The sequence below is a fragment of the Gorilla gorilla genome, chromosome 8 (assembly GCF_029281585.2).
Source record: "Gorilla gorilla gorilla isolate KB3781 chromosome 8, NHGRI_mGorGor1-v2.1_pri, whole genome shotgun sequence".
Lineage (NCBI taxonomy): Eukaryota > Metazoa > Chordata > Mammalia > Primates > Hominidae > Gorilla > Gorilla gorilla.
In genome coordinates this window covers 120,836,047-120,908,135 of record NC_073232.2, presented here as the reverse complement: position 1 = coordinate 120,908,135, position 72,089 = coordinate 120,836,047, and positions in this window count along the sequence as shown.

The following is a 72,089-nucleotide window of genomic DNA, read 5'->3' as shown; positions in this document are numbered from 1 at the left end:
TTCTAATAAAGGTCTGTGAAAGAATCCCAAGAACTCAGGATGTCTTGACTTGGGTCACATGTCTGCTCCTCAGCCAATCAGATGTGATGCTCTGATTGGCTATTCCTGCATCATATGTCAATTCTTGAAGCTGATGATGGGGCAACATCTAACTGTCTTATCTCTCTATTTCAACATGATTTGAGAGTGAGAGATGGGCTGTTAGCAGTAGAAAACCAGGGAGATATTATCCCCAAAAGGTGGTAGTGAGTAGGGGGTGGATATTTGTCAAACCAGAACAGTTATTCAATCTATGCTTTAATCCTCTAGACTTTAGTTGCCAGAAACCTCTGCAAAAAGAAGACACAAAAAATGGAAATACATCCCATGTTCACAGAATGAAAGAATTAATATTTTAAATGTCCATACTACCCAAAGTGATCTACAGTTTCAATGTAATTATTATCAAAATACCAATGACATTCTCCACAAAAATAGAAAATCAATCCCAAAATTTGCAGGGAAGTGATTTAGGAGGCAGACAGGACTCTTCCAGATCAGATTGAAGGCAGGCTGAGACTGGGAAGGGGCCCTGAAAGCACCTCCAGTTGCTCTCACTGACCATCACCATAAGACACTCCCACCAGCATAGTTCACAAATGACATAGCAATGCTCTGAAGTTATTGCTTCTTTTGCCATAGCAACACCTGAAATTTACAACTCATTGTCTAGCTTTTACTGAATATCCCACCCCTTAATTAGCATGTCATTAAAAGTGGGCATAAATATGATGGCAAACTGCCCATAGGCAGACTGCCTATGGAGTAGCCCTGCTCTGCAAGGAGCAGTCACAGAGCTGTAACATTGCCGCTGCCTCAATAAAGCTGCATTCTTCCTCCACCAGCTCACTCTTGAATTCTTTCCTGAGTGAAGCCAAGAAGCTTCTCTGCATTCGAACCACAAAAGATCCCAGTCAAAGAAATCTTGAGCACAAAGAACAAAACTAGAGCTATCACCCTATATGACCTTATAATACAAATCTATAGTCACCAAAATAGCCCAAGAGTAAAAATTAGACAAATATAGACCAATGGAATGTAAGAGAGAACCCAGAAATCCACACATTTACTATGAGCTGATTTTTGACAAATATGCCAAGAATACACAAGTGAGAAAGAAGAGTCTCTTCAATACATGGCATTAAGAAAACTTGATATTCACATACAGAATAATGAAATTAGATCCTTATCTCTCACCGTATACAAAAACCAACCCAAAATGAATTAAAATGCTTAAATGTGAGATCCAAAGCTATAAAACTAATATAAAAAACATACCAGAAATGACATAAGTCTGGGGAAGGCTTTTTTTTTTTTTTTTTTGGATAAGACCCCAAAGTAAAGGTAACAAAAGCAAAAATAGACAAATGGGATTATGTTAAACTAAAAAGATTCTGCACAGCAAAAGGAAACAATCGACAAAACCAAAGGACAACCAACAGAATTAGAGAAAATATTTATAAACGATACATCTCACAAGGGGTTAATTTCTAAATTATGTAAAGAACTCAAATGACTCAATGACAAACAACATAATTTTTTAAGTGGGAAAGGCCTGAATAGACATTTCTCAAAAGAAGAAAAACAAATGGCCAAGAAGTGTATGAAAAAATGTTCAACACATCAGGGAAATGCAAATCAAAACCACAATGAGATATCATCTCACCCCAGTTAGAACGGCCATTATAAAAAAGACAAAAGATAACAAGTGCTGATGAGGATGTGGAAAAAAGAGAATGCATATACACTGCTGGTGGGAAAGTAAATTAGTACAGCCATTATGAAGAACAGTATGGTGGTTCCTCAAAAAATTAAAAATAGAACTACCCATATGTTTCAGCAATTTCACTGCTGGGCATATATCCAAAGGAGTTGAAATCAGAATGTAGAAGAGATATCTGCACTTCTGAATTTATTGTAACACTATGCACAATACCAAGATATGGAATCAACCTACATGTGCATCGGTAGGTGAATTGGTAAAGAAAATGTGGTCTGTATGCACAATGAAATACTCCTCAGCCATAAGAAGGATAAAATCCTGCCATTTGTGACAACATGGATGAACCTGGAGGACATTATGCTAAGTTAAATAAGCCAGGCACAGAAGGACAAATAGTGCATGATCTCCCTCAAACATGTAATCTAAAAAAGTTGACCAAATAGAAGTAGAGAGGAGAAAGATGGTTGCTACTTAGGCTGGGATGGCTAACAGAGAAAAGGGTGATGTTGAGCAAAGGATATGTAATGAAAGTTACGTAGGAAAAATAAATTTCAAGAGATCTGTTGTATAGCAGGATGACTAAAGCTTATCATGATATATTGTATTCTTGCAAAATGTAGAGCAAATGTTATGTGCTCTTACCACAGAAATGATAACTATGGAAGGTAATGTATTTGTTAATTAGCTAGACTGAACCATTCCATGACATATAAGTGCATTAAAATATGATGTTGTACATGATAAAAACATATAACATTATCTGTTGATTTATGAAAAATAAGAAAAGGAAGATTGTGAGGTTGTGCTTTCCTCCTTCCCAGCCCTTTGCCTCAAAACCACAGGCAAAGCCCTCCTGCTTTGCCTCACACTTCATTTACCCTGCTCTCCCAGCAAATACACATCTATTTACAAACACTCCATTAGTTTTGGTGTTTGCCTCAGAGCTGTGATTTGTAGGACGTGTTCTGTAAGGTTCGCTGATGTCTCCCCTGAGTGCTGTCTATGGGATCTTTTTAATTCCTCTCCTTTCCTGGGACCATCACTCTTGGGACTACACTGGCTTAATCAATATTTATTAGCATTGCTTGACAGTCTGTGTGTGTGCATTCAAGCAGTGAGGTAGACTACTAGAGGTCATCAGAATCTTGCTGATGTGTTGTGTCAAGTACTAGGGAGTCTATATATAATAAGAAACAGAGGGACAGGAAGTGGCATTCTAAATGCCCAGTTTATCGTGGAACTAACAGAAGAGAATGAATACATGATGCTAGATTTACCTAAGCAAGAGAAAGGGGATGGGCTGTTGAATTTGTCCAGGAGTCTTTTCCATCTAAGTAGCAGAATATTCAGTTTTGGAAACTGATCTTTTCAAGAACTTCTGCAGTCCTTTTAGCTTGAGTAAAGAGAGTATTTAGTGTCCATTCTGCAGATCGCCAGCTGCACAAGGGAATCCTCTCTTTTGCAAACTTGATAGGACCAGGCCTTCACCACTGATTCATGACATCAGAACTATCCTGTCATCATGGCATTATGCGTTAATTCTGTCTCAGATATGTTATTAGAGATTAAGTGTGATGCAGTGCTGAGTGTGCAGTGAGAGGCTCAATTCTTATGGGGCAAGTAAACTTTAAAGTTTCAGACTAAATCCTTACCAGTCATTTTTTAAGGGAAAGTGACTTCTTTTTTCTGAGAGAAATGGAGGAAGAAAGCATATTTGGCTCCAGACAAAAGGAGTTCCCCCAGGGAAAGAGTCCTCAGAATGCATGACTTATTGACAAAGATGTCTACAGTATAATTTCAAACGTAAAGCAGATCTAGCATCTAGAGCAGGAACCATGCATGGGTGAACAGTCAGCCTTGCCTGAGTCTTAGAGAATTGACTGGGCTCTTTCATCTCATCTTGTAGCTACAGCAAGAAGATAGATTCGGAAGATACTTTGACATCTAATCTTGGTTTTCTCTCTGTTTTTCAGCAAGATCTTCCATAAATATTATATAGCAAGAAGACCACATGTCCCCTATGCAAATACTTCTAGAAAAATAATTATACTGTTCACTTTTAATGGTTTGGCCTATATTTTTAGTTTCTGGCATTTTTGTGTGTGTGTCTACCTTCGGCATAATCAGTCAGGCAGGAGAAAGTAACACTTCTGTTGTGAAGACTGAATTTGCCTGCCTTGGAAGAATTATGACAGTTTCTGTGGCCACCATGAGCTAGAGAAGTTTCTAAGGTCATATTTGCTCTTTTGGAATTCTTTCTGGGGCTGTGAACATTCACGCAGACCAGGAGACTAAAAGAGAGCACTTAGTGTCCACCCTGTGCTCACCAGTTGTACAAGGGAATCCTCTCTCCTCTCATAAACTCTTGATGGGACTGGGCCTTCACCACCAATTCATGACATCGGAACTCTTGTGTCATTGTGGCATCATGCATTTTTCTGTCTCAAGTATGCCATTATAGATTAAAGGTGATTCAGCACTGAACGTAGAGTGAGAGGGTCAGTACACATTCCACGTAGGCAGGGAATGTCACATGCAAGGTGATGCTGGCATATAGTAAGCACTGAAAAGTAGTAAACAGACAAAATCCCCTGTCATCACGGTGTTTGGTTTCTGGGCATAGGGAGACAAAAATAAATATGAGGAAGTAAAATATATAGTATATTAGCGAAAAAAGTATGCTGGAGAAAAATCAAACAAAGAATGCTCATAGAGGATGAAGACAGGGTACGGATGTAATAGGGTAGTCAGAGAAAGTGATTTGGGCAAAGGGCTAAAGGAGGTAAGAGAGATTCATACCTACCTGAAGAATAGTCCAGAGGAAAAGAAAGAGATCTGAGGTAGGTGCATGCCAGCTGTGTTCTGGAAAGAGGCAGGTGTGTCTAGAGAACAGAGAGCAGAGTCCCTGTGATAACCACTCCATTCCCAACCCAGATCTCTTTGATAAAACATCAGGTATCTGATTTTTCTTTCAGTGCTGCAGCTGCATGGGGCATGTGTTTTCTCCCATCATTCCCCAGACACAGAGACATTCAGTTTTTGCTCAGGAAGGTAAACTACCTGTTTTGCATCTTAGTTATATGATGGCTTGTTAATCTCTGTGCTCTGGAGTAGATGTGTCATCTTTCTTTTTCCATTCATGATATTGAAATTTTTAAATGGTAAAGGCCAAGTATCTTATAGAATGGGCTTCAATCTTGGTTTGTCTAATTTTACCCCATTATCAGATCCAGGTAAGAGTCAGAGCAAGGCTATTCCTCAGGGTGTCGCTCTGTTCTTCCCATTGCTTCCCAGCAAGAGAATGGTCCATGTACTCTGCTGTTGATGATGAAACATTGATCATTCAGCTAAGATGGTCCCTGGATTTCTTTGTAAAGATGCCTTCCCTGCTTTGTCATCAGTAGTAATCTCTGAGCCAGTGTAAATATCATATTTCCCAACTCCTGTCTCCCAGTGTTTTGGCAATAACCTCTGATTCTCTTCTTAGTGAATTATTACATTGATGGCTTTCTAAAGGTCATTCTTTTTTCTCAGTTAAACATTTGTTCACTATATGTTAGCTACAATTATTATATAAAGAAGAGTTGTCCTTTGGTAACGTATATTTTTAGGAGGGGAGGGGGGCAGATGTCACATTCTGAAATTTTCACTCCCTTTCCTCTTCCCAAATTGCTTCTTGTTGCTGACATAAAAATTTCAGAGGGGTGCTTGCAGGAGAGAAACAGCATGTGCTCTACAGCTTGCATGTATTTATACAATGTGTTTTCATACATTTCTCTATAACTTTGAGCTATACGTGCTAAAATAAATAAAACCTTTAAATTTCAGTAAGTTTAAGGTAGAAAGCTCAATTCTGAAAGGGTATGTTTATGTTGACAGTCATTCTACCTAACATGTACTCATGAGGAAAATGACAAAAACAAAAACACAGAAACTCTGTGATAATGCAACAGTCATACGTACCCGTTGAGTGCCTGTTGTATGACATCTCTGGCATTACAAGCCTTAGGGTAGGAGAAAAAGACAACAGATATCAAGTGTATCCACAGCAAACTTTACACATATATATGTATACGCAGTTCCACAGGAAACTTTACACATATGTATGTATATGCAGGCACGTATATGTGTGTATGTGTATGTGTGTGTATGTATATAGATATACATACATACATTTTAGGGAGTTGTTTTTTAAGTTTTTATTTTTAATTGAAAAAATAATGATTGTGTATGTTTATGGGATATATAAGGGGATGTTTTGATGTAGGTATACACTGTTGAATGATTATATCAAGCAAATTAACCTACCCATCACCTCAAATACTTATCTTTTTTTATACCGAGAACATTTAAAATCTATTGTTTTAGCAATTTTGAAATATGCAATATATTATTATGAACTATGGTGACCATACTGTGCAACAGATCTTGAAAATGTATTCCTTCTGTTTAACTGAAATTTTGTAGCTTTTGGTCAACATCTTTCCATTCTCTACCTTCACCTCTCCCAGCCTTCAGCAACCACCGTTCTCCACTCCACTTCTATAAATTCAACTTTTTCAGATTCCACATATAGTGAAATTATGTGGTATTTATCATTCTATGCCTGGCATATTTCACTAAGCATAATGTCCTCCAGGTTCATCCATGTTGTCACAAATAACAAAATTTCTTTCTTTTTTAAGGCTGAGTAATAATCGTGTGTGTGTGTGTGTGTGTGTGTGTGTAATAATTGTCTTTATCCATTCATCTGTTAATAGATGCTTAGGTTGATTTCATATCTTGACTATTGTGCATAATGCTGCAATGAATATGAGGTGCAGATATCTCTTCGATATACTGGTTTCATTTCTGTTGAGTGTATACCCAGAAGTGGGATTGCTAGATCATATGGAAGTTCTGTTCTAGGTTTCAGAGGAGCTTCCATACCATTCTTCATAATGACTATTAACTTACATTTCCACCAACAGTGTACAAGGGATCTCTTTTCTCTATATCTACATCAACACTTGTTATTGTTTATCTTTTTGATAATAGCCACCCTAGCAGGCATGAGGTAATATTTCATTATGATTTTAATTTGTGTTTTCTTGCTGAGTAACCATGTTGAACATTTTAATATTAACTTTCATATACACATACCTACTCTTAATAAGTTATTAGAAGTATTACCTTCCATTTTCCTCCAGCTAATATGCTAGGCAACACACACAAAATGTTTGTAATCCTTAAGTGTCCACATATGTAATCAGTGTGCATTGTATTGCATGCATAAGCTGAGTAGGAGGATGGAGGGAGTGGATGGGTTTACTATCTGGTAGGAAAACAAAGACGCTCTCCCATACAATGTTAGTAAATAACATGAGATGGCCTATTATTAAATACAAAGTTGGGTGATATAGACTGTTGTATGAAATTATGCAGAGACATGGATCTGTTATAAGAAGCCTCGCAGGGCATAGACAGGTTTCCTGGCAAACAAACAAATAAATAAATAAAACAACAACGAAACAGCATAAGAAAGGGCAATAATGTGGGAAAAACAGCCAACAACATGGTAACTTTTCCTATCAGAGTTATATATCATATAATAATGTTAGGAGAATGGGATTGGAGCTAAAGAATTTATCATGGGAGAAATGTAGAGACCTTTTTGGAGAAATTGAAATAGGCTTTTCTTGTGTGGGATCATAAATTTTAAGGTCAATTCAGGGCTGAAGTTCCTGGGACTGAGCTTGATACCACCAGAAAGGTAAGATGCAGAGATAGACAGAAACTCCATGTCTCCAGAGATATGCTTTAGATTTACTTTTATTTGATTTTTGTAAATTTACAAATAGTTTGAATTAGACTTTGTCTAGTCGCTGGTAACAAGGTTAAGATTGGCTAATTGGAGGAATGGAAGGGACACAAAAGGACTGAAGAGTAGGAACTCTCCAGGAGAGGTCTGAGGGAATTATTGAGAAGGAATTACCCAATTTTATCACATGTATAGAGAAGAAGCTCCTTTGATTTTAATTACTCACTCAGTGATATATTTTTTGTCTCCATTAATGAGACCCTGCAAAACTCTAGCCTAGCTGCTTAAATTTTGAAATTGTCAGGTAAAAGACAAAGTAGGAAAAGGCTAATATTTAGTATTTAACATCTAAGACCAGTATTGTTTCACTTTATTTTATTTTAAAAATTACAGTTTTGTAGATACTGTAAGCAGCATATTTTTCAATAACCAGTCATTATTTATTTAACCGGCTGTGATATAATTTATCTTATGAGTTGTTTCACCAACTGCTGCTTTTAGGATAGACCCTGCTCGTATTGTCTACATGCTCTCATCTCTCCTATCCCTTCATCAGTCAGCCATCAGTCTGCCTTTGACTTCTCTCTGTGTGTCTCTCTCTCCCTTCCTGTTATTTCTACGAAAGGGAAAGGGAGGAAGAGCAAGGGCAAGAGCGAGAGCAGGAGCGAGAAGGAAAGTGAGAGAGGAGGCCGGGCGCGATGACTCACACCTATAATCTCAGCACTTTAGGGGGCCGAGGCAGGTGGCTCACTTCAGGTCAGGAGTTCGAGACCAGCCCTGACCAACATGGCGAAACCAGGTCTCTACTAAAAAATACAAAAATTAGCTGGGTGTGGTGGCACATGTCTGTAATCCCAGCTACTCGGGAGGCTGAGGCAGGATAATTGCATGAACCCAGGAGGCGGAGGCTGCAGCAGTGAGCTGAGAGTGCACCACTGCATTCCAGCCTGGGCAACAGAATGAGACTCTGTCTCAAAAAATAATAAGAAGAAGAAAAAAAATTAAAAAAAAAAAGCGAGAGAGAGAGAAAATAAATGTAAATGTAAACTGGGCAAATTATTGATTGATAGGTAACCTGCAAGTTATTTTCTTAAGGGAATATTATGATATTTATGTTGTTATGTATCCAGTAAATGACACAGTTTTCTTTCTTTATTCCACGTGTAAAGAGAAAGCAAGCAGAGATTTGCTTGGCATCCCATCTTAAGTGAAAGTAAACTTTGCTATGAAGCTCTGATTTCTCACAGCTGTACCATATTCTACTAAAACTGAAGTAATAGGTGAAAGAGGGATAGATGTGCGTTTATAATTAGAACGATCCTTTATCATCCTGAACGATTCTGTGTGCTGAAAAGGCAGTGATAAAATAAGGGCCTCAGCAGACATCAAAAACATAAATAAGCTTCCTAATAACAGTATGCTAGGATTAACCCCAGAACATCTACATAAGTTTCTTGTCCCAGAAATATTATGGAAATTACTCACATGAGGAGGAGATTGGAAGAACAATATTAGTATCCTTTTAAAAGAGGCAGCTCTTCCCTCAAGTCTCCTCAGAAATGTAGAGTAATTTGAAGGGAGCTACAGACACTATGAAAACATGCGCAGACTGGATCTCAAGGAAAGCTTCAGACTGGCCTGGTTTAGACGGAGAGTCCGGAGGGGTGCAGACATGAGGAAGGTGACTCCATGGAACAACTTGTTATGTAGGATAATAAAGGGGCCAGTAGAACATAAAGGGAAGGAGCTTGATAAAGGGCACTGTTAGCTGCACGTTAAAGTGCAAGCTGGCATTCTCCTTGTTATTCCTTTTTCTCTCCCCAGTTGCACAAAGGAACCCTTCAGTTATTTTGAACCAGGCACTAGAATCTGAATATATCTCTATTCCTGATGAAAAGGACTTAGAAGATGCTTGAAGAAATATTAGCCTTTTTTTGTTGTTGTTGTTGTGCTTATTTTCCTGCCTATCTTCACTCCATTTCTCTTACAAAATTTACCTCCCTCCCTGATCTGTGATTCAGAAGAATAGCATCAGAATGAGTTTCCATGGGAGTAGTATCATCAGCTTCCTCTCATTTGCTCACATCAGGGTACTCTATGTGCTGAGCAGGGATCTAAGATGTGGGCTGGGCTCATAAAGAGTGTTGATGATGCCATGAACATGAAAAAGAATGGTGGCATTGGCTGTGCTGTCCATTTTCCAACACTGCCTCTTTAAAAATATGTCTAAGGACAAACATGATTTAAAAACCTATTGTAGATCTCATATGTCATCGAGCCTAATGCTAGGGATCTGGAACTTGCAACCAGGCTAGCCTTAAATCACAGGGACTACAGCTGATGACATACTTAAGGCAATCTGTTCGGATGCCTTTGAAAATCCTCAGTCTTGGTAACAGTGCTTAACATTTATTAAGCATTTCTAAACAGGTACTGTTCTGAGTTGTTTATATGCATTATCTTTTTAAAAAATCTTCAGAGCAGCCTTAGGAACCAGGTGCTTTATAAGTGAGGAAACAGGCTTGAAGAAATGAAGTAATTGTTCTTGGTTACAAAACATCCCTAAATCCTTTGCTGTTCTATAAAGTCACTAATTGAGATAAAGATGTAAAATAGCCAGGTAGGGACAGTTACCAGTTCATAAATTGCTCTTTCAGACTCCTGAGTACTGATACTAACATATTCAAATACTGACTTCGCATTTTGCCTACACTGTCTCATTTAATCTCTGCAATGATTCTATTTGGTAGCTGCTGTTGATATTCTTAAACAGTGACTGGTAAGTTCAATGGCAGATAAAACTGAATTTACACACACCAAGGGACAATTGTTGTTGCAATTATCTTTCATAATCACATTTAGAAGATTACCTTTTTGAGCACACAAAAACAAGTAGCAAGACATTGAAGGCCCATGTTCGTTTCTGATAATGGAACCATCCAATGAACTGTGCTATCATGTTGGTGTAGAGGGGATCTGGAAATAGGGGAGTGCTCTATTTATTTCTCTTTCTTATTAGATAATTTCAAACACAGTTTCACTGCAGGTAAACATTTTGTAAATGTCATTTGTCTATATAATTATAATGTATAATTTCATTTCTCTTTTGCCAGTTTTTTATGTTAGTCTAAGGGCCAAAATCAGAAATGGAAATTAGAATATGAGCCAGGAGGAGGAGGTCTTCCATCAGCTATGTCTCCACTCACTCACATAAATTTTCTCTTGAGAATCTAGCTCAAGTTGATTTATTTTTATTAGAACTTTAAATCACCATTTCTGTTTTTGCCCTGTGAGGTCAAACCTCACTATGTTTACCCTTACTCTATTTGCTAGAGAATTCACATACTAGTCAGTAATTCACACAAATAGGCAACAGATCACAAAAATAATTCTTCAAATTCATATGTTACCGTTAGTGATAGCATAGTGTCTGGCTACTTCCATCATTTCTAATATGCATCCTCTTTGGAAAGGTAAGAACTATGCTCCTTAATTCCTGTAATTTGTTCTGCTGCTTCACCTGAAAGATAATGTGACTCTGGGGAATAAGGCTCTATTGCCAGAAACTAAGTCATTTCTGCACAATGTTTTTAAAAAGAAGATGTCTTATGACTAACTGGCAGAAAAGAGAATGAGACCTAAGTACCAAATAAAAACATCCAAAATTTCTAAGTATAACTTTAACTGTAACTGAAGTAGAAGACAAAGATAGTAACCCCCATGTTCTAGTAAGCAAGGGCTTTGGAGTGCCAGAGACCAAGGTTTAAATCCTGTGACCACTTTTAACCAACTGGGTGACTCTAGCAGGTTGTATGGTCTTTGTAAGATTGTTTACTTGTCCATAAAATTGAGACCGTGAGAGCCCAGGGTTGTAGAGATCATTAAATGAGATAACATGCATGACGTTTCTGGCACAATTTCTAGGACACAGTGGTTCAGGAAGGACTAGTTCTTTTCTTGGAACTGCCTTATCCATCAAAAAGAAGCGTAAGATTTAATTTATTTTCTCCCAACCCCTAATACTTCAGTAAAGATCCCTTTCCTTACCAAACCAAACTAAACCAAACCAAAGAAAACACACACACACACACACCAGAAACAAACAGAACCAAATTCTCTGCTCTGTGCAGGAGGGCAGCCCTATTCTTTGGTGGTGGATGTTTATATCCACCTTAGGGTAGATAGAAGGGTTGTCAAGTTTTATATTTCCAAGGTTTTTGGCAATCAATGTATCCAATCACCTTTAATTGCTTGGCCTTTCTCTTTCCTTAATAAAAGCAAATAAATGTCCCCGTGGGGCCCTCTACACACACACACACACACACACACACACACACACACACACACACACACCTTTCTCTTCAAAAATATCTTATTTGAAACTATTAGAAAAATTATTCTTCTTAAGGGATGGTAAAGCATGGGTCACTGTATAGAAGCACTCCATCTGAAAATAGTCTGAGGCAGAGAAACCAATGAGTGTAGCATGCACACATATATACATACCCAGGAGGAGCACAGACAAGCAGCATCTAAGACAGCCTCACTCCAGAGAATCATAGACGCTTTCCAGCATGAAGGTCTGAGTGACTTAGCTGGGAAAAAAATGTAGATAAAACATGCCATTGAGAGACAAAGTCATGCATAAAGACATTGTGCTATGAGAGAGATTCAAGGTTTTGGAGATAAAAAGAAGTTAAGAATGACTGGAGAGACAAATTGAGAACAAGGTTGTGATCTCACATAATTTTGTTTAAATGTTTAAATTTATTTCAAAATCCACATCTCTTAACTGCAAAACTAAGTTGTAACATCAAAAGTAAATTAGTAAGGCAGATAATAACTAACTTATGAGGCAAAAGAGCTGGAATCTGAATAATATACCCATTCAAGAAAATAATATGGGATATAATTATTTAAAAAATGCGGTATTGAGCAGAATCTACTACAACTCTAATTGGTTCAAATTCTTTGTAGGTAAAGAGACACATACATTGTTACTTATATAATTTTATTTAAACTGTCCTCTTTTGTATATGTAAAATGTCCCCTACTCTCCCCTTCCAATCTGTATCTTTCCCTTCTTTAAACTGTGTCAGGCACCCTCCTGCACAGACCTATGGGTATGTTCTTTCTACCTGAGCCTGAACCACCATTATGATTTGTGTGGCCCACAAACATGGTGGGTAATTTTCTTTATTCATACACAACATGTGCATACATGAGGAGACTTCCTCAAGTGAGAGAAACTCTATGTATCTGGGAATTAACGTGGTGGGAAATCTTCAGGGTCAGTTATTAATCTTCAGGGCCTTGCGTGCCTATGGCCCCTGGAATGCATGATTTTAGTTGATTGGTTTTCTGGACACAAAGCACTTCTTCCCCTGTATATTTTCTTCACATATATATATATATTTTCAATTTTATTCTAGATTCTATGCTAGGCACAGGAAAAGAGTTTCAATCAAAGGCAGCATCTGGATAATTTCTAGTTTGAAATCTCATCTCTCTATGTGTCCTTTTCTATCCTGTGTTGCAGTATTACAAACAAACATTGCAGTAAAAATGAACATAGATTTTGGAGACAGGCCCCCCTGGAATGAAATTGAAGCTCAAACATTCATACATCTATGAATTTTCAATATGTGTTTAACCCCTCCAAATCTCAGTGTTCTTATTTTATAAATGGAAATACTAACACTGACTTCATGTCATCTGTTAAACAACATAAGGCACACAAACTGCCTCATCCGTTGCATAGAAATAAGTCACAAATATTGGCTTTACCTTCCTCCTACTCACCTGAATACTTCTTGAGGGCAGCAGCCTTTTGTGGTTTGATCTAAATATTTTTAAAGCACTCTGCTGCATACTAAAATAGTGGAGATTCAATAAAAAGTAGAGATGAATAGCAAGATACACACACACACACACACGGAAGAAGTAACTTAGTCATTGACATTTTGGAATATATGGAAGAGCTAAGAGCAGGTGTAGGATGAGGAGAGAGAGAGAACGCAAGAGAGAGAGGGTGTGTCTCTGATGGGTACCAAGAATGAGATGTCAAATTAGGTCAAACTTCATCATTTGACCAAAGTTGGGTTTTATGTGTCATAATTTGAATAAGATACTGAAATGTGTTCTATTATTTGGTGGAGAGAAGAGGATTGAATTCCTTTCAGAACCAAGATCACAGTCTGGTTACAACCTCAAAACCAGATGTGGCTGTGGGACTTCTTTCAGGAGCCCATGCTGTTCTCAGCTGGATCACACAGCCATGGGGGAGGGCATTTGGTATGGCATGATAGCAGGAAGTTTTACTTTGATCCTCAAATTGGTGACTTGTCTCAATTAGGAGATTCTGTCCTGATGTGCTCTAGTCACCCAAACTACACTCTCTCTAGAATTAATCATTTTCCCAGGTGCCCCTGATGCTACAGTTAAATATTTCCTGTGGCTATGGAAATTATATGGCACAGTAACTAATTACAGGTTATAATAATAAAAAGGGAATAGAGAAATAGCCCTAGAACAACTACTGAGCAGTCAGAGCCAGGGGTGGACTTAAGCTAATTGGCTTCCTGACAGAGTTCTTCTCCAGGGTCTCCAGGTGGCCTTTTATTTTAGTGAATGTTTGCTAAGATTAGAGGCTTCTTAAAGCCCCCAGCTACAGTGTGGAATGGCTGAAGAAAATAAACTTTTTAACAGGCCCGCAGGTTTCTGGACTCAAACAGAATGTCGTGTAAGAAAGTACAGAAGTTTTAATTATTTTACTTACTCAATTTCTCCTATAACTAGGGACAAGTGGCCTTAATGTGTAATATGAAGCTGATGCTCAGAAGTGTTTGCTCTTCCCAGCAATTTTTAGGTTTTAGGCCAAGTGTCCCAATGCCTAAACCTGAGACTCTACCTATGATATCACACAGCAGATCATCAAGAAATGCTTATTGTTTTAATTACCTATGAAACTTATATTCATTTCTGTCATCGTTCTCATTAATTTTCTATATTTGTTTTAATCATATAACTGGTCAAACACAGATATATAAAGCAGATGTCTTATCTTGAAGACCTTCTTATCCTCTGGTTGCCCTAATAATATATATTCAAAAAATATCTAACAACATATTCTGAACTAGATAAATTGTAGACAGTAGTTATACAGAGCTAAGCACAAGCTGTGATTCTAAAGGACATTTTCTCAAGGGACATGGCATTTAAGTGAATCTTTTAAATAAAGGCAATTTAGATGGGTAGAAAAATGGAATAAATTTTGCTTATAAGCCTGGAATATATGTCTACCGATGCAGAATCTTGAATGGTGAAATGGGAGAGGTCAGTTTGGGTCTATCAGAAACTTCAACCTGGGAAAAAGACAGAAGTAAGAGTGGCCAATGTGGAATGTCAGACAAAGAAGGCTTCAATTAGAGTTGAATAGATTTTTATCCTGTGGGTAAAAGGGAGACATCGTCCATAGTCCATAGGAGAAACAACTTTGGAAGGTAATTCTGGCATGAATATGCTGATCATGAATTTGAATGAAAGGACTAAAGTTGGGGCTTCCGATTATATGAAGCATCTAATGGTCTACAAGATGGCCCAGTGGAGATCTAAATGAGGGAAGGACATAGCAATAAGAGAGGGATTCTTGATATATAATAAAAGATAGCCTCTGTGCCTGCACTCTTATCAAGGGTTCATGCTTTTTCTTGTTTTCTATGCTCATGAAGCTTTATGCATGTTGTGTAGATGGTGGGCACTGACCAAATATTTTTAATGCAGAAAGAGAGGTCAATTTAAAGAAAGGAGTGTTGAGTTAAGGCAGGAGGACTTGGGTCTATGTTTTGGATTTATCACTTACTGGCCATGTAACCAAGAAAAAATGCAATACTCTTCTATGTGTTTATATCTTGGCTTCTCTTACTATTCAAATATAAATAATTTCTGCACTACATCTTCAATCCATGTTTCTCCAAAATTTAAGACAATTACAATTGCCTATTTTTTTCTGACAGCTACAGTCTTGTAACCACAGACATCGGAATTAATAGATCAAAAAAGAAAAAGAATAGTTCTCTCTCTTCCTTCTCATCACCACCAAAAGCCCACCTGTCCTCCTGTACTCTTTATCCTAAAACAGAAATTACTTTACCTCAAACCTTTTCTTTCTCAGAGGAATTTGTACCTCAAATAGTTGGGGAAAAAAGAAATTTATATTAGAAGGCTAAAAATGATTAAAAACGGATTGGGGCCAGGCGCGGTGGCTCACGCCTGTAATCCCAGCACTTTGGGAGGCCGAGGTGGGCAGATTGCGAGGTCAGGAGATCGAGACCATCCTGGCTAACACGGTGAAACCCCGTCTCTACTAAAAATACAAAAAAAATTAGCCAGGCGTGGTGGTGGGCACCTGTAGTCCCACCTACTTGGGAGGCTGAGGCAGGAGAATGGCCTGAATCTGGAAGGCGGAGCTTGCAGTGGGCCAAGATCACACCACTGCACTCTGCCTGGGTGACAAGGCGAGATCCCATCTCAAAAAAAAAACAAAAAACAAAAAACTGATTGGCTAACTCTTCCTAAGGCAACAATAATACTGCTATATTCCATATGTTTGCATTTCCTCAAAATTCATACATTGGAATATTAACCCCCAAGACGATAATATTAGGAGACAGGGCCTTCTGAGAGGTGATTAGGTCATGAGGGCGAAGCTCTTATGAGGGGATTAGTGCCTTTTTGAAGGAGCTCCCAGAGAGCTATCTTGCCCCTTCCACCGTGTGAGGGCACAGCCAAAAGGTGCCATCTATGAGGAAGCATGCCTTCACAGACACTAATATCACCTTGATCTTGAAATTCCCAGTCTCCAGAACCTTGAGGAATAAGTTTTTGCTGTTTACAGGTTACCTAGTTTAAGATATTTTATTTTATATCAGCCTGAACAAACTATGACAAATACCTTATATTCGGATGACACTATACAATCTATAAAATGTGTTTTCAAAGATCCCATGGCTTAATCATGACAAAATGATTTATTTTAATGATAAAATTGAGTCTGTAATGAGAGGTTATCAAGAAAAAAACAGTGTTAGGGTTAGGAAAACCACCAAACATCAATTTTGCTTCAATATGCACATACCCAACTGCCTTTTTTTTAACTAAAAATATGCTGGACCTAATTACCTCATATTTTTAATATCGTGCAGCTGTTTCCTAAGCAGTGACTTACAAAATATCAAAATATCACATGTATCCCATAAATAGGTATGACTCCTCTGTATCCATAAAAATTTTAGAAGAAAAAGAAGGAATTTTTGTCTAATGTTCACTGTATCTACATGTTATTCATAAGTAAAAAGGCGCACAAACACACAGACATACACAACTTTATGCACAAGCAGCTGAAACAGCTACCTTCCAAACACAAAACTCCAGGAGGCCATATGACAGCATAGACTGAGGACACTAGGCATTGTCTCATGATTTAGGAAACTACATTCATTCTCTATATTTTCTTCTGATATGTTTTCCATACTTATTGCTTACAAATCTCAAAGCATCCGAACAATATCTGAGTCTGTATAATCTCAGGGATTGCAAAATGAGAAATTTAATGGGGCACAAGATACAATAGGAACAAAAAATTGAGTTCCCTTTTGAATGAATATAGACAAAGCATTTTTGTCTGTTGTCGTAAACCCAGAGAAGAATGAATGCCTACAAAAATTTTGAGAAGTTGTTATTACCATATCCGTCCCCTGTTAGTGGTTACATGAAGAATTAGGCCAATTAGATTGTGACCTCTCATATTATTTTTTAAAATTTATTTTAATGGCTTTAAGATATAATTTTTATACCATAAATCTTACTACTGATTTCAAAGGTAAAATGCAATTTTTTAAATATGTTCACAAAATCTTGCAACTAGTATCTCAATCTAATTTTATTTTGTGATTTTCAGTTCTAGGGTATTGTAAATTATTTTTGTATTCTCTTTCTTAAATTGATTACTCTATAATTTTTAAGTTTTTAGCATAATTCTTGAGGCCCTGGGCTCAGGTTTTTATAATTAGAAATGCTTGTTAGAAAAGCAAATTCATGGGTTACACCCCCAGATATTGCAAGTTATTACATTTTGGATTGGTTCCAAATCACCATTTGTTTATTTGTTTTTACCAATAAACCTTAGGATAGCCAGGAGATACTTCCATGGATGCTTTAGCCAACTCTATTAAAAAGTCTCCTTGGGCACAAGAGAACACCCTTCCAAAGAATAAGAACATTTCTTCCTCTTAGCCTCAATTTCCAATTTTTGCATTTGGCCACAGAGCTGCCAAATATCTGCCATAAGACATTGGAAGAAAAGTCCCAAACCAGAGAAATTAGAGAAAATGATTGAAAACATGAAGTTTGCAGAATCTGTGTGACTTGGGGATGAATGAGAGGCCTAGGGTTTTGGCACAGGAAAATTCTGATGATTCTTAGGGATAATGCCAGGCATTTGAGTCATCAATTAGTTTTTTTGTCAGGCTCTTTGCAAGATAGAAAAAGGACCTCAATTGCAATCCTTTGGTCAGTGATTTACCAAGTAAAATATGAACTCTGATCATATCATTGTGTGTGTGATACACACACACACACACACACACACACACACACACATCCATCAGTTTTAATAGGTTGCAAAAATATTTAGTCCACTCAGGATCCAGCCTGAGCGCATGATTCAGAAGCCACCTCACACACAGGACATAGTTCGTGTTTTCTATATAGGACTATTTGAGTGAGCTGGGTTGAGCAGCATGTTGAGATGTTTCAGTAACTCATCCAGTTCTTGACCATGAGAGAGCGTTCATTAGCAGCTCTGTGAGGCTTTCATTTTTAGCAATTCCAGAAACTGAAGTCAAGAGAGGTACATGAGACAAAGTGGGCGTGGCAAGCCTTACCATGGTAGGAGCCCTGTGTTAGATTCCAGAAGACCTGGCTTTTCTACCTCCTACTCTGCAAGAAATGTTTATGGCTAACATGTATTACGAACTTTTACTCTAAAATCTCTGCACGATACTACCCCGTCTGACACATTAGAGGACTCAGTTATCTTATCTGTCTATAGCTAAAATATATGTGTGATATTACAGTGTTATGATGGCCTCAAATAAAAAAGAATACATGAAAATGCTTACAAGACTATGTGATACGATACAAAAGCAACATGGTAAATGTATATATATGCAAAGCCAAGCCAAGTTAAGTGGAGAGAATGATCCCTTCTACATGGTGCAGGCACCATTGAGTTCCATGGAAAGTGAGAATGTCGACCCAGAAATGCAGAAATCTTACATTTTAAAAGAAGCCAGAAGTCTATAACTTTAATGTAAAATCTGAGTTTTAAATATTACCTCCCAAAAGTGATTCAGGTAAAATAGCAAAATATCTAGGTCTGGCTTGAGAGATCTGTACCAAATTTATGGGAAATCTTGTTATAAGGAGCCCTTGAACAGTAGGAGGGAGGCCAATAGGATTACATGAATTTGTGGAAGTCAGTTAAGCTCCTGGTGCTTCAACTGCCTAATCTGTAAAATGGTTATGACAACAGGAATTTCAGCCAAGTGTTCTCTCAACGATTTTTACCCCCACCGAGTTCCAACTATAAAATCTTAGATTCTCATATTAATAGCAATGGTCTTTGTCTTTAGGATCCTACATTATGATTACGGAGATAGAAAATAGATGAAAAAATGTGGAAATTCTTTTATAGCAGCCTAGACAGCTACAAAAAATGCCCCATTCCCTCCCAAATTAATGTAGGTCTTTACTTGCCAAGGAAAGGAGTAATTAGTACATGGAAAGGGAAAATTCCAAAGAGGATTACTTGTTAGAGGACAGAAAGGACACAGACAACTGAGACTCTAGATGAGGAAGTATTTGGCAAGAGCATTTCAATTGGGTAGATAAAAAAAAACGTTGGGTTTCATGGATTGACACTTTGATTATACAATAACCTTAAAGCAAAGAAGTCTAGGGAGGTTATGGTAGGTGTTTTCAAATTTCCATAGAGCAGTAAAATGGGAAAAGAAATTAAATTTGTTGTTTCTAAACCCAGTGGTAAAATTAGCATCAGTGAGTGGAATATACTGGGTCCAGATTTAGTTGGATATTAGGATGCATTCTCAAAACTGTTCAGTATGGACAAGCCTCCTTCAACAGGTGAAGAATTTCTTCCAGTGGAGATTTGTAAACAGTGTTTAAAGCAGCATTTGGTGGTAATATTACAAAATGGATTTTAACATTAGACATAGTGAGATGGGGAGACTGGAATAGGTAATGAGAAGCTAGAGATTAGGGATCCTTGGCTTTTTCTGAGTTCATCCAAATGTCCCCATTTCAAATCAGAGTGCTTAGAAGAATATTATAAACAGATTATTCTTAAAGCCTGTTCTAGCCTTGAGATTATCTTTAAAAATATTATATCTAGCATATACTGTAGGTCCAGTCACTGTGATAATTTATTAACATTCATTATATTCTCTTAACTGTATCGCATCCCTCTGGGACGTTTTAGAATTTACAGGTGAGAAAAGTGGAGGCTTGTATGACTATTATGAGGTTAGGTAAGCTGGTTGGGTGATGAAGTAGAATTTTTATTCTAGATGATTTTGACTTCAAAGTCTGTTAATCACTACATGTACTGCACACAGGAAGTGTGTGTTTCTGTGTGCCTACAAAACATAGAGTGCTCTTGGAGACTGCAAGAAACATGTGCCCCCAGGCAAAGAACAATATCTGTGACAGGTTTGTGAGCAGAACACCTAAAGGGAATATTTAAGGTTGTCAGGTTCCTAACCTGCCTCTGTAATTTCAGCTGGCTTCTGTGAGTTTATGGGAAAATTTAATTCAAGGGGCAAGGAAAAGGCACAAGAGGAAGAAAGCAAGGGAAAAACAAGAGAAAGACTTATTTTTGAAATACAATGATATGTATACAATTAATACTCTGGGCTGCCTGCCCATGTGTAATGCAAGTCTCCTCTCAATGGAATACAGAGTTTTCTCAAATTGAGCAGGCTGGACATATAAAACAATCCAATAATAAAAACACAATAAGGGTGACCTCTTCCAGAGCAGAGGGCAGTGCCTACAGTGCTATAAATTTCCATATCCAATGCCTCCATAGCAGAGTAAGGCAGAGTGGCACTTTGTGATGAACCAGCAGCTCCATTTACCTCTTTATTCCCTACCCAGGATAGGAAAATGGAAATTAACAAGTCATATTGTTTCTTTCCATTCCAACCTGACTGCATTTTTCTAAATTAAAGTGGACCCTGAGTAAGTAGATGTCAGTCTAGCCTTCACACTTTCTTCATTAACAGCAAATCGACATCAAGCTGTCTCTGCTTCCAGCTCTTTTACCAAATCAAGATGTTTGATGATACCATCAGTATGGGTCAGTGAAGCAGAGAATGCGTGTATTCAATATCAGAGGCCAGAGGGAAGAGGCAATTATTATTTATCTCAGAATATTTATGTTATATGCATAATAGCACTGTAAATATAATCTTCACTAGGATTAATGCTATACTATTAACTCGAGAGATAATGGCTGTTCCACACAAAACAATGAGACAACTGTGTTGTATGTTTCTATTTACTTAGAGGTTTTCACTCCTTCAGATACAGAAGTGTTACAAGTCAGATAGCCTTTATGACACATTATAGTCCTGTCTCTTAGCTAGGTCTTTGTCTATGTTGATATTTTTTATGGCCCAGAATGTATATACCCTCTAGGGAGTTTGGGTAGATTTTCAATGATAAATATAATTAAAATTAAAAGGGAAGAAAGGCATTAGTAGAACAATTAATTGACAATTAAAACAGATCAGGAAAAATATAAGTAAAGCGTGGTTCAGCAGTATTTGCAAAAGACTTATGTCAAGAATATAGTAGGGACTGATTAAATTAATCATAGAGTTTGGCAACTAATTGGATGAGAAAGAAGTTAAATCTGAAATGTACATGAATGTCATATTTAGGATAGAGACACAAGAAAATGTTGATGATCTGTAAATTATTTTTATCGTAGTACTGCAAACAGTACAATTAAATATTAAGTGTGATTTTCAGGCTGGGCATGGTGGCTCACACCTGTAATCCTAGGACTTTGGGAGGACAAGGCAGGTGGATTGCTTGAACTCAGGAGTTTGAGAACAGCCTGGGCAATATGGTGAAACCCTGTCTCTACAAAGGACACAAAAACTAGTTGGGCGTGGTGGTGCATCCCTGTAGTCCCAGCTACTCAGGAGGCTGAGATGGGAGACCACTTGAACCTGGGAGGTTGAGGCTGCACCGAGCTGAGATCATGCCACTGTGCTCCAGCCTAGGTGACAAAGCGCCACCTGATTAAAAAAAAAAAAGTTGTTTTAGGACCACAATATAAGACAATTAAACTTTTTAATTGAGACAATTGTAGATTCACAGCAGTTGTTAAGAAATAATAAAAAGATTACATATAAACATTTTTCTGAAAGGTAATATTTTGTAAAATGATAGATCTCAAGAACAATATTGACATTAACACAGTTTAGATACAGAACAGCTCCATCACCATAAGAATCCCTCATTTGCTCTCTGATAGCCACAAACAATTTCCTTTGAACACTTATGTACAAGTTTTTGTGTGATGGTATATTTTTGTTTTTCTGTAATAAATGTCCAAAGATAACTTTAGCTTTTATTGCATTGCATGGTAATTAGATGTTTAGTTTTATAAGAAATTGCTAAACTGTTTTCCAGAGTGGCTGACCATTTTACATTTCCATCTGTAATCTATGAATGACCCAGTTTCTCTACAATCTGGCTAGTATTTGTGGTTGCCACTTTTTATTTTTTTTTTTAGCTATTCAGATATGTATGTGTGATATCCCATTGCGGTTTCAATTTGCATTTCTCTGGTGGCTAATGATGTTGAATATCATTCTATGTACTTATGTGCCATCTGTTATTACATCTTTGGCAAAATACCTGTTCATGTCTTTTGTGCATATTCTAATTGGATTGATTTTTTTTTTTCACTGATAAGTGGTTTTTTTTTGTTTTTTTTTTTTGTTTTTGTTTTTGTTTTTTTTTTGAGATGGAGTTTCACTGTTACCAGACCAGAGTGGTGTAGTGGCATGATCTCGGCTCACTGCAACCTCTGCCTCCCGAGTTCAAGCAATTCTCCTGCCTCAGCCTCCCAAGTAGCTGCAACTACAGGCACATACCACCAAGCTCAGCTAATTTTTGTATTTTTAGTAGAGACAGGATTTCACTATGTTGGCCAGGATGGTCTCAAACTCTTGACCTCGTGATCTGCCCGCCTCGGCCTCCCAAAGTGCTGGGATTACAGGCATGAGCCATCACGCTCGGCATTCACTGTTCAGTTTTAAGAGGGCTGTATACATTCCAGATACTGGTACTTTGTTGGCTATGTGACTTGCAAATATTTTCTTTCAATCGTAATGTGTCTTTTCTTCCTTTTCCCAGAACCTTTTCAAGATCAAAACTGTTATTTTTTTTCATTTAATAAACATTAAAAATGTAGAACAGCTTTGAGTTCAAAGGAAAATTGTAATAGTGGTACATATTTTCTGTACCCATTTCTGCCCTGATATTGACACCTCACTTTACTATGGTATATCCGTTGTAATTAATGAACCAATACTAATACATTATTACCAACTAGCACTTGTACTCTATTCAAATGTCCTTAATATTTACCTTATGTCCTTTTTCTCTTCCAGAATCCCATTCTGATGCCACATTTTATTTTGTACTCGTGTCTCTTTAGCTTCTTGTTGACTATGACAGTTAGACTTTCCTTGTTTTTGTATTTATTTATTTGAGAAAGAGTCTCTATCTGTCACCCAGACTGAAGTGCAGTGGCATTGTTGGTTCTCTGTAACCTTTGCCCCCAGGGTTCAAGCGATCCTCCCACCTTAGCCTCCTGAATACCTGGAAATACAGGCACACACCACCATGCTCTGCTAATTTTTATATTTTTGTAGACATGGGGGTCTCACTATATTGCCCAGGCTGCTCTTGAACTCTTGAGTTCAAGTGATCCTCTTGTCTTGTGCTCCCAAATGCTGGGATTACTGGTGTGAGCCACTGCACCCCAGCCAGACTTTACCTGTTTTTGATGACTATGGTAGTTTGAAGAATTCTAGTCAGGTATTATGATCCCTTAATTAAGATTCGATGTGGGTTTTTTTTTTTTTTGCATCTTATGTTGTGTTTGTGTGTTTTGGAGGGGAAGACCACAGAAATAAAGTGTTGTTTTCATATCACATCATATCATGAGTAAATATCATCAATATGGCTGACCAAAGTCAATATGAACCTTGGTCATCAGGCTGAGTTGGTGTTTATTGGGTTTCCCTATTATAAAGTTACTCTCCTCACTCACAAAGGAAGTCACTACGTGCAGCCCGCACTTAAGGGGTGAAGAGTTACGTTCAACCTCCCTGGTGGTAGAATATCTCCACATGTTAATTAAAATTATTCTGCACAGGAGATTTAAAGTATGTTATTTTATCACTTTTTCCTTTTATAAGCTATGCTTTTGTTGTCATGTCTAAGAATGATTTTCCTAGCTGAGATACCATAGATTTTCTCCAATGATTGTTTTCTTAAAGTATTATAATATTTCATTTAAGTCTGGATTCATTTTGAGTTATTCTTATTTAAGATATGAGGCTTAAGTTAGGTTTATATTTTCAGCCTGTTCATGTCCCATTGTTTCAACATCATTTGTTAAAAAGACTATCCTTCCTCTATTGAATGCCTTTTGTGCTTTCATCAAAATCTAATTGGACCTTCTTGTATGTGAATATATTAGGGTTTTCTCTTCTGTTCCATTAATCTACTTGTCTATACTTCTATGAAAAGGCCACCCTCTGGACACTTCCTTGATTACTGTAGCTATCTGGGAGACTTTAATATTGGATATAATAATTTAATAATTAGTAATGCCTCTTATTTCTCCAACGTTATCCTTTTTATTAGTAGTAGAAGTAGTAATTTTAGAGACAGAGTCTCTTTGTGTCATCGAGGTTGGGATGCAGAGGCAAAATCATAGTTTATTGTAACCTCAAAATTCTAGGGTCAAACTCCTGGGCTCAAGCAATCCTTGCATCTCAGCCTCCTGAGTAACTGACTACAGACATAGACAACCATACCAGTCTATCACTTTATCCTTATTTAAGGATTCTTTTAAGCATGCTAGAACCTGAATCTTTCCGCATAGACTTCAGAATAAGCTACTCTAAACCTACCAAAAATGCTGGGATTTTCATATGAATTGAATTAAACCTAGAGATCAATTTAGAGAAGAATTTATGTATTTACTACATTAAGTCTTCTAATCCATGAACATGGTATGTGTCTCCATTTATTTAAGTCTATTTTGATTTGAGAAGGCTTTTCTTGGAGATTTTGTTGTCTGCATGTGTTGGCAGTTTTGTGCTGGAAGCTTTTAAAGCACCCTGTCCAGGATATACAAGACAGAACAAGGAATAAGAGGACACATCACCATGTCATTCCTCAAGTTCTGGGTTATTTGGGTAATATGCCTTTTTATTCCAACTCTCAGAGTATTCTTCTGCTTGTTATTGTGCTATTTGTGGCATTTCAGATGTAAGAAAGGGGACCTGGAAGTAATAAAGCGTCCAATGTTGGCAAAACCAGAAGTCCTTTTTTGTTTTCTTTTTAATGTAACCTCAGCTAAAATTTTAAGCCCTTGACTTTTCACTTTATTTATGTTAGCACTACAGTATGTAAGACACATATATTATTAGCTTTTACAGACATATCCACATGCACATACACACATACATTCTGTTGTTTTTTTTTTTTTTTTCAACTTTTATTTTAGGTTCGAGGAGTACATGTGAAGGTTTGTTACACATATAAACTCGTGCCATGGGGGGTTGTACAGATCATTTCATCACCCAGGTATTAAGCCCAGCACCTGATAGTTATCTTCTCTACTGCTCTCCTTCCTCCCACCCTCCACCCTCAGTAGACTCTAGTGTATGTTGTTACCTTCTTTGTGTTCAGAAGTTCTCATCATTTAGCTCTCATTTATAAGGGAAAACATGCAGCATTTGATTTTCTGTTTTTGCATAGTTCCCTAAAGATAACAGCCTCCAGCTCCATCCATGTTCCCACAAAAGACATGATATCATTCTTTTTTGTTGCTGCATAGTATTCCATGGTGTATATGTGCCACAGTTCCTTATTTCAATCTGTCATTCCTTGGCATTTAGGCTGATTCCATGTCTTTGCTATTATGAATAGTTCTGCAATGAACATTCACATGCATATATATTTATGGTAGAATGGTTGATATTCCTCTGGGTATATACTTAATAATGGTATTACTGGGTCGATTTGTGGTTCTGCTTTTAGCTGTTTGAGGAATTGCCATACTGCTTTCCACAGTAATTGAAATAACTTATACTCCCTCCAGTAGTCTGGTTGGAGTCTATAAGTGTTTCCTTTTCTCCACAATGTCACCGGCATCTGTTATTATTTGACTTTGCATTATAATAATAGCCATTCTGACTGGTATGAGCTGGTATCTCATTGTGGTTTCAATTTGCATTTCTCTAATGATCAGTGAGATTGAGCTATTTTTTATATGGCTGCTGACCACATGCATGTCTTCTTTTGAAAAGCTTCTGTTCATGTTCTTTGCTCACATTTTAATGGAGTTGTTTGTGTTCTCTTGTAAGTTTCTTTAAGTTCCTATAGATGCTGGATATTAGACTTAAGTCAGTTGCATAGTTTAGAAATATTTTATCAAATATAGCAGGTTGTCTGTTTACTCTGTTGATAGTTTCTTTTGCTGTAAAGAACTTATTAAGTTTAGTTAGACTCCACTTGTCAATTTTTGCCTTTGTTACAATTGCTTTTTGCGTCTTTGTCATTAAATCTTTGCCCATTCCTATGTACAGGATGGTATTGCCTAGGTTGTCTTTCAGGGTTTTTATAATTTGGGGTTTGACATTTAAGTCTTTAATCCGTCTTGAGTTGATTTTCGTATATGGTGTAAGGAGAGGGTCTAGTTTCAATATTCTGCATATGACTAGCCAGTTATTTCAGTAACATTTATTCAATAGGGAGAACCCAGAGATTCTTAATGATCATTTGCAGCAGACCACATGCTTCTCCTATACTCTCACTTAGATAAACCCTTTATCTCAATTGAATAAAAGTGATGGTTTAATTAATCATGAATCTATTCTATGGTGTGGATCTATGGTATGGTTTGGAAAATCAATGAATCCAGAAGCTGGCTTTTTGAGAAGATTAACAAAATAGATAGACCACTAGCCAGAATAATAAAGAAGAGAGAGAAGAATTGAATAGACACAATAAAAAATGATAAAGAGGATATCACCAATGATCCCACAGAAATATAAACTACCATCAGAGAATACTATAAACACCACTGTGCAAATGAGCTAGAAAATCTAGAAGAAATTGATAAATTCCTGGACACATATACCCTCCCAAGACTAAACCAGGAAGAAGCCAAATCCCTGAATAGACCAATAACAAGTTCTGAAATTGAAGCAGTAATTAATAGCCTACCAACCAAAAAACAAAACCTAGGACAAGATGGATTCACAGTCGAATTTTACCGGAAGTACAAAGAGGAGCCAGTACCATTCCTTCTGAAACTATTCCAAACAATAGAAAAAGAGAGACTCCTCCCTAATTCATTTTATGAGGCCAGCATCATCCTGATTCAAAAACCTGGCAGAGACATAACAAAAAAGAAAATTTCAGGTCAATATTCCTGATGAACAATGATGCAAAAATCCTCAATAAAATACTGGCAAACTGAATACAGCAGCACATCAAAAAGCCTATCCACCACGACCAAGTCAGCTTCATCCCTGGGATGCAAGGCTGTGTCAACATACACAAATCAATAAACATAATACATCCCATAAACAGAAAAAATGACAAAAACCACATGATTATCTCAGCAGATGCAGAAAAGGCCTTCAATGAAATTCAGCACTACTTCATGCTAAAAACTCTCAATAAACTAGGTATTGATGGAACATATTTCAATATAAAAAGAGCTATTTATGACAAACCTACAGCCAATATCATACTGAAAGAGCAAAGCTGGAAGCATTCCCTTTGAAAACCAGCACAAGACAAGGATGCCCTCCCACCCCTCCTATTCGATATCATATTGGACGTTCTGGCCACAGCAATCAGGCAAGAGAAAGAAATAAATGGTATTCACACAGAAAGAGAGGAAGTCAAATTGTCTCTGTTTGCAGATGACATGACTGTATATTTTGAAAACCCCATCATCTCAGCCCAAAAACTCCTTAAGCTGATAAGCAACTTCAGCAAAGTCTCTGGATACAAAATCAATGTGCAAAAAGTACAAGCATTCCCATGCACTAATAATAGACAAACAGAGAGCCAAATCATGAGTGAACTCCCATTCACAATTGCTAAAAAGAAAATAAAACAACTAGGAATACAGCTTACAAGGTACACGAAGGACCTCTTCAAGGAGAACTACAAACCACTGCTCAAGGAAATAAGAGGACACAAACAAATCGAAAAATATTCCATGCTAATTGATAGGAAGGCTCAATATCGTGAAAATAGCCATACTACCCAAAGTAATTTATAGATTCAATGCTATCCCCATCAAGCTACCATTGACTTTCTTCACAGAATTAGAAAAAACTACTTTAAATTTCATATGGAATCAAAAAAGAGCCCTTAAAGCCAAAACAATCCTAAGCAAAAAGAACAAAGCTGGAGGCCTCACACTACCTGACTTCAAACTATACTACAAGGCTATGGTAACCAAAACAGCATGGTACTGGTACCAAAACAGATATATAGACCAAGGGAACAGAACAGAGGTCTCAGAAATAACACCATATATCTACAACCATCTGATCTTCAACAAACCTGACAAAAACAAGCAATGGGCAAAGCATTCCCCATTTAATAAATGGTGCTGGGGAAACTGGCTAGCCTTATGCAGAAAACTGAAACTGGACCCCTTTTTTCATACCTTATACAAAAATTAAATCAAGATGGATTAAAGACTTAAACGTAAGACCAAAAACCATAAAAAAAAAAAAGAAAACATAAAGAAGACCTAGGAAATACCATTCAGTACATAGGCATGGGCAAAGACTTCATGACTAAAACATCAAAAGCCATTGTAACAAAAGTCAAAATTGACAAATGGGATCAAATTACACTAAAGAGCTTCTGCACAGCAAAAGAAACTATCATCAGAGTGAAAAGGCAACCTACAGAATGGGAGAAAATATTTCAATCTATCCATCTGACAACAGTCTAATACCCAGAATCTACAAAGAACTTAAGCAAATTTACAAGAAAAAGACAACCCCATCAAAAGGTGAGTGAAGCATATGAACAGACACTTCTCAAAAGAAGACATTTATGCGGCCCACAAAATATGAAGAAAAGTTCATCATCACTGGTCATTAGAGAAATGCAAATCAAAACCACAATGAGATACCATCTCACTCCAATTAGAATGAAGATCATTAAAAAATCTGGAAACAACAGATGCTGGTGAGGCTGTGGAGAAATAGGAATGCTTTTACACTGTTGATGGGAGTATAAATTAGTTCCACCATGGTAGAAGACAGTGTGGCAATTCCTCGAGGATCTAGAACCAGAAATACCATTCGACCCAATCCCATTACTGGGTGTATACCCAAAGGATCATGAATCATTCTACTATAAAGACACATGCACACATACGTTTATTGCAGCACTCTTCACAATAGCAAAGACTTGGAACCAACCCAAATGCTTATCAGTGATAGACTGGATAAAGCAAATGTGGCACTTATACACCGTGGAATACGATGCAGCCATAAAAAAGAATGAATTCATGTCCTTTGCAGGGACATGGATGAAGCCGGAAGCCATCATCCTCAGCAAACTAACACAGGAACAGGAAACCGGAAGCCATCATCCTCAGCAAACTAACACAGGAACAGGAAACCAAACACCACATGTTCTCACTCATAAGTGAGAGCTGAACAATGAAAACCCATGGACACACTCACTCGTAAGTGAGAGTTGAACAATGAAAACACATGGACACAGGGAGGAGAACGTCACATACTGGGACCTGTCGGCGGGGGTGGGGGACCAGGGGAGGGAGAGCATTAGGACAAATACCTAATGCATCTGGGCTTAAAACCTAGATGATGGGTTGATAGGTGCAGTCAACCACCATGGAACAAGTATACCTATGTAACACACCCGTACATTCTGCACATGTATTCCAGAACTTAAAGTAAAATAAAATAAATCCGACTCCAGTCAGTAAAACAGAAGTCATGCTATGTATTTGAATAGGAAGTATTTAATGAATTGGTTAAATAATTGTTAAAGGATTGAAAGATCAAAAGGAAAACTGAGGTAATACAGAGGCCATAACTGCAGAGGTATTGACCACCCTTAAGGCTGTGAAACCAACAGAAAAGGCTGTGGTTATTAGATAATACCCACATACTCAGAGGACTCAGGGCTCAGACATTTGAGAAAAATGCACATCCAAGTTGTTTCTGACATTCCAGACTTTGAAAAAGAGTTTCACAGATATGGGATTCCAACTTTTAAGTTAAAGTCACCACAGTAATAATAGTGATAACTCAAAAACTAGGAAGAGGATCATCACAGAGCTGGGGCCACTGAGGAGATAGCACTGCCCAACTGGTAATGCTATTCTCTGAATGTGCATCCTGAAATTGGTCCTAGTAGTGGTAAATTCAGCTAGATATACAACAAACTACTGATGCATGGAGACAGGTCATTACTTGGTGACAGGCTTTTAATATTGCCAGCAATAGCAAGTAAATGGAAGAATCAAGTGATGTCTTCCTATACTGATCTTGTTGGAACCCAAAAGGAAGCTACCTGAATTAAGAAAAATATAATTTTCAGAATTCTACCCTCAGAATTATAAAACATAGTTTATTTTGAAGTAAGAGAAAATAATTATTGACACAGAAGGTATTCTTTTGGTTTTAATATCTTTATTTGAAGCAAGTACAAGCATTTTAACCATATTTGTTTACAAATTGGGAAAGAACACGTAAGAACAAGCACAGAAAGGCATGTAAGGAATTATCAGTAGTGGAGCTACAGGAACTAAGAAGAAATGAATCTAAGTATATTATGTACTATATTTATAAACAAGATATAGGAAGAAGAAAGACATGCTTCAGAAAATTGTAAGTCTCCTTTGAACATATTTAAGGAAAACCTAATATGTGTATATTTGGATTCTCATCTCTGCATGGTAGTATTTTTCATTAAGTGGGAAATTAAACTTGTATTCACATTTTCCTTAAAGCATATTAATTCTCAATTTTTAAAAATTGCTTAAAGGATATAAACATAAAACAGTAAAATATGTCATTACATAAAAAGTCATCAAACATAAACCTAAAAATGAAACTTTGAAGTAATAGAAACGTATTAAGATTACCTTATAACAAGTTTTTCTCTTGTAAAAAGCATTTCTTATTTATAATAAGATGGTATATTGTTACTCACATACAATAAGCTATCCAATTTAAGCAAGCATAATGGAGAGAGTAGAACAATTTTTATTTCTCACTTAGGCATCTCACTGTGTTTAGTGTAAAGGGCCATTAAAAATATGCTGTTCCTGGTGGTATACTGTTACATAAACAGTAGTGAAATTATTCATCTACAGAAATAAAAAAGGATTACATGCAGTTTTGCAAAAGTGAAGCATTATATATCACCATGTCCTCAGGATTTAAGACTAAATCAGAAATAGAATAGTTCAGCAAAGGGTTTAAGAAGGATAAATATGATGGGAAGTGAGGTAGAGCTAAGAGTTTAGAGCACAGCCAGGCACAGTGGCTCACGCTTGTAATCCCAGCACTTTGGGAGGCCAAGGCAGATGGATCACCTGAGGTCAGCAGATTGAGACCATCCTGGTCAACATGGTGAAACCCCATCCCTACTAAAAATACAAAAATTAGCTGGGTGTGGTGGCACATACCTGTAATCCCAGCTATGTGGGAGGCTGAGGCAGGAGAGTCACTTGAACCAGGGAGTTGGGGGTTGCAGTGAGCCGAGCTTGCGTCACTGCACTCCAGCCTGGCGACAGAGCAAGACTCCATCTCAAAAAAAAAAAAAAAGAGTTTAAAGCCCAAACTGCAAACAATCATGCACACATACTGAAACTTTCGAATTCTCAAGTCCTCAAATAAGTGCACCAGTTTTTGTGAGGTGATTTTGAGCCATTAGAATGGATGGATGAAAGTTGTCTGAATGCAAAGCAAATTTTCTGAAAACAAGCCTTGAAGGGCTAATAAATCCTCCTGAATAAGTCTTCCTGAATAAGTCCTCCTAGACATATTGGGAGATAACCTTATTTTAAAGAATTAGCTCTTCAGTGAATTACCTGATTCATGAATAAGTTTATCTGATTCTGAGAAGTCAGAAAACAGGAGAAAGCAAATGCCTTTACAATAGAAATTAATCTTTAAACTCCTGAGATGGTCTTAAGGTTTTGTATCAGTCAGCGTTCTCTAGAGAAACAGAGCAGTATAAAATTATATAATAACAATTATATATTGTATATACTATATATATAAAGAGAGGGAGAAGCAGACAGACAGAAACAGAGAGAGGCGAAGAGATTTTTATGTAATTAGGTCAAGAGATTTTGGGGCTAGCAAGTCTAAAGTCCATAGGGTTGTAGACTCAGGCATGAGCTGGTGTTGCCATCTTTGCACAAACTTTCTTCTCTGGGAAACTTTTTTTTTCTGTTAAGGCCTTTTAGTTTGGATTAGGTCCACCCACATTATCAAGAGTAATCTCCTTTACTTAAAATCAATAATTGCAGATGTTAACCATGCCTACCAAATACCTTCACAGCAACACCTGGATTAGTAGTGTTTGATTAAATAACTCAGCATTATACTTTAGCCAAGTTTATACATAAAACTAATAATTATTGGTTTTAATATCATATTTTTTAATTGTGGCAATAGTGATCATTCTAGAAATAGGAGTGTTGACAAACTAGTGAGGGGATGGGTTCAGTTCCCCTTTAACAGGTAGAAAAGATAACAGATTCAACAGAAGTGAGACTCTTATTTTTAACCTGATTTTGATGAGGGTAGCCTTTAACAGTTGTCAAAATGTTGGCTTCTTGTGGTAAGATATTCCAGGGACTAACTAACTCATAGTTAGTGCTTTTCTGCTAATTAGGATTCTGCAGAGGACTTGGTTTAGATCCTAATGAAGAGACTGTAATAAACCAGTGCCACCTAAAGCTGGCTGGATCCTGATTATTTAGATTTAGGGTCCTGGTACAATGCCTGAGTTATAGGCTCTCCATTTTAATCAAAGGAATGCTGGTTGAGTATTACCTTCCAGCCACTGACTAAGAATCTGATTGGGTAGTTAACCTCCATTAATCCTAGAAAGTTCAATCACCGATCAGCTTCTACATCTGGGGACATGTATACTCATCCCTGGAAAATCTGTGCTCTGACTTTCCCTAACTTCATATGCAAGGCTCAAACTTGTCGAATATCTATAGTGGATTAGATGCTGGCATAAGTGACTAATACATGAATGAGTCACAGTTCTTACCCTTTTTGTGTTTAAAGTCTTCAGAGGGAATTGAATATAAGCAAACTAACAATTACCTATTTATACTTTAAGTGCCATAAAATGACATGTCAAGCGTATTATGAAATCATAGCATAGAAGGCAAAATGAGGTGGTAGGGAGAAGGCTATCTCAAATGATATCCTTGACAATGTAGGTGAAATAAATATTTTAAAATATGCATATTTGTCTCTGCCCCCAGTCCCTAGCACAGAGTTCTTAATACCCTTGTGGATATGAATGCTAATAGGATCTTATGTTTTAATATTTGATCTCTACCCTGATTCTTGGCACTGAGTTTCTAAGACCTTTGTAATTTCCTGGGTGATAGGAGCATCTTTTGTTCTAATGAGGCCATTTTTGGTGGGCTCCTGGATGGAAGCCGGGCACCAGAAAGACCACTCCAATTATTAGAAGCTCATAGATTTAGCCTCAACCCTCAATCTTTGGAGAGGGGCTGGAAATTAAATTAATAATCAATCATGCCTACATGATGAAGCCTCCATTAAAATCTCTAAACTATGGGATTCAGAGTGCTTCTGGATTGGCAACCACATCTGCATGGCTGGAGGTTGGCACCTCCAACTCCAGGGGGACAGAAGCTTTTGTGCTCAGGACCCTTCCAGACCTCCTCCTACGTATTTATTCACCTGGCTGTTCCTTTTTATCCTTTTAAATAACTTTTGTAATAAAGAGGTGAATGTAAGTAAAATATTTCCCTGAGTTCTGTGAGCTACTCTAGCAAATTAATCTAACCTAGGAGGGGTTGTGGGGACCCAAATTTGTAGCTGGTTCATCAGAATTTCAGTAGGCCAGGACTTGGAACCAGGATCTGAACTGAGGGGCCATCTTTTGGGACTGAGCACTTAGCCTTTGGGATCTGATGCTATCTCTAGGTAGATGGTATCTAAATTAAATGGAACTCAAGGACACCCAGCTGATGTCTCCTGGAAAATCTGCTGGAGAATTGCTTGAAATGTGAGAGATACTCCTAGACATCAGGGTCACAGAAGTGTTCTGTATTGAGTGTTGAGTGAGAGTAGAGGAAAAACACTTGAGTTTTTCCTACATACTCAAAATTTGGTATCTGAACATTGACATATAAAAAGAAATTTATTAGGTGGAAAAGTCAGAAATATTAATCACAGTAGCAAATGTCATGCACGTCCATGTGAAGAGACCACCAAACATGCTTTGTGTGAGCAACAAAGCTGTTTATTTCATGTGGGTGCAGGCAAGCTGAGTCCGAAAAATGAGTCAGCGAAGGGAGATAGGGGTGGGGCTGTTTTATAGGATTTGGATGGGTAGTGGAAAATTACAGTCAAAGGGGATTTTTCTCTGCAGGCAGGGGCAGGGGTCACAAGGTGCTCAGTGGGGGAGCTTCTGAGCCAGGAGAAGAAATTTCACAAGGTTAATCGCTCAGTTAAGGTGGGGATAACTAAAAAGGAGTGCATAAAAAAATGTTGTCCAAGTTGGCATCAGAGCTGGAGAGTTTTAAGAGGTTTAGAAGCCTGGCTGTCAATACCTACAACAGTTATGGAGGCAAAGGAAACAGGCCTTTGAAAAGAAGGTAATGTGGAGTTGGTAGCCTCCATATTGATTAAGAAGGGGACCTACTTACCCTCTACTGTAAGAGTTACCCAAAGCGTCTGTGATGGTCCAGGAGGCTTCTGAGATGACCAGGCAGCATCAGTCTTCAGCCACTGAGCCGAGAAGATCTGGGAAGGAGTCAGTCAGAGAGGCTTGGGCCAGAGTTCCAGGGGCTCTGGGAGTGGCTGCCAGGTGAGTTGGACAGTCCGATTTCCAGTGGGGTCCTGCACAGATGGGACTCGGCTTAGGAGGAATCCCAGGCTGCGGACATTCCTTGGTTCAGTGGCCAGATTTCAGGCACTTGAAGCAAGATGCTGGGGGAGGAAGTCCAGAAGGAATGCCTGACCGCTGTGGCTTAGGCATTTTGAAGTTCTTGTGTGCTGGAGATGTTGCTGGGGTTTCTCTCACAGCAGAGGCAAGTAATTGCGACTCCTCTCTATTATTGTACACCTTGAAGGCGAGGTTAATTAAGTCCTGTTGTGGGGTTTCAGGGCTGGAATCTAATTTTTGGAGCTTTATTTAATGTCGGGAGCAGATTGAGTAATAAAATGCATATTGAGAATAAGATGGCTTTCTTACCTTTCAGGATCTAGGGTTGTAAAGTTTCTCAGCGTTGCTGCCAAATGAGCCATGAACTGGGCTGGGTTTTTATATTTGATGAAAAAGAGCCTAAACACTAACTGATTTGGGAGAGGTCGGATAAAGAAAAAGGAGCGTTAAACTTGACTATGCCTTTAGCTCCAGCCACCTCTTCAAGAGGAAATTGTTAGGCAGCTGGGGGAGGGCTAATCGCGAAATGAAACTGTAAGCCGGACCGAAGACCCGAGGTTGTAGGTGGATCTTTCTCACAGAGCAAAGAACAGGAGGACAGGGGATTGATCTCCCAAAGGAGGTCCCCCAATCTGAGTCACGGCACCGAATGTCACATGGGTCCATGTGAAGAGACCACCAAACCGGCTTTGTGTGAGCAACAAGGCTATTTATTTCACCTGGGTGCAGGCGGCTGAGTCTGAAAAGAGAGTCAGCAAAGGGGAGTGGGATTATCATTAGTTCTTATAGGTTTGGAATAGGTGTACAAAGTACATTTTCAAGGGCGGGGAGAATATTACAAAGTACCTTCTTAAGGGTGGGGGAGAATATTACAAAGTACCTTCTTAAGGATGGGGAATAATATATCCTATCACTTAGGGTGGGGCAGGAACAAATCACAATGGTGGAATGTCATCAGTTAAGGCTATTTTTACTTCTTTTGTGGATCTTCAGTTGCTTCAGGCTATCTGGACTTGCAGGTCACAGGGGATATGATGACTTAGCTTGGGGTCAGAGGGCTGACAGCAAACGTTTGTGGAATGTTTACTTAGTCTCAAACAGAGTGTACATGTTTTTTAGATATCATCTCATTAACTCCAGGGGAATAGGTGATTTTATTATCCCACTTTTATAGGTAAGGAAGTGGAAGATTAGGGAGACTGAGTGGTGGGCTCCACTTTTCAACCCAGACTGTCAGGATCCTGAGCACCTGCTCTTGTTGCCTGTGGGCTCTACTTTCTTTATAAGCATGTCCTTAATAAGACAAAGGATAGCTTTTAGTATAATATAAGGGGACAGCTCGTGCAAATGCAGAGAAATGCGGAGAAAGGACACATATGTGGGAGTCTGTCCCACAGACCCTGACCCAAGAGTGGATGAATAACGTACACTTACACAGATATTATGCCTGTCAGTCTGGCTGAGCATCCAGGCCACTTACAGATTCCAAGGACAGTGCTGTAAAGCTTAGCAGCCATGGCCTTGACTCCTGGGCCCTGCTGGCATTTATTCAGCACACATTAAATGACAAAAGGTCTCAAGTAAACACCACTAGAAGGTAATTACCATTGCCAACCCCCCTGAGTAGAAAGCAATCATGTACCTACAGATGGTCAAAGGTTAGTCTTAGGACAACATGAGTAAACAAGCTAGTTAGATAGACTCCTCTACATTCCTATGTTAATTACCCTTGTTATAGCTCAAAGAGGATTAAGCTGCCTTCAGCCATAACTCTATCCTGAGGCTTTTGCAAAAACCTTCCAGCCTTCCAAGAAGGTTTTTGTTTAGTGTACAATTTCTCCCACCATCCTGACTGAACCCCTACACACCTGTGTAACAACAAATGCACTGGAATGACAGGAAGGGGCTAGATGACGCACAACATCAAATGGAATCCTGATTATGTCCAGAATGCAGTGGAGGGCATAGAGGGTTTAGAGCAGTGGTGTGGCATTGTCAGACATGCTTGAAAAGCTGACTGTGGCAGTCATGTGAATACATGAGTGTAGGCCAATGAGACAAGTGACTGGGAGACAGAATGGAATTACGTAAAATCAGATAAGAAATAAAGAGGCATGAAAAATGCAGGAGTGGTAAAATGCAGAGGTCAGGCAACAAATAAAGGACCACTTAGAATGTAGTCTTCACACTATTCTCAGTGAAGCAACTCAGGAATGGAAAACCAAATACGTATGTTCTCACTTATAAGTGGGAGTTAGCTATGGGTACACAAAGGGATACAGAGTGATATAATAGACTGGAGATTCAGAAGGTGCAGGGTGGGAGGTTGAGGGATAAAAAAAACTACATATTGGGTATAGCTTACAATTCTCAGGTCACAGGTGCACTAAAATGTCAGACTTCACCACTATGCAATTCATTCATGTAACCAAAAACCACATACTCCAAAGGCATTGAAATAAAAAAATATATATTTTACAAAAACAGAATCTAGGCTTTATAGAACTTCTTGACTGACTGGGTGCAGAGGGTAATTCTGAGGTGGTTTCTTTCTAGATTTCTGGAGTGGCCAACTGGATGAGTGATTGTAATATTTCTTGAGATAGGGAATACAAGTGGAGGAGAAGCAGGTTTGTTAAGGAAGATAATGAGTTAAGTTTTCTTGAGTCAGTTAAACTGGATGAGCCTCTAGGCCTGTGCTTTCCAATATGGCATTCCCTAGCCAGATGTGGTTATTTAAACTTAAAATGATTTAAAAGCGAATAAAATTAAAACTTTAAGACCTCAGTTTCACTAGCCAAACTTCAAGTCCTCCACGGCAACATCTCCCTCGCGTTGATCATTGTGTTGGACAGCGTAGATTACCACACATTTATGTCACAACTGGAGGTTCTATTGCATAGCACTCCTCTAAGTCATGCAAGTAAAGTTACTCACCAGAAACTTGAATACATTGCTCTAAGATTCAGAGAGCAGTGAAATGAAATGAGTAGGAAGTATTGAGTTTCTGATCTTTGGAAATACTTCCTTGGTGAAGATGTTGGAAAGGATGTTTAATGGTCACGTAAGTGTTTACATTGGATTCACAGGCATTGCTGAGCATGTTCCAAGGGCTGTATACTGTGTTAGCTAAATATATATAATTACCATTGAATTTGATAATGATGTTGATATATGGCAGAATTGCATGAAAAAGGAGTCACTTTTTAAACATTAAAGTTATTTTGTTACTTTGCCCTAAAAATTCAAAGCAAAAGCCATCAAAAAATTACAAAAACATCCTCACTATTTTAAATATATGTAGCATTATAGGAGTAGGTAGTGTGCATATATTATTTTACATTTAAATATCTTTAGCACGTATTTTTGTCTCAGCTTCAGTTTGGTCTAGGTAGAAAAATAATTCATTTCTGATTTCGTGAACGGTTGAATTATGAGTCAGTTATTTTCTTAAATCTTATGCTTTTTAAACTATAATTTGCATTCCATAAAATACTCCCATTTATAAGGTACAATTCAATGATTTTTTAAAAAATTTGAAGAGCTCTGTTAGTTTCACCACAATTCCATTTTAGAACATTTCTATCATCCCAAAAAGATCCTTAATACCTTTTTGCATTCAATGTCCATTGTCAGCATTGGCCCCGGATAACCACTGTTTACGTTTTGTCTCTACAGATGCCTCTTTTTATGGATGTTCTATATGCATGTCCTCTTAAAATAAGTGCTCTTTTGCATCTGGCTTCAATCAGTTACAGCAGCTTTTTTTGAGATTGATCTGTATTGTTCTTCTATAAGCCTTTTATTGTTATTGCTGAGTAGCATTCTACCTTATAGATACATCACACTTTATGCATTCATCAATTGATGGCCATTTGCATTACTTCCACTTTTAGGCTATTTGGAATAATGTAGTTGTGAACATTCATGTAGAAATCTTCATGAAAACGTAAGATTTCATTTCTCTTAGAGTGATATCGAGAGGAAAATTGCTGAGTAATATGGTAAGTTAATATTTAAATTTTTAAGAGACTACCAAAATGGCTGCACTATTTTACATTTTGACAAGACGTTTCCAGTTTTTCCACGTCATCTTCAACACAGATGTCTTTTTATTTTAACCATTATTGTCCATGTGAAGCAGTATCTCATTGTGATTTTAATACTCACTTTTTTCTAAAGACTAATGTAACTTTAAGTACTTTTTCATAGGTGTATTGGCTATTTGTTTCTCTTTGATAAGATGTTGATTTACGTCTTTTGCCCACTGTAGTACTCATTTGACTGAGTGAGAACACTGGAGGTGGACAGGTACAGGCTGAAGGCTAAGTCCCTTCATCTCTATCCTCATTACGCACAAGCCCAGCTTCTAGGCTAAAATGTTCAGTCAGCTGTCCTGTTTGAGGACGTGGTATAGACCCCCTGCTCTGTTCTGACCCTGTCTTCATGCTAGACTCCCAGAGTCCAAGCTCTCTTGTCTTGAAGCAATTGATTATTCCCAGCATTTGCCTTTACAGCCCCTATCAGTCCTCTGACTGACAGGGTTCACAAAGGTGAACAAAATACAAGATCCCTAAACTCACAGAGCTTATAGGATAGACTGGAGACAGAAGTAATAGAATATTCATAATACTAAATGTACATTTGTTACTGTTATGAGTGGGTTAAAGGAGAGAAGCACAGTATTAAGGGATTTCACATAGGCTGGGGGAGTCAGGGAAGACTCACAATCGATCTGGATGCAGGTTTAGCTTCAAACATGTCAGCTGGGTGCATGTTAGTGTCTCACAGTAAATGTAAAAAGTCTGTTGCTACCAGCTCTTGTCTTCCTCTGGTAGCTGACAATGCAAATCATGCAGAAAGGAAGGAAGGACACATGACCTTGGGCACAACTGCAACCGACTCTTAGCCAGCAGCTCATCTTTTTCTTCTTGAATGCAGCTGCTGTGTGTGTGTGTGTGTGTGTGTGTGTGTCAGGGGTGGTGGCGGTGGGGGCGGTGTTATTATAAGTATTGCTGCTGGGGAATGTATTGTCCACACAAATGTTTTCTTTAATAGGCATATTTCCTGCTTTTTCAGCACATAATGATGGATGTGGACCATAGTATCTTGAGAACATTTCCTGGGAGAATTTAGTAGTTGCATGAATTGAATGTGGAAACATAATGAAGCAGGCTTTGTTAGAACTTCATGCTATTACGTATACTTTACATTTTTCATAATGGGAGGGTGGAAAATGAAACCCGTTTCAGTGGAAATCTGATACTTATGGTAGCACAATTCCAAACTAATAGTAAAGTAAAACTAAAATTGTTTCCTCTGTGGTTTTTTTTTTTTTTTTTTTTTTTTTTTTGAGACGGAGTCTCGCTTTGTCACCCAGGCTGGAGTGCAGTGGCGCAATCTCGGCTCACTGCAAGCTCCGCCTCCCAGGTTCACGCCATTCTCCTGCCTCAGCCTCCCGAGTAGCTGGGACTATAGGCGCCCGCCACCACGCCCGGCTAATTTTTTGTATTTTTTAGTAGAGACGGGGTTTCACCGTGTTAGCCAGGATGGTCTCGATCTCTTGACCTCGTGATCCGCCCGCCTCGGCCTCCCAAAGTGCTGGGATTACAGGCGTGAGCCACCGCGCCCGGCCTGTTTCCTCTGTTTTAAAGTTTGTTCTACAGATAAATGTGACTGCCAGTTTATAAATAGCTAATTTAACAAATAAAGTATCTTCGCTGAACGACTTGCATTCTTTTTTTATCCTTTTGTATTCTTTTAAATTTATCCTATTTTTCCACCAGAAGCAAATATAATGTAAATGTCAATGACTTCAGTGCATGCCTTTGCATAGTCAGTTCTTAATCCCCTGCAAGTGTCCCTGATGTATTTTTTATATGAACATCTCCTCTTCTTCTGGAAGAGAAGTAATTCTATTACTGGAAATAGGGTAATTCTACTGTAATTATAACAGAGTTTTTGTTCTGTTCTCAGGCCATGATAAATATTATGTGTTAATTAGCCCATTTTCCCTCCACTTTCCTCAAATATAATATACCATAATATTTTTCATATATGAAACATTCAGCATGACACTAATAAAGAAGCCAACTGAAAATAATCACATTTCAGGAAATCAACCTAGTATCCGGCAAAAATAAACAAAGATTCACCATTTAAAACAAAGAGTCCCATAAATATTAAAAAACAAAATTGACCTGAGATAAAACCATTGACCCCTCTTCAGAGATATGAAAATCTGAACTTGCAAAAATAATTCAACAAGGTTTTGAGAGTCATGGTTATTCACAGAATCAAAGACTGCAGGGTTCCTTCAAAGATTGAGTTATCACAGTGCATTTTAAATAGAATTCAGTTTTCAAAATCTAAATCACCCCCAACTTTGCAGGAATGTAGCTATTACTCTCATATAAAGCAAAACCCAAATGACATTAAAATCTGTAGCCTAGTAGGGTAGCTTCCACATGAGAGGAAGTCCCATAAATTTTAAGCATTATTTTTAATCATGGGCTATTTGAGTGCGAAGTTAATGTCTAGCACCAGCAATGTTCCCTCTAATAATCTCTCTGGCAGCCAGCCTTTTAGAGCTGTGGTTCTTCTTCTAATGTCCCCAGACAAAGAGAGTATTCATGAAGAGAGCAACTACATTTAAGAAAGATAATAGTGCAATAAAAGGATTTGTTTCTTATCTGGCATCCCCTTTATTCCTCCAGGAGTTTGCTGTTTAAAGCTACTTGAGTTTCATTCCTTTTTGTTCTTTGTTTGTCATTTGTTTGTCTCAGACATTTGCTTGTCATTTGTTTGTCTCTATCTTTTCCTGAAAATGATGAAAGATATTGCTCATCAAAGGTTGTGTCATTAAAATAGGGTTGTTATACCCGAGGAAAGACTTCTTGATGCCGTTATCCCAGGGAGATGTGGAGAAATAAGTCAAGGTGAGTGAGGCACTATTGCCACCTAACCTGCTACAGCTTTCAAAGTGTGAAACTATCCTATTTATCTGACAGTTCATATTTAAACTTAATTTATTTGAATGCATGCCCAATTCTGTAGAAGTAAAGTCATTAATGTGGTAATATGTCAATTTTAATCTGTTAAAAAAGTTAGAAATAGTCCGGGCGTGGTGGCTCATGCAAGTAATCCCAGCACTTTGGGAGGCCGAGGCGGGTGGATCACAAGGTTAGGAGATCGAGACCATGCTGGCCAAGGTGGTAAAACCCCATTTCTACTAAAATACAAAAAAAGTTAGCCGGGCGTGGTGACACATGCCTGTAGTCCCAGCTACTCCGGAGGCTGAAGCAGGGGAATTGCTTGGGCCCGGCAGGCGGAGGTTGCAGTGAGCCGAGATGGTGCCACTGCACTCCAGCCTGACAGTGGGGTGAGACTCCATCTCAAAAAAAAAAAAAAAAAAGTTAGAAATACTACAGCATAGTATTGAAGTATTTTTATTAGGAAATATGTGTATAGATAGATGTTACAGGAACTCATCTACACAAAAATGTCTATGGATGTTATTTTTAGGTGGAGGAACTGTGCATGATTTTATGTTCATTTTCAAGTTGATCTTTATGTTCAGATTTTCTCCCCAAAAGTTTATACTCAATATTCAATAAAACAAAAGAAGAAAAATATTATTTAGAAGCTTGTCTCCTTATGATGTTATTTTTTCCTGAGTTGGTAGTTTCTGAGATTAATGATCACTATTGTGAATTTATATATTAAAGTTAGGGTTTTAGAATTTTCCCGTCTTACCACTGAGAGCAAATTAGCTGAGTTAATCAGGTTTTGAATTAAAATGTGATAGGATGGAGAATTTGTAAACGCTCTCAAGAACGACCTACCCAGACAAGGACATGTACCCATCTACAGACTGGCCAAATTGAGAGAAAACAGACAGTCTCATCTTTTGAAAGGAGATGCAGCAGAACTTTTTCCTTCATTCCTGTTGGTTCATAGCAAAGTCTTGTACTCATCGCAGAAATTGTACTTCTTTCTGCCTTTCCTCATTCAAATGTGGCCCAGACATATGGAGTTAATGTGACATCCTAAACAATTGTCTCCCCGCAGAAAAGTCTCCTATCCTGGGAGGAGACAGTTTGGCTTGAAGGCACTGAAGTAAATGAGGAACTATTTTCCACTGGCCAGTCTAGGAGCCTGAGGGTGAGTCATTATTTAGATTAAACCTTACTGAGAGTCATTACCTAGATCAAATCACATAGGGTTCCTAAGACTATTAAAATGTCATTATTAAACATATAGAAGAACATCAACTGAAATCACTTTGTAAAGGCAAAAACCGGGACCTTAATGCCCCCTCATTTTCTTACACCAATCTCCTTTTCTTGCTGCTATATTTTAAATCTTCTATTTTTTTTCAGCTTTATGTAGGTGCAGTTGACAAATAAAAATTGTATATATTCAAGGAGTACAATGGGATGATTTGGGATACTTATACATTATAAAATGATCATCACAATCAAATTAGTTAATACATCCATTACCGCAATTACCATGTTATGTATGTGTGTAGTGGTAAGAACACTTAAAATCCATTCTCTTGACAAATTTCAAGTAAACAAAAGTTTTATTAACTACAATCACCATGCTATAAGCTCCCTGCATCATAACTCATCTTATTATTAAAAGTTTGTAATCTTTGACCTACACGTCCCTATTCCTCCTTCCTTCTAGTTCCTAGTAACCATCATTCTACTTTCTGCTTCTATGACTTTTTTAGATTCCATATGTAAGTGAGACATACAGTTTTTGCCTCTTCTGCTTTCAGCTTGTACTGTGCACAGCCCTGTCTTATACTTAACCTTTACTTTGGTCAGTCCTTCTATTTGAGGTGTTCTCTCTTCCACTTTTGCCTATCAAAATCCTTCCCCAGTTCACATGTTCCCTTTTCAGGGAGCTTCACTCAGACGGAGGCTTTGCTTCATCACCTCATAGCATCTCGGCAATTTGAAGGTGACCGTCCTGCCTTCCTTAGATTCACACCCTTAGGAGCCCAGACCTGTGAGACAGCAACAGGCATATGGTGGGTTCTTCATACAAATTAATTGCAAGAAAAAAACCAATAATGAAATCCTGTACTTCATGGTCTGTATGTTTCATAAGACTTAGACCTAGTATTTATCATTTTGTTCCAGGGACGTTCATTTTTCTCTTCTGTTGGACGGTAAGGAACATGAAGCCAGGAACTGTGTCAAGGACATCCTGGTACTCTTCCCCTTCTTCCCATGAGACCCGAACACAGTGTCTTTCCCTGAGTAGGTAATCAGTAAAAATTATTTAACTCAGACAGTGCATAAGTGAATAAATGAATTCCCATACTACATGGTTCAACCACCCATATGGTTAAAATCCCAAATACCCTTGTATAGTTTGAGGGTCTTTCTCTTCATATTGAACCAGCAGATGTGTAACAGTGTACATGAACTGCAATATTGCTTGACTCCACACCAGATTTCCAAGTGTAAACATCACTATTCCTTTATATTTGTCTTCCAAATCATACGCAACTTCTTTTGTGAGTAATCCTAACAGAGCCTACAGGGAGGGAATTCTGAGAAACATAGTTTCATTTTAGCTTAATTGCCACAATGCAAAACTCCTGACAAGACCATATTGTGGTGTTTGGTTATCATGGAGGAGATGTATTATAGGTACAGTCTTTGTTTTGTCTTGCTTTACTGATGTAAATTTTGATAATTAGACTACAGGTGAATCTCAAAAACAGTAACTAATTTGTTAAATGCATTAGTAACCAGTATACAGACAAAGCAAAAAACCCTCTCTTACCTTATTTCATTTGGGTCCAGAAGAAAATTTCACTGTCATGGCCAGTATTTAAATATTAGACATTTTACTATAAAAAAGTAGTAGAAAATTTCAAAGGAAATGTTATCTGATACAGAAACTCTACCATCAATCACTGAATGAATTTACAGATCCCTCCCCTGTTTCAATGGTCTCATTTCACTTGGTGATACTTAGACTTGCAGATAGATCTTACTGCACTCTGAACTATGATTTGAGACATCACAACCAGGTCAGCTTGGGAGAGTCTTCCCACATCTCACCTGGTAAACCCAGAAGGAGTGCTCAACTATTTGGCAGAGCCAGGATTTCTGAGACCAACATGGACATGAACATCTGAAATTTGGGAACATCTAAAAATGTGTTTGTGGTTTTTGTCTCCTTTATTCTCTTTACTTCTCCTGTTTTTAATCCTCATTCCTTATCTAGTTATCATTTTTCTGTATTGTCTCACCTACTTTTCTGTTTTTTCTTCATTCTCCCACCACTGTTAATCTCCCAGCCAATCTAAGCTTGTATACTACAAGTTCTGTTATTTATACCTCCTTTTATTTGTATTTTTTTGTTTTTGTTTTGTTTTTGTTTTTTTTGAGACAGGGTCTCCCCCTGTCACCCAGTCTGGAGTGCAGTGGGGCAATCTCAGCTCACTCTCATTGCCTCATTGCAGATTCAAATTCCCAGGCTCAAGTGATCCTCCCACCTCAACCTCCTGAGTAGCTGGGACTATAGGTACATGCCACCAAGTCCAGCTAATTTTGTTCATTTTGTGTTATTTGTTACCCAGACTGGTCTGAAACTCCTGGGTTCAAGGGATCTTCCTGCCTTTACCTCCCACAAATGGTGAGATTACAAGCATGAGCTATACCATGCCTGGCCTATTACTCCTATCTAAATATCCCTCCATCCTTGACTCTATTTCTTATATTCTCCCCATCCTTTGAAGCTCCACTCTGTATTCACTTCCCCAGGAATTTTCCTCTAAGTTCTCTAGTGGGCACTACCTCTAAGTTCTGTGGAAGGATCTCTCCCTCTGCAGAAGTCCTAACCTCTGAGAATCAGTACCTACCTTTTGCCACTCAGTACCCACTGTCTTGAGTTGTTTTACAAATGTCCCTGCACAGTATTGTCCGTAAACCACATATACAAGGAATTCCATTAGCTCAATAACAGCATGCTGACACATCAAAAATTATTAATGAAAATGCATGCTCTTTTCAAGGCCCCGTTAATGTCCCTCTTCCATTTACTTCTTGCACTTCCCTTATTTTTTCTGTCATCACCTGATTTTCATTTACTTTTTCATGACCCTTCAGTTTCCCGTAGTATGAAGCTGTGAGATCTGCTCAGGCTGGAGAATAATTTGTTTTATACTAGGAGCTAGACCATGTATAAGGACACAACTGTGATATGGTAAAGTATATTCTGTAATATGCTGACCCAGAACTCACAATTACCATATCAAACCCTCCTCCTCCACAGTGATAAATGGACACATGACTGAAATTTGGTCAATTAAAATTATTATTAGGACTTTTGTACATGTTGCAAAGAAAGAAACATTACATTTACAGAGGGCTTACATTTATAAGAAAGTCATCGTAGAGGTTCTAGGCTTCTCTGTGGAGAATGCCTGTCAGAGAAAACAGAATTAAGATACAGAGAAAGCTTTTTGGCGATATCTTGTGCAAATTTGAATCCAGCCATACCTGAATAAGGTACTCACGGTGTTAGTGGTGGAAGTTATTCACTTTACCTGTGGTGAATCTGTACAGGTCTGCAGCAACCTCAATTCTTGCCTCCTCAGAAAAAAGAATTCTACTGAGGGGCATAAGGTAGAAAAAGAGACTAGGCCGGGTGTGATGGCTTACATTTGTAATCCCAGCACTTTGGGAGGCCAAGGCGGGTGGATCACAAGGTCAAGAGATTGAGACCATCCTGGCCAACATGGTGAAATGCTGTCTCTACTAAAAATACAAAAATTAGCTGGGAGTGGTGGTGGCGCACCTGTAGTCCCAGCTACTTGGGAGGCTGAGGCAGGAGAATCACTTGAACCTGGGAGGCAGAGTGAGCCAAGATTGTGCCCGTGCCCTCCAGCCAGGCAACAGAATGAGGCTCCATCTAAAAAAAAAAAAAAAAAAAAAAAAAAACAAAAAAAAACACTGAGGCATGTGTCAGAGCAGAGCAGGAGTGGACATTTATTAGAAAGCTTTAGAGAAGGAATGAAAGAAAGGAAAGAACACTTGGAAGAGGCCCAAGTAGGCATCTTGGAAATTAAGTGCCCCATTTGACCTTGAACCTAGGATTTTATATGTGACTGACTTCCACTGTTTTGTACTTTTCCCTTGATTCTTCCTTTAGGGTGAGCCACCCACATGTGCGGTGGCCTACTAGTGCCTGGGAGGTGAGCCTGCAGAGTGTGCTTACTGGAGTTGTACGCATGCTCACCTGAGGCATTCTTCCCTTTTCCGGTGGAATGCTCCTGGAAAGTTATACTCCACTATTTTGCCTCTTAATGCACAAGCTTGAGGCCACTCACCCAATTCCTGATAGCTGCCAATTACCTATTTCATGTGTGTTTATCTATTGGGGAACTGCTTTATGTTGGCGCTAGCTGCAACTAATTATTATTTTAGAGAGGCAGTGTGACAACCACCTGTCCATCACCTGACATTCCTAGTACCCACTACACCCTAGGGGGAGCCCTGCTCAAGCCTGACTAGTTACCTGATGTAACAAACAGCTTTCAGTTATGTGAGCACATAAATCTCCCTTTTCCAGTTAGTATATCAGTTTCTGATTGCCGCTGTAACAAATTACCAAGAACTTAGTGGCTCAAAACAACACCAATTTACTTTTTTTAATTTTTTATTTTATTTTTATTTATTTATTTATTTATTTTGAGACAGAATCTTTGTTATTCACCCAGGCTGGAGTGCAGTGGCATGGTCTCAGCTCATTGCAACCTTCGCCTCCCAGGTTCAAGCGATTCTACTGCCTCAGCCTCCTGAGTAGCTGGGACTACAGGTGCCTACCACTGCGCCCGGCTAATTTTGGTATTTTTAGTAGAGATGGGGTTTCTCCATGTTGGCCAGGCTGGTCTCGAACTCCTGACCTCAAGTAATTCGCCCACTTTGGCCTCCCAAAATGCTGACATTACAGGCATGAGCCACTGCGCCCAGCCCCAGTTTACTTTCTATAGCTCTGGCGATCAGAAGTCTGATTTTGCCCAGCTAAAGTCAAGCTGTTGGCAGAGTTGGTTCCTTGTGGGGGCTCTTGAAAAAATCTGTTTCTTTGTGAAGGAAATCAAACTATTTTCCCCAAATATATTTCTTTCACATATTTTAAAATGGCTATTGCAGTACCAGCAGAATGAGGTGGCCCTGCGAAGCTGCCTTTGGTAGAGGAAAATTTGCGTCTATAGAGAATTTTCATTAATGCATCCACGCCTCATTTTCTAGGCACTTCCTGAATCTAGGAGAGTTGAACTGTGAGTCTGACACCTTTAAAGATCTGAAATAAATATTTAGCATTTATTCTGTCTGAGGGCTGCTACTTGTGAGGCTTCGCCTACATAATAAGACCCTCTCTGCTAGCCAAGCCTCTTCCTTTCTCCTTCCCATAACTTGTCTTGCCACTAAAACTGATTTACCAGTGTAACCTGTTTTCAGCCATGCTCTGAGCCAACATCCTTTCTGTACTACTTTAAGATGGTATATAAGATTCTGTGCCTCATTGGGAGGTTGGGTCATCATTCTCAAGGCTCCTGTGTATACATATTAAATAAATGTACATGTCTTTTCTTCTGTTAATCAATCTGCCTCAAGTCAGTGATTTTTCAGTGAACCTTTAGTGGGGAAGGGTCTTGGTCCCCTACATTTGCTTTTCTCTGCTTCTGGAGATTGCCCACATTTATTTCATCATGGCCCCTTCTTAAAGCCATCAGTGTAAGGTTTTTTCTTGTTCTGTCTCTGGCCTTTGTGTCTCCTTATAAAGACCTTAAGATTGCTTTGGGCCTCTTGGTTAATCCAGAATAATCTCCTCATGTCATGATCCTTCAATTAATCATATTTGCAACGTACCTTTTACCACATAAGATAACATGTTTGTAGGAATTAAGACATGGGCATCTTTGGTAGGGCTCACAGCATTATTCAGCCTACCACACAAATCCTATCAGTGTGATTTGGATTTCTATCACTTGAACCCTAAAGAGTTGTTCTGAACCCTTTATCCTCTGGTACTTAAATCTTACAGAACATGTGTTTGTAGGCTCTACTCATGGCCCCAGCTGCAAGAAGAAAGACCAGAATGCAAATGTGAGACGAAGTAAGCAGGCCGTTATACAGGGAAACATAAAACACAGAGATTGACAAAGGATACCTAGTAACCATTTGATGCAGGATTTTTCTCAGCCACTTTGCCAGTTGGAGACCTCTGGCCAGCGACGCCCCTGTCCTGGCCTCGCTTGGCCCCAGGTTTGCTGCAGGACTTCCCCTCCCCACTTGTCCCACCGGGCTGTGCTTGGCTTGCACTCCAGCAGAGATCCTGTGGTCACCAGGGACTTTTATGGACTCAGAATAGGGAGTGCATGCTGATTGGTTTGGGAATATGCAAAAACAAAAGCACCACTCAAAGGTGGGCACAACAGTGTAAAAAAACAATTAGGGAAGGTTAGGTATATGTAAAATAGGTGAAGGGTAGGGACCAATCAGAGGAAACCATGCCAAACAGGAAGAGAGTTTCTCAGTCCAGTCTGTGGATTTATCTGAGACTTGTAGCCTAGCTTTTCAGCTTTAAACTGTCTTTGGTTTGAAGGTGGGGTTTCACTAGGGACCTGCTCCTGTCTGCCTAGGACTTGTCTGCCTTCTGCCACTATCACATTTTTGAAAGATAAGCCATATACTGTATTCTTCAGTGGGGATCCACCTGCTTTCTCTTAGAATACTTCTTTCCTTTCAAAATGATGTGAATCTCATTATTTTTCTAGAGTCAGGAAGTTCTGAAGACTTCAGGCAAGTGATGAGACACCTTCAATTCACTCTATGCAGGGCAGGGGCTTCTAGGCCACTCCATTGAGCAAACTTCTAGTTCAAGCTAAATATCAAAGGAGAAAGCAACACAGATTGCAAGAAGGTCTTGATCTTGCTCCAAGAACTCACTTTATATGAACCCCTCACAGCAAGAAACTTCTGTAGCTGCTCTTCCAAGGGCCAAGAGGCCATGACCGATTAAAAGAGATCTAGGGCTCCCTGCCAAGGGAAACCACAGGGGCTGGCCTAGCCCTTGTTCAGTGAGGACTGTGTCACTAATAGAATCTGTTCTTTGAGTCTTGTTAACACTTGCGTCACTACAATGGGGCTTTACATCTCAGGCCGTGTGTCTTCTCTAGCCCTTGGATTAGCCCTTGTAAAGAATTTAATTTGTTTAAACGGGAGTACTTAAAAGCCTCCCAAAGAACTGAAAGCATTTGACAAGTTAAACCCTAACAATGTGTTTATTTTTTTATATAATTTCAAAAAATAATATGTATTAACTGCTAAGAGTAACCAATTCTAGAATATATTAAAATGATTTGTAGAGTACAGTTTTAAGCAAATTTTCCATTATCTTTATAGCATCACTGTAAAAAGAGTATTTTATATCCTTTTTAATAGAATTAAAAAACTGAGGGTCAGAAAATATAATTTATTTGCGTAACATCCCATTGTTTGAAGTGGCATCCCTGTGACTTTAATTCAAGCCTAATCTATACTATTGCATTATACCACAGCTGCTGTTAAACAAACAATAATTAGGATTTTAGTGCCTTAGAGCTCATAAGTTTATTCCATATACATCATCTAATTTTATAATGCCCCAAATAGTTAACTATTTGCCTGAAGGAACATGGCAGGTTAGTGGCTTCACGGACCTTCTATCATGTCTATTTCCATGGCATCATAACATGCCAGTAATAAGCACAGGGCCATTTAATATGTGCTTCTCTTTTCTCAATGGCAGTGAGACATTCTAGTCTAATTATTCAAATGGACATATTGTTAACTAAGAAGGTAAATTCAGGCCCCTTGGAGGCCATGACAATAACTCAAGGGAAGGTGATAGCAGCGGGAAGCCCTGGTTGCCCTAAAGCCAGGTCTTAAGGAGCAGTATGTGGGCAGTTGGCCCCTGCCCTCAGGACCTCTGTGGGATAACCTTGATGACTCACTGGAAAAGTGATCTGTGGCACAGACTTTGGCATCAAATAAATCTGTGTTAGGTTGGACTGGCTTGGCTTATTATAGACTTGGTGGCCTTGGACATTTGTTTTCTGATCTATAACGTGGGATGCAACTAAAGCCTACTTCATGAAGAAGCTGTGCCAGCTAACTGAAATGATGCATATAAAGTACTTCACACTTCCTAGCACAAATGGAAAGGGAGACTAGAGAGAGATGTCTTCACTGGGAGGTATTGATAGGGTTGAGGCTAGATGGGAAAGAAAGGGCAATGGGATTGAATGTTGGATTTGTGTTCTGCTTTGTTCTCAAAATTGATTCTCAGCTGTTATCAAATTTGTCTTGTTTTCCTTACTCTGTCATTTACATAGCCGTAGACAACTTATAAGGTACTTGAAAAGGGAATTAGCTCTTTGAATTCTCACAACCAGTCTATGAGAGAGATCCTGAGGAGTGAGTCAGATCCTGACATGGGGAGAGGAACTTGCTGATAGTTACACTTTGAACATCTGGCAGGGCAGAGGCCAGAAATTATCTCTTTGTTATCTTCAGTTGGACAGCCTCCCCTTGGCTCACCAAGACAAACACAGCAGAGCCATGAAGCTGAATGTTAGAATGTCATCAAAAATCATCCATTAGCCTCCCACCCAAAGTAAGACTTCACTGTGCCAACGTCTCCGCTGGGCAGCTCCTTGAGACCCTAGGCTGACCCTTGTTTCACTGGGCAATTCCCCTTTACACTGTGCTCAAACCTGCCTCCAGTCCCCAGTTTCACCATTCACTCAGGGTGCAAGCTTTGTGTTTTCCTGTATTTTTCAAAGCACAGTAGTCTGCTCTATGAAAAAGGACCAACTCATTGTTCCTTAAATATATTGGCCTATTGTAAATACTCTTGTTTAATTAATCTCCAGGGGGTCTAAAATATATTTTCCCTCATTCTATTTCTGCTTAAACTGTAACTCCTAAAATATGTCTCTATGTATAAACTTCTAAATTAAACTAATTTGCTCATCCTTCCCTAACTTTCATAGTCCCTTCTCCTTTGAAGGTATTTATTTTCTGAGTATTTGGCAATTGATTACACACACAGATTTGTGACACCATTCACGTGCATTCATGCCTCACTTATATTGGGTTCTTTTTAAGGGCAAAAGAGTGCCATGTTTACTTTATTTTATCTTCATCTTGCAAACAAGTATTTGGCACATGGTAAAAAGTTCAAATAATTTTTATATGATTTGATTGGATTAAAATCTAATATTACAGAAATGTTAAGTCCGGAATTAGGGTTCCACATTCTTCACATTAATAGTGTCTTTTTGTTGAGTCCCTACTATACAACATATGCTTTGCTGAGTGATCTTCATGCATTATATGATCTAACACTTGGAATGATTCAATACCAGAAATAGATTCACCATCATTTGACATATGACTAAACTGAGACATAAACGGGTTAAGTAACTTGCCAAGATGTAAACAGTTGGTAAAATGATGGAGTTCAGCTTTTAGGCCAGGACATCTGATGGCAGAATTCATACTTCTTAACTTACTACTATATTCTGTCTAAAGATTTGGTTGATTCTGTGATTCCCTTGCACACAGTAGGAACACAGTAAGAGTGGTTTCTTGATAATGTCGGCAGCTGCTAATAATGTTGACTGATGAGATGCCAATTAGGAAAGCTGTTCTTACCTCAAGTTCCAGGAAACTGAACTGTCTCTAAATGCAGGATTTCTAATACAGTTTGGATTCTCTTCCGCCTACAGTAAAAGAGGGGGAAATTCCATAAGAAGCCTCTGGTAATTAGAAGTCAGATTTTAACTACAGTGTTGTTGATATGTTTAAAATTCATCTTTTTGGTTTTACTGCCACCTGCAAGATCTGAAAGGCTTTTCCATTGTTGCACGCTTGCCCCTTGCAACATGCAAATACCTAAGGGACCTCAGTGAAAATTCATTTTTATAGAAATTCCTTTCTCATCATAATTGGCCAGCTGCTATATTTTCCCCAGAATGTGCCTAAAACATACTTTTTTTTAATCTCTAATAGAAACGTTACTTGTCCTTTTCTCGTAAGCAGTGGGTGAGAACGTCTAACCTTGAAGACAGAGAAATAGGATAGAATATTCTATTTAGGGTAAAATATCCTTTTAGAATTCATGGTAATTTTTTGTCCTCTGAACGAATGTTTCAAGCTACCTCTGGGTTCTGCATCTGCGTGTAGATCAGAAGTTTCGTTTTTGCATGATCTGTATTTTTTTTCATAATTTGAATTTTCATTGTTAATAACTTGAAAGTCTCCGTATCATCTTGGTATATTTGTAACCATCCAATGGCTTTACCTTGCCTGCTGCCTAGATAGAACTGATATCTCAAGACAGGAGAATTGCAATGGAGAAAGAGTAATTCAGAGATGGCTGTGTGGGAGACAGGAGTTTTATGATCACTCAAGTCTCCCCAAAACCTTGGAGATCAGAGTTTTTAAGAATAGTTTGGTGGGTGGGGGCTTGGGAAGTGGGGAGTGCTGATTGGTCGGGTTGGAGATGAAATCATAGAGGGTCGAAGTGAGTTCTTCTTGCTGTCTTTTGTCCCTGGGCGGGATCACAGAAATGGTTGAGCCAGATTACTGTTCTGGGAGGTGTCAGCTGGTGCATCAGGTGCAGGGTCTGCAAAATGTCTCAAGCATTGATCTTAGGTTTTACAATAGTGATGTTATCTCTAGGAGCAATTTGGAGAGGTTCAGACTCTTGCAGCCGGGGCTGCATGGTCCCTAAACTGTAATTTCTAATCTTGTAGCTAATTTGTTAGTCCTGCAAAGGCAGGCTGGTCCCCAGGCAGGAAGGGGGTCTTTTCAGGAAAGGGCAATTATTAATTTTGTTTCAGAGTCAAACTATAAACTAAATTCCTTTCCAAGATTACTTCAGCCTATGCCCAGGAATGAACAAGGGCAGTTTAAAGTTAGAAGCAAGATGGAGTCGGTTAGGTCTGATGTCTTTCTTTGTGGTAATTTTTGCAAAGGAAGTTTCATATTTAGAATACATGTGCTGTTTATAAGGAAGAGAGATACACTTCACTTCTTTGACACCTTTATATTTGGGTAGTTAACTGTCTTTCCTTCTAGAAATTAATTAGGCTTTGATTGGATCCCGAATAAAAGGTCATTGTAACCTACCTGTCATAATGGATATGACAGCAAAAAAAGTTAACTGAGTATAAGGTCACATAGAAATGGCAAGCTAGGAATGGTCAAAGTAGCATTCCTACCCTTTATCTAGAAATGCCCATCTTTCATACTTCCTTTTATAGAATAAAGGCAAGTCTAGGACAACTGGTGTCATATCTCATGATCTTCAAACTGCATGGTCTTCTCCAGAGTTCTCCAACTTTTATGACCTCAGATTCACTGGGACAGATTTTTAGGTTAGAGATACATGAACTCCAGGATACAGATATCACAAATGTCGAATAAGACATGGGAATTCATGGTTGTAAGAGAAATATAAGCTGTGAAAGGAAAATAAATCTCAGGACCCGGGAATCACTAGGCCGAATGAAAAAGTCAAGCTGAGAGCTGCGTCAGAGAAACCTGCCTGACATTTTGTTCTTAAATAAGATAGCTACAAATATAAAAAGCTATATACCTCCTTCACAATTTGCCCATAAGGAAATTCCTTGTGAACAAAGGACAGACAGAATTTAGGCATCCCTCTGCTCACCTGAGACAAATGCCCATCTAATTGCTTCCTCTGCCCTATTGTTTCACTAAACCAGACTAAGGCATAAGTGACTATTCCTCTACTTTCCTCTCACATGCAAATTCTGTATCTGGTGAAAAGCTAATCAGAGACTAAAAAGAAAGCAACCATTTGTCTCTTATCTACCTATGACCTGGAAGCCCCTTTCCCTGCCTTGAGTTGTCATGCCTTTTCTGGATCGGACCAATGTACATCTTTTTTTTTTTTTTTTTTGAGAATCTCGCTCTGTCGCTCAAGCTGGAGTGCAGTGGCACAATCTCGGCTCACTGCAACCTCCACCTCCCGGGTTCATGCCACTTTCCTGCCTCAGCCTCCCCAGTAGCTGGCTGGGACTACAGGCACCCGCCACCATGCCCAGCTAATTTTTTGTCTTTTTAGTGGAGACTGGGTTTCACCATGTTAGCCAAGATGGTTCGATCTCCTGACCTTGTGATCCACCCACCTTGGCCTCCCAAAGTGCTGGGATTACAGGCGTGAGCCACAGCGCCCAGCCAGACCAATGTACATGTTACACATATTCATTGATGTCTCATGTCTGCCTAAAATGTATAAAACCAAGCTGTGCCCCAACCACCTTGGGTGCCAGTTGTCAGGACCTCCTGAGGCTGTGTCATGGGTGCATCCTTAACCTTGACAAAATAAACTTTCTAAATGGACTGAGATCCACCTCAGATACTTTTGGGTTCACAAGGTGAATCTGACGATTTACCAGACTTGGATCTCACTGATTTTAACCACATTCTGATCAGTTTGACTGAATTCAGCCCACCTGAAGAAGGCTCTGAGTGAATAAATATCACTAACTGGGAGATGGGATAGGAGGCCTCAGGTTTACTTCTGATTTAAACAGTAACTTATTGTGAGTATTGGACAAGTCATGTAACCATGCTGTTTCTTCATCATAAAAGGGTGAAGGTTGGATTAGATCATCTTAGTGACCTCTAGGATCTAGAATTAATATTCTGTGATAGGTAACAATAGTTTGAAATAGAAATATATGGGTACCTTGGCCAATTTTATACCCCCTTTCTGCTGCCTTCCTCTTTGCAGTCCAGAAAGCAAGGCCACAGCCACCCACAATCCGCTTCTATTTTTGAGGGATGCCTCAGCCAAGGAAAGCCACACAATGAAGAGAAGCAAAGATAGTTTTTAGGAGGTTTTCTGTCTACATTCAAGTCACAAGTGACAAGACATGTTTTCAGAGGAAGGAGGAAATGCACTGGGTTTGTAGCAAGAAAAGAGAAAGATAAACTCTTGATAAGCTGAGAGAATCTGTTGTAGAATCTTGAAGACACATTTACCCTCTATCAATCCCTCTGATAAATCTTAAACTTTAGGAGGGTTCTTTGCCCTATTTTTCATCTGTAATCTTTTGTGAACTTTGTAAGGTAACTACAGTTGTATGCTAAAAGTCTAAAACAATTTAGATGGGGGAGAGGAGATAAAACAAATTTTTTTAAAAAGTTGGCCATAAGTATATATATTTCTCCAGGCAAATATTTAATAAGAATTAACTAAGGATATTGGTGTGTTATATTCTTAAATAAGTGTTTCTCCAAATCCACTCCATGGATCATAAATATAATTCTCTCTAAATGCTCCTAGAAATTTCTTTGTATTTTGGTATACAAATTTAGAGAATATTATCACCCTACATGCAGCTCCATCGTGTGCATTGGAATATTAAAGGTATTGGTAAGTCCAGCAGTTAAAACATAATAAATGCTTATTAAATTTAATTATTAAAATGTCCTGCCTCCCTCCCCCAAAAATGCATGTGTCAGTTACCTACATGGCTAGTGTTCTGTGGAAAACGGACTGCCAGTTAGAATTGTTTGAGTTATACACAGAGCAACTGCAAAACTCTGAAGGTTGCTGTTAACCTTGCAGTCATCACAAATATGTGTGGCAGTTAGACCATTTTCTGTTTGTTTGTTGAAAGATGCCACTAAGGAATGCCATCACTTGAGGAAGTGATGCACATTTTTTTCTAAGTCACAGTAATTCACCTTGCATGGTAGTGACAGAGTAAGGAAAATAATACTTCAAACAGAGCACAGTCAATGCTCCTGGCAGAGGTGTAGGAAGGAGGATACCTCTTGTCTTCATGACAGTTTTTCTCTTTAAGATGCTAAACTGAATTGCCTTCTTCCAGGATTTTTAATAGACAGATAGCTGATGTTTCAGGGGAAATTAAAGTCAATTGGTTTTGGATATACCATAACTTCAGCTGGACATGGTTTTATTTTTTCTTCTTATGAATTTAATAAAAAACTATCAGCAGACAAATGGCTATCATTTGCAATTGAAGCAGTGAGAATTTCAAACATCTGATTTTCTATTGCTGTGTACATTGGGATTCATGGAATGAATTAGCCTTAGGAGTCTGGTTACCTACTGGATTTGCACGTTGCAGTTGCTCGAGCAATGGAGGAGTAGACAAAATTTCTGAGTTCTAATGTTGACTCTATGATCTATATGACTTTTGCTATGTAAGTATTATACTATATACCACAGTTTCCTCATGTGGAAAATGTACTCTATCATGGCCACTATGTAGAGACCAAATGTATTAAATGACATAAACATTTGAAATAACTTTGTAGACCCAAACACTCTAGTACCTAAATGGCTACTTAGGTAACTGTGCTGATTTTTAAGCTCTTGTCTCCCAGCTTCAAATCCATCCTTATGTTTGTTATTCTATGTTGCTAGAAGCTAGATGTCCACTACATTTCTGGTTTGCTAGATGCTCTTTGTTAAATTCTACCAATAGGTCACATTATTAGGCAGCCAGAAAGCTGGAGAAAGGAAGATAATTCCTCTGTTTGCCTCCTGTTAGCATTTCATTTATTGTTCTTTTGGGCTTCCTATCCTATAAGGAACACCCTAGCAAAGGTCACGTTTGCAGCAGCAGTTTATTCTAGTACTACTTGTTGATTCCACGTTAAGGTTTTTACAATTGCAGAACCATCCTTCTCGTGTACCTCAGAGATTCTAGTACCAGTCTAACAGCACCCTTTCTTCAGAATTCTGGGTCCCAAACAAATGGGGCTTCTCTTAGATTAGTGATACCAACATTCGCCAAGTAATAACGTCTTATTTTCACAGGTTTGATTTTTCTTTCCTGTGAACTCCAAGTTTCCAAGTTTCTAATCTCTTCTCATTGTTTCTCACCTCCATTGTTGATAGCTGCTTTCTGTGGTATCTCAGATCTTTATAATTTCATGAAACTTGAATGGGTTTTCAATACCTAAATAACACTTCTGTATAAATGGCATTATTTTTCCTCTCTTGGGTCCTTACAAATTTATGATCCAGGACTTTTTTTCCCTACCACATATTTCCTCCCGGTTTGCATAATGAAATACATAGGCTTAGTCTTTATTTCTATAAAAAATTATGGCATAGTCTTCTATGGAAAACAGGTGTGGTCTTATTTCTATAAAAAGTTATAAGTTCTTTATTATTCATTCATTTATTCAACAATTTACAGTTAAATGTCTTATTCTCTTGGTTTAGCTTAATGGTCCCACTTCTGCTGGAGACATGAACTGAATAAATAGTTTGCTTTTAAAACTACTGAGAATTTAAGTGCAATTTCTATATAGGACAACCATCTTTTGAGTTCATAGTTGAGAAATAATTGGGAGTAGTGGGGATTGTGCAAACTGGAAAGTACACTCTGAAGGGATAGCCCTATTTTCAGGTACAGCTCACTGTTAACAGAGACAAATGTAGACTCAGAATTTCTGAAATTTTCTTTCTTTCTCTTTTTAAACAAAGGACAAGAAATAGAGATTTTTATTTGAATCTTCTGATTTTAAAATATTAGCCACTTTTTAAAAATAAAATAATATGAAGGATACCTTTGTGCAAGACATACAAAGCTCACCTATAAACCAGATTTGATCCCCTGAGCGCCAAATGGCAACTTCTATTTTATAGAATCCAACACTTATGACTGACAGCCTGATTTGAATGCATATTCTCACGCTATATGATAATCATGTTAGCAGCAAAAGAGGGAGGACAAACATCTTCTAATCAAGAAGAAAGATTCTGTTATTAATACAAACAATTGAACATATAATCATGATTTCAAAAAGATCTATTGCTGAACAAGTGTGCTCTATTTCTGGAACCATTTAGGCAAAGTATAACATTGCAAAAGTCACTGTTAGGAATTGATATAGAATTAGAAAGATACCATTATAAAATGCTATTTTACAATACTTGAAAATAATTAATATAATCCAAATATAGACCTTGAAATAGTAACATCACATTTAAGACAAATGAGTTCTGCAGCACTTGCATGTAATAAATCACTGTTACTGCTTGAAAAAATGTGGCTAACATTGATGGAGGCAAACACAGAATGGCCTTTTTAGTAGCAAGTTTTCAGAACTCTTTTTAGGGGAATGAACAGAGTTAATATAAACTGAGAGATATTTTTGCTTATGGTGGCAGATGGAGAAGGTAGTATTTATATTGTGAAGATTTTGTTTTTGAAGTGTAATTGAGTTTTCAAATCAATCATGTAATCAACAAGTCAATCATTTTAAGTTCCTATTCCTAGTAAATGCTTGAGAAATATCTAATACACTCTGTTTTTCCTTTCCTCTGCTTGTTTTCAAGTGATTCCATTTGCCTGGATGTATTCCGCCTCCTACTGCTTGTCCAATTGCCAGTTTTAAAATTGTTACTTATGGCACAGTTTTTTTTATTATGGTAAAAAATATAATGCAAAATCTTTCCACTTAAATATTTAAGTGTACAGTACAGTATGGTTAACAATATGCACATTGTTGTAGAGCATATCTCTAAATCATTTTCATCTTGCATGACTGAAAATGTGTACACATTGAACATCAACCATGCAATTACCCCCTCTCTAGTCCCTGGCAACCACCATTCTATTTTTAGCTTTGATGAGTTTGACTATTCAGGATAGCTCATAAAAGTGGAGTCTTACAGTGTTCGTTTTTCTGTCACTGGTTTATCTTGCTTAGCATGATAACGTCAAGATTCATTCATGATGTAGCATGTGACAGATTTCCTTCTTTTATAAGGCTGAATAATATTCCCTTGTGTGTGTATCTGTATAAACATATATAACATATAACATATAAAACACAAATGACATATATAACATCTGTATATGTTATATATGGATAACATATACATAACATATATTTCAGGCAAATGGGATCATTAATCATTTATATATATATATATAAACATTTTTTATTCCATTCATCCATCAGCAGATATTTAGGTTTTTACTGCCTAAAACAATCTGTTTTTACTGTTTTTATGGTAAATTATAAATGATGCTGCAATAAAAACATAAGTGCAAGTATCTCTTGGAGATCCTTATTTGAAATGTTTTCAATAAATGTCCAGAAATGGGATTACTAAATCGTAAGGTGGTTCTATTTTTAATTTTTGAGGAGCCTCCATACTGTTTTACATAGCACCTACTCCATTTTACATTGCCACCAACAGTGCACTGGGTTCCAATTTTCCACATCCTCACAAATATTTGTTATTTTCTTTCTTTTTTCTTTTATTTGCTTTTCTCTTTATATAGGCATATATTTACACACTCATATACATATATAAATATGTACAAATTCTATATAATTCTCTCTATATAATATTCTCCATATAATTCTATATATACACATTATATTCTATTTATAAATATATGTGTGTATGTATATATTTATAAATACTATATATAAAGTATTTGCTAGTATTTTCTTAACAATTTTGACATATATTCATGAGAAATATTAAACTGTAGTCTTCTTTTTATGCAGTATCTTTATCTGACTTTGGTATCAGGGTAATACTGGCTTCATATAATGAATTTGGAAGTATACCATCTAATTCAATTATTGCAAGAATTTGAAAAGGCTTGGCATTCATTCTTTTTAGAATATTTGGTAGAATTCTTCAGTGAAGACAGGCCCTGTGCTTTTCTTTGTTGGAAGGTTTTTGACTACTGATTCAATCTCTTTACTAGCTATAAGTATTTTCAGACATTCTCTTTCCTTGTGATTCCATTTTGTTATATTGCATGTTTCTGTGTATATTATTTTCACTGAGAAAATGAAGAAATTGGTAATGTTTAGAAAACTGAGAAGAGGAATTTGAGTTAGTAACTGATTAACTTTGGGTGATCAGGGGATGGAAGAATGTCTGAGTTTAAGGCTTTTATCATTGGAAGAGAGAATAATGTTCGTTTTTCTGTCACTGGTTTATCTTGCTTAGCATGATATCCTCAAGATATATTATATTATATATATAAAATAATATATATAATATATAATATACATTATATATATTATATATAATATATATAATATATCTAATATATTATATATTATATATATTATATATAATATATAATGTATATTATATATAATATATAATATATATTTATTTTCAGACATTCTCTTTCCTTGTGATTCCATTTTGTTATATTGCATGTTTCTATGTATATTATATATATTATAAATATATATAATATATAATATATATTATATATTATTATATTATATTATATATTATATATATTATTATATTATATATATTATATATATAATATATATAATATATAATATAATATAATAATATATATAATATAATATAATATATTATATATAATAATATATATAATAATATATATATAATATATATTATATATTATATATTATATATATTATATGATATATTATATATTATATGTAATATATTATATAATAATATATATAATATATATTATATATTATATGTAATATATAATATATATTATATGTAATATATATTATATATTATATGTAATATATAATATATATTATATGTAATATATATTATATATTATATGTAATATATATTATATATTACATATAATATATATTATATGTTATATTATATTATATTATATTATATATAATATATAATATATTTATATTATATAATAATATAATATATAAAATATATAAATACATATATTTTATATATATGTAATATATATATTCTCACCTGAGCCTCTGGAGTAGATGATGGTACAGGCATTCACCAACATGCCTGGCTAGTTTGAAAAAGCAAAACAAGACCAAAAAAAAATAATACATATTTATATATATATATAGAGAGAGAGAGAGAGAGACAGGGTCTCACCATATTGCGCAGGCTGATATCAACCCCCAGGGTCAAGTGATACTCCTGTCTCAGCCTCCCAAATCACTGGAATTTCAGACACGAACCACCATGCCTGGCATCGTTGTTTTCCTTGTAGTCTATGCTTAATGAATTCCAAAGCTAAAAACTTGATTCATGTCTTCTTCTGAACTACACACAGATGACACTATCTGACTGTCAGAAATATTCAAAAAGATCACAGAGTAATCTTCAATAGAAAATAATTTCAGCAGAATGTATTTTCTATTCCAACATATATTCAATTTATCTAGTGCTTCCCATCTCAACAAATGGCATTATTCTCTCTTCCAATGATAAAAGCCTTAAACTCAGACATTCTTCCATGCCCTGATCACCCAAAGTTAATCAGTTACTAACTCAAATTCCTCTTCTCAGTTTTCTAAACATTACCAATTTCTTCATTTTCTCAGTGATAATTGCCTTACTTGTTCTTCCTAATCCCACTGTGGAAGATATATTTCACCTGCTATCTAAACTACTGCAATAAGTTTTGAACTGGTCTTGCTGCTTCAAGTTGCTCCCAGGTAATACATTGTATATTTACATTACAGTTAGATTTTTTTTTCTTTAGCACAAATTTGATCCACTACCTTGCTTAAAATTCAGTGGCATAAATTTGAAATTTTTGTCATTGTTTAAAGGATATTTATTATCTGGGATTTGTTTGACTCTACAGTTTTATCTCAGTTTTACTCATGTGCGTTTCACTCCTATAAATATATAGAATCATCTTCATTTAATTGAACTTGCCATAATCTTGAACCTCATGTTAAATATTACTAATTTGGGAATCCATTCTTGACCTCTTTAACTTTTTTCCACTTTGTACTAAATATTATCTGTTATGCATTTCTAGCTTTCAGTTCACTGCATTGTAATAATTTATTTGCTTCCTGATTACACGAATTAGACCAGAGTTATCAAAGAGGTTATAAGTTTCTCATGAGCTCTTAGTAGTTGGTAGATACTGCATGAACCTCTGTGTTGAGATGAGTCTAAGATTTTCTTTCCTAGGTCCTTTGGGGGAAATATGCCATGAAAAGCCTGTAATCTCTGCAAAGGAAAAGAGAGAAAAGGAGTGGTTGAATAACTAACTGTTTTTGTAGTCATTGACTATATTTTTGAAGCAGGTGCTAGGATAAAGCCCTATCATATATCAAATACTGCATTTGATTCATTGTATGTTTAATTAAAACTTCAAAACTCTATTATGCAGTGTATATTATGCCAATTTTTAAGGAGAATAATTAAATTGCTCATTTTATTCCTTGTCTAGGGACACAGAGTAAATGTAAACAGGATAAACCCATGTCTAGTCTACTTTGGAATCCATATTCCTTTTAGGAGATAAAAGAAAACAAACACGTAATGACGAATGTTCTCTTAATTAAATGGACTGGTGAGAGTATTTTAGAAATATACAATCTGAACTAGGTATTCTAAGAATAGAGAAGATGTAAAAGAAGACGTTGTTCCTTCACTCAGGAAGCCATTTTGGAATGTGACATAACATAAAATAACTGGACAAAAAATAAGTGTAGACTATGGTCTATATTCATAATTGTTTTGGGAAAGCCAATTAGAGAAAGAAGAAAAGGAGCTTTGAAACTGTTATCTTTTTAAAATTTTCACCCACTTTTATAATAGCTGTCTCTTAGTCCTTGTTCTCTGCCAAAGGCGAAGTGATGTTTATCTAACATCTCTTCCTAGGGTAGGGATTGGAGAAATTATTACCCTTGGGGGTCCAGTTCGTTAATGTGCTTTGTGAATTCAGCTCTCTCTTGTGCCCCCAAATGTAAGATTTTATTGACTGTTCTGCTTGCGCTTGTTGTGAGGCTGGGGATAAGGCTTCCCTGCAGCTTTCTGCAGCTTGAACAAAAGCAAAAGAACCCTGGCTTCATCATTTCTTCAGTTATAAATAACAGACCTTATATTATGCTAATACAGGTGCGGAGGCTGGGAACTCTCTAATGCAGAGTTAAGTCCTTGTCACTATAACAAATGACTTTCTTTTCCTTTTCTTAAAAAAAAAAAGACCTCAGGTACAGTAATTTTTTCCTATTTCTAGTGACTCTAATAAGAGGGACAATTACCTTGCAAGCAGAATCTCAATTTTGACAGTGTTAGTTTCATCTTTCACTTACTTTCAAAGATTTGTTATCTGCTGTTATTATAACTGTTTTCCAATTATTATTATTACTTTATGTCTAACTTTATTTTTATTAAGCATCTGCTTTATGCAAGCATTGTACCACAAGCTAGGCCTCCTTTATTCCCTATAAAAGTTCTGTATAATGTCATTAGGTCTTTCAGTTTGTTCTAATGTGGTCAACTTCCCATAAGTTTTACTACCATTTGTATGTAAAACTCTATTTTTTTTTTCTTAGACTGTATGGGCGAGAACTGACTATATTACTCATAATATTATCTAAACAATACACACAATAATGTGGATTTTATTTCCCTGAAACAAACTCATGTCCACCTCCTGTTTAATTCTGCCTGTCTTCCTAACATAACAATCCAATCCTGTACCTGGGAGCCATCTCCACATAAACTTGTCCCCCAACATTCTGACATGGCTCATGATTTTAGTTCTGCCTTCCTACTTTGACAGATTTGTGCTCCACCTTCAAATTATTCAAAACAATTATGAATTGTTAATGTTTCGGTTCATTTTACCTCCTATTCAAAGGAAATATCATCATTCTTACTGTAGGTCTGATATCAACTCTCCCCCTTGACTGTGTTTTGAATCTCCTCTCAGCTATCTGGCTTCCATCTTCTGTGGGCTAACCTCATTTCAAATACAGTGGCATCCTCTTTTAATGGCCCCCTTTTGTCAATGACAACGTTATGTGTGGAACTCTGGCTTTTGAGCAAGACTTAGATACTTACTAACTAGGCACTATGCTGAGCAGTGTACATAGATTATTGCATTTAATCTTCATGATAGCCTATGCCATTGTTAATAAAATCTTAATTTGACAGAGAGGGAGATAGTAGTGAACTAACTGATCTGAGACTGTACGGGTAGCATGTGATAAAACCAGGATTCGGATGCAGGAATGTTGATGCTGAACACTGTGCTCTCTGTTCTTGGGCTTTACCAAATCATGTACTAATACATGTAATTATATTCAAGTTGGAATCTAATTAGAGAAAGTTATGTCTTGCTCTTAATTTTTTTATTGACACAAGTTTCAATATTCCAGTGTTGGTCTAAGCATCCTGAGAAGTGGGACAGATCATATGTTCCCTACATATTGCCCCCTGAATCTAACACCAAACAAGTACACCATAGGTGCTCATGAAATTCTATTAAATAGGTATGAACAAAAATGGACATTTGGGGAATTAGAGAAGATGCAGACCAGCCAGATCACCATACGATGACACAAATATCAGGGCCAAGGAGACATGTGAGTGCAGATTCTAAGCGCTGGTGCTAAGCATTAGATCATCATGGGTCTCTAATGATTTATGTGTTAAGTTGCCTGGTTATAAGGGGAGGACACTCACAGATATTCCAACAGCCATCTAGGATGAATAACACATGCTCTATATATTAAGTTATGACAATGCAAATCCTAGAAATTTACATGCACACAAAGGTCAAACTTCACATTTTCAGAATAGTTTCACTGAGCAGGGAAATAGAAAATAATTATTTCGAATGGGGTACATTTTTCCCCTTTTAACTAGCAAACAAATTACCAATTGTTACATATTTTTAAATAACTAGACACGACCTTAGAGTTTCAAACACCTGATTTTTCTCTGACCCTCCCCTTGTCATCTAATTATTAAAATAGTTGTATACTTAATTTCCTAATAAGCAATGTTATAAATTTTACATACTTCCGAAAAGTGGTACCAACAATATGATTTTCATAAAACAGACTGCTATGGTGTGGTTAGAGAAAAAGTAAATTTTACCGTCTTGAAATAGATGTGAAACCAAAACCAAGGTTTATAAATGGCTCCAAGAGAAAGGAACCATGTATTCTTTGATAGCATAATTATTGTCAAAAAATTTGGCTTTTCCATAAAAATCACTTAATACATTAAACAGATGTTGCTTTATCACCAAATATCATTTGGTGACATTAGTTAATAATTTAGAAATTGTTGTTTTAAAGGGCATTTTAATTCATGAAATGACATAACTAGACAGGTTTCCCATAGTGAATGAAACTGTAAATATTTTAGACACGCAGTGGGACAACAGAGTGAAGAAGGAGACGCATAACTAAGGTGACTTTTAATGGGTTTTATTAATATTTAAATATCATGGTTTATGTAGATATTTTGGTAATGACTATAGGTCAGGAGCTGGCTGCCACTGAGAAGATAATTTGTTGCTCACATTTCCCGAGGGGAGGAGGCATTCCATGTTGCCTTGTCACTGGGGAAGAGGACAGGGAGGGGACACAGGAAAGCACTGGGTTCTGCCAGGTGGCAGAGTGAATAAGAGAGCGGGGCATAGTGTATCAGAGTCTTTATTATGGTTTGTACAGGAAGAAACAATGAGGCAGGGTATGCATGTTTAAGACTGGCTAGTTTGAATAATTTTAGTGAGCTTGGAGGTATAGGAACTGTCCCTTGCCCAGTAGTCAAGTATCTGGCCCTGGGACGATTACAGCAGGTGGATAGTGGCTCAGAGGATGAGACCCTGAGAATGGAGGAGGTTGAGGGTGTTTGCTCTGAATTGGTAGGATTGCATCTGAAAATTTTGCTTACCCGGAGAGTTGTTTACTATACTAGGAATTGGATAACCCTGAGAGGGCCATGTCCTCCAGATGGCAACAGAGCCTCAGATGTGAAAGCATTAGAACATAGAAAATAAAAGACACAGTTAATACAGTGGCACTTATTAACTCTTGGAATCCAGAGAGCCAAAAACATACTGGAAAGGTTTAGGAGTACTGCTATGGGATCTTTGGGGTGTCGTCTTTATGGCAGGAAATCTGTGGCCGGTGGCACCTTTGCCTGAGTTTTGCTTCTGGGCCTGCTGGACTCGTTCCACCCACTGGGCCTGACAGACCGTGCTCAGCTCATGCTACTGGCCTGGATCCCACGCCTCCAAGGGAGACTGCAAGTCAGGAGTGGAGCAGCAAGGGTTGTATGAGCGAGCATGGGGTCCAGCCACTGCTCAATAAGAAACACCAGCTGCTGCCTTGGGGCGGGCAGCTGCACACGTCGGCATGGGAACTGGTTCTCTGCAAGGCTGCAGATGGGCAAGACGCACTGCAAGCAGCTTCCCTAGCTGGCACCAGGGAATTCGGCAGTGCCTGGAAGCTTGGAGATGCCAGGAACTGCAGGGCCCCAAAGAGGGAGTCACAGCCCTGGCTCTCTGGCAGCTCCCAGGTCTGGGCTCCCCGAAGGGCTGCAGCACTCCTCTCTTTCTCTTTGCAGGCAACTTGGGGAGCAAGGGGCATGTTTCAGCTCTGTTTGTGTTAAGCTCTTTTAGCCTCCTCATTCAGTGGATCCAGAGTTTTGTATACCTCTTGCCGCCGTCTATGGCGTCCAGGCTGCTGCAGGCTCCCCGCCCCCAAGAGCGCAGGGAGGCCTGGGTCCCCCAACTAAGGTGGCTGCCCCTGCGCCTGGGAGGACTGAGCTGCACCTTCTCGCAGCCTGGGCAAGGGCTCCAGGTCCTTGCTGGGCCCGCCCGATGTCTAGGCCAGGGTGACGTCTCTGCGAGCTTCCTCCATGGCCTCGGAGCTCAGGGGCTGCCCGGGCTCCCACTTGCCCAGCTTGTGGCCCTGACTGGGGGGCACCTCCAGGAGCAGATCGCAGGCCTCTGGGACTGTCAGGCTCCACGGCTGGACCCCGCGGACTCAGCCCCAGGTTACCCCACTCAGAGGCGCGGGAACTGGGAGCCTTCGGCAGAGTGGGTGCGGTGGCTGCGCCGCTGGCTAGGTCCCCAGATTGGGCGCCTGTCCCACTTCCTGCCCAGGGCCCCATAATCACGGCCCCTGCTCCACACCCCGGGTATGTTCTCAGGCTCTGTGTACAAACTGCACTGCCCCAGCCTAGCTCCTCCTGGGGCTCCTCTCTGCCTGACTGCACTGCTGCCCTGTCGGTGGACAAACCACCACCCTCCTCATGGCAGCCCCCAGGGAGGCGGGCTGCAGGGGAACTGTCTTTCTCCTACCCACACCCTCCAGGCAGGCAGCAGGGGCATGATGGCAGCGGCCGCTCGAGATGGTCCGCAGCTGCCATCAGTACATTGCAGTTTTTTTAAGGAAGAGATAATTTTCCCTCCAGCAACAGTCACATACACTTTATGATAGGTTATTAACCTTGTTGATGTATGATTGACACATAAAACATGGCATATCTTTAAATGCACAAGTTAATAATTTTGGCATAGATTTACACTTGTGAAACCATCATTACGATTATCCACACATATATCACTCCCAAAAGTTTCCTCATGCCCATTTGACATTGCTCAGTCTTGCCCTCACCACCCCCCTCCTTATTTTCTAGGAAACCACTAATACGCTTTCTGTCACAATGGATTAATTTACATTTTATGGAGGTTTATATAAATAACGTCATACAACAGTGTCCTTTTTGGTAAGGCTTCTTTCATTCAGCATAATTATTTTGAGATTCGTCCATGTTATTGCATGTATCTGTGGTTGATTCTATTTCGGTGCTTAGTAGAATTTGATATTTAGGGCGTTTAGGTCATTATCATTTTGAGACAACTACAAATAATGCTGCTGTGAAGTTTTATATACAAGCAATTGTGTGCTTTCATTTCTCTCATGTAAATCATCTGGGCTTAGATAGCTGGGTAATATGGTAGGTGTCTGTTCAATGTTTTAAGAAATATGAAACTGGTTTTCCAATAGTTTGCACCATTTTACATTCCTGCCAATAGTCTATGAGGATTCTGGTTTCACCATGTTTTAATCGATACTTGGTATCTCCCTTCCCCTTTCCCTTCCCCTTCCCCTCCCCTCCCCTCTCTTCCTTTCACTTCTTCCCTTCCCTTCCCTTCCCTTCAACTTCTTTCCTTCCTTTCTCTCTCCCCTTGACTTTGACATTTTAATAGGTGAGTAGTAGTATTACATAGTGATTTTAAACTACATTTCCCTAATGACTAAAGGTGTTAAACATGTATTTATGCATCTCTTTGCCATCAATATATATTTGGTGTAGTATTAGCTCAATTGTTTGCCCATTTTTATTCAATTATTATTGAGTTTTGATAATTCTTTATTCTGGATACAAGTTATTTATCATAGATGTGATTTGAAATTATTTCATATAGTGTGTGGATACTTTTACATGCTTTTAACAGTATCACTTACAGAGCAGAAGCTCTATATTTTGATAAAACCCAATTTTTAATTTTTTTCCTTTATGGATTATATTTTAGGGTAATATCTAAGACATTTTTTTCTGGTACATGATCACAGAAATTTTCTCCTGTATTTTCCTTCAACAGTGTTTTAGTTTTAGGGTTTGTATTTAAGGCTATAATCTATTTTGAATTATTTTTTGCAAATGTTATTAGGCATGAACTTAAATTAATTTTTTGCATAAAGATATCTATTTTGTCCAGCATCATGTGGAAGAGACTATCATTTCTCCATTTAATTTCCTTTTCACTATTATTGAAAATAAGTGTATGTGTCTATTTCTAAATTTTCTCTTCTTTCGCTTTGATTTACTTATTCATCTTTATTTCAGTTCTACATTTTCTAGAATATTTCAGTTTTAAAACAAATTTTGAAGTCAAGTAAAGTAAGTCCTCTAACTTTGCATTTCATTTTCCAAAGTCATTTCAATTCTTCTATAATTTTAGACTCATCTCATCAATTTGTAGAAGAAAAACTGTAGGAATTTTTATTGGAATAGTATTGAGTTTATCAGTCAACTTGAGGCTAACAGACATTGCAACAATATCAAGCCTTCTGATCCACTGGCATGTACACATTTTCGTTTATTTAGATTTTCTTTAATTCGTCTCAACAATGTTTCATACGTTTCAATGTACAATTCCTGCATAAGTTTGTCATATTTACCGCTAAATATTTTAAATTATGATGCTGTTGAAAAGGGTATTTATTCTCATTTTTATTGTTAATTGTTAGTATATTGAAATAAAATTTGTTTTTGTATGTGTATCTTGCTTCTGCAAGCTCTGCCTCTTGGGTTCAAGTGATTCCCCTGCTTCAGCCCCCCAAGTAGCTGGGACTACAGGCGTGGAGCCCCACGCCTGGCTAATGTTTTGTATTTTAGTAGAGACAGGGTTTCACCATGTTGGCCAGGATGGTCTCGATCTCCTGACCTCGTGATCCACCCACCTCGGCCTTCCAAAGTGCTGGGATTACAGGCATGAGTCACTGCACCCAGCCACGTATTAGTTTTATAGTTATTCTTTTATTCTTATAGCTTTCAGGTGATTTTTCTATGTAGATTACCAACTCATATACAATGAGTTATTATTTTCACCATTTTTTCCAATGTAGATATCTTACAATAATTCTTTTTCTTGCTTTTATTTATTTACTTATTTTCTTCTAGCTATAACTTAGAGATCAGAGGTGTGGTATTATTAAATGGTAGTCTAAGCACCGTAAGGACTGGGATAGATCATATATTCCCTGCATCTTGTATCCAGGATCTAGCTCAAAGCAATGACCATAGCTGTTCTCTGGGAGATCATTAACAGATTTAGAGTACAGCCTTCTCTACCATGATCAGATTTATGATGGGAAAGATAATTCTTGCTGCCCTGTGAAGAATAATTAGAGATGTGCAAGAGTATAAGTTAGAGTCCAACTAGAAGAATAGCCCAGGCAAGGGTTGAGACTGGTTTTGAGTGGTGATTGAAAAAGGTAGAAGTAAATTCAAGCTGGGCAGGTTGCAGAACCTGTCAGTGTCTGGCACATGGATGAACCTCAAGAAAACTTGATTTGAGTGATGGGAAAAGAGGGGAAGAGGAGGAGTTCAAGCTAAATCTCGAGTTTTAATGCAGTACTAATAAGAGTCCAGATCATTTGGACTTCCTCCTAAACTTTGTGTGCTTCTATTTAAAATGTCTTATAGGCACAAAAAACAAATCCAGTGTGAGGGTTGTTTCTATTCTATAAAACTTGGAGCTTTCCTTTGACCAAGTAAAAATCTTGGTCACCTCTTGCTATTTTACTTTCTAGAATTTTATTTTACATGTTCTGAGTATAATAATCACTAGTAAGTGATGAATGTATTCTTATTTTCACAACTAGGGTGTAAATAGCATCGACTTAAAAATTATCAAAATTCTGAGACAATTGAGAAATGCATTGTTTTATTTGATGTATACTCTAATTTATTCTTAAATAACTAGGGATGGGGAAGAGAATTGAGTTGGACTAATGAGCTTTAATTTACTTTAGACTTGATCTCCTTAGCACGGATGAGACAGAATTGATCAGCCAATATGGAAATATTATATTGATTAGGCTCTCTGGTTGGGGTTTTGGTTTCCTGTAGAGTGCTAATGTGCCTGTATCATATGTGTGTATGTGTGTGTATTTGCATTCAGTTTAACATGAATGAATCAGCTGGTGGTCTTGTATCTAGTCTTATTGGCCAAAAGCTAAATGAAACATCAGAGACATTATAAAAATTAGTACTCTGCTTCTGGAGTCTTGCTAGCTGAGCTTGGATTGTGTTGAAAATTCTTGTGAGAATTTTCCTCTTTGATATTTCCAAAAGCAGCAAATATGTATACTATTTCCTTAACAAAAACACCCCTGTCTTTCTATCATCTGATCCTTCCTCTAGGGATGAGAAACTGTCCTTTGCATTGGATGGTTATAAAAATACCATCTAGGTTTAGATTGACAATAATCTTGTCACAAATAACGTAAGTGCTAAAATAGAGAATAGTGGTTGTAACTA